This window comes from Antechinus flavipes, chromosome 6, assembly GCF_016432865.1.
Source record: "Antechinus flavipes isolate AdamAnt ecotype Samford, QLD, Australia chromosome 6, AdamAnt_v2, whole genome shotgun sequence".
NCBI classification, from domain to species: Eukaryota; Metazoa; Chordata; class Mammalia; order Dasyuromorphia; family Dasyuridae; genus Antechinus; species Antechinus flavipes.
The window spans coordinates 228018883-228090971 of NC_067403.1; the positions used below are offsets into that span (position 1 = coordinate 228018883).

Below are 72089 nucleotides of genomic sequence, written 5' to 3' on the forward strand. Positions count from 1 at the left end.
ATTATAGATTCTACCTACCTACTCCACATAGATAGAAATCAAGAGAGAGAAGGGTCCTCAGAATCCATGGAGTCCAAACCTCTCATTTTATAGACAAGGAAACTGAGGTCCAGAAATCAAGTGATTTTTTCTAAGATCCCACAGATAAATAGCAGATATGGGATTTGAATGCAGTATTCAGAGAGACCAGAGCTAGTGTTCCTTCCATGCACCAGCCTGCCCCTAGCAGCATGAGAAAAATAATCATCCCATCTGACATTTTGCTGGAGTGTTTTCCCCTGCAATCTTACTCCTGCTTTACAACAACTCTGAGGTATTATAGATATCATTAAAGTGATTTTGCAGATGAAGAAACTTAGGCACAAAAAAGTAACACTGACTTAGCCAGCATCACATACCTAGTAAGTATTTTGGATCAAACCTCACTCAGATCTAACTTCAGTAATTCAGCTCAGGGCTGCAGTGTAATTAGGGATTTTTGCACCATAACATGCCTTACAAACCAACTTTACTTGTGACAATATTAAAAGGGATACATTTTTTATTAGACCCAAATCAAATATTACTCCCTTTTTTCTTCTGAGTTCACTGTAACAAATGGAAGCAGTCAACTAGCAAGCTGTCCCAGCAGGAAAACAGGAATTGCACTAAAACCTCCAGTAGGCTGGCCCTTTCATGCCTGGAACTAGGAAGTCAACTCAGTAATTCAGGTCCTAGTCTCCTGAGCCAACCAAGCACAAAGACAGCTCCCAGTCAGTCCCCTTAAAGGGAAACCAGCTCAGTCTAATAAATCGGCGCCGTTCCTACAGCTGAAAATGTCAGGCAAAGGAAGTGAAAGCCAGGCCCTTTGATGGTACACACTTCATTCTTTCTCTCCCATCAGTTTTCCTTTGACTTGGAAATAAGAAACCAGATTGGAAGAGACAGAACAAATCCACGAGGAGACTTAAGGCTTCATTTAGTTCAAACTTCCTATCTTACAGAAAAGGAAGCTAAACTTCTGGCTAAATGATTGTGCCAAAGTAACAGCTAATTAGCAGTAGGATCAGAAAAAGAAACCAAGTCTAACTTAGTGGACAAAGACTACTTAACCAGGTCTAGGTGTCTGCTTCCAGAAGCCTGAGGAATAAAAGGATGAATGAATTCATTAATTAATCGTAGGGGTAGGGTTGAAATCACCCCACCTCCACTTGGCTCAGTGAGAACACAAGTTGATTGTTCATTATGTGAGAACACAGTCTAGATGCTTCCCTAGGTTCCATCTGGATTGGCTGAGGACCTCGTTTATGCCCTCTGGGGCTCCATGAAACTAGCCAGTTTGTTGGAACAGGGGAATTCCCATAAAGGAACGCCATTGCAGTGAAACTCCTGGATAGAAAGCACTCCTAAGGGAGAATAGTCCTTCTCCTTAGACATCAGCCGCCTCCTCTCCTGATTTTGTCAGAGAAAGGTCTTAGGGGATTTCTTTCTTTCTAGATGCTTAAAGTTTGAACTTCCCATCTGTCCACAGATACCCTAGTAAAATCTCTGAATAGCATGGAGACAAGGACAAAATTGCACAGACTCAAGGCTTTGCAAAGAGTTCCACATCTGATGGCATTAAGACACAAGCAGAAGGACTTCTAAGAACCAAGGTTTTTGCTGTTTGCTAGCTAAGCTTAAACCTATTTTTCCTAGACTCAGTATATACTCATAAGAAACCTGGTCACAGACTTTAAGGCAAGGGAAGTTTTGTACCACTTATCCTATTACTATTCCTGCCCTTACTTAGTAATATTTTTTCTGAAAAGATAATTAAGTCTGGCCAACTAACTGACATAATCAATAGTCACGGCAGCAAGCACCCAGGCAGGGAGCATGAACCTTAGCGCAAGAAAAATTCTTCCCAGTTCCTCAGGGCTATTCCCCTCGGCTCTGATGGGACCAGAAACTAGGCTAAGGATCTGCCAGTGTGCTAAAAATAAGTTTTACTAACTTAAGTGTGTATTCTGCACCAAGAAATGAAAATACAAATGCAAAAGACCAGCTGCTTAAAGAGTTTCCACAAAGGGAAGGTTGCGGGGTGGCCATGGAAGACTATTGGGGTCTGGTGAATCCTGGAAAGAGTGAGTGACACAGTAGGGTGGGGACAAATCTGCTCTCCTCTGTTCCCCTCAGATCACAGTGGGAATATTGCGCTCAGCTTTGGGAACACCAACCAGGATTTAATAAGGCATCTTGAGAAGGCAGGATGTTGAAAGGGGCTGGGTGGTTGAAGGAGAGGGGGACGCTGACCTTGACCAAGAAAAGGCTCAGGGATGGCTTACTAGCCATCTTCAGGTATTTGCAGAACTGCTGAAGGGCAGCGCCAGTCTGGGAACAATAAGGGAACAACAAGGGAACAAGGTAGTCCACTGGGATCTTTTTCAGGTAAAGTGCTATCTGAGGAGGTATACCTCTCCATCTTGTGTTTTAATGACTTCTAATTTCTGGGAAACTATGACTTCTCTCAACAACTAATTTCCACATTGAATCTGTTTCCCTGTCAGGAAGTATTCCCTAGCAGAGGCAGAGCCATAGAATGGGTGGCCCTTGGTCTGACTCAGAATGGCATTTCCCTTGTTCTGATCGGGAACTCGGTATCTAATCTTTCTGTTCATTTGAAGTTCAGCCCTTCATTGTTCTATAGTCTGACTGGGTCCACAGACTGATTCTTTGGAAATAAGTTGGCAGGAGCAAAGTTAAGTTAACCAAAGCCCAGAACAGCCCTTAAATTAGCAACGCTTGGACAAAGAAAGTTAGATAGTGATCTGATCTGCCCTTCCTCCTCTGTTCTGGTTTCCCTAATAAGAAAAATAAAGATTTCCTAAAGGGGAGAAACATAATAAATCTGAGTCATTGTCACTGGCCAGGGAAAATCTAGGAAACACCTTTAAATCAAGAAAAAATCTAAATTGCCCATATTCTCATCTTTTTTTTATTGTTAAGCCTGTCAATGACCTAATAAATGTGGCAAGAATCAGCCACCTTCTCTATCTAGCTTTCTGAAAACTCTTCAGTTTCCAGCCCTCTTTCCTCCCCTCTTAATCAGATCCTTCCAGGTTTGGGTCCCCAAGAATGGCTGTAAATAAATAAAGGAAAGACATTAGAGCTAAATTCTTGGCTAGAATCTTGCCTTTTCACTCTTTATGTTGGGATGGGACATGCTGAATAAATTTCTTTTCCTCTCATGTTCTTGTTAAGGATCCTTGAAAGGAGGAAAAAAAAAAATCACTGAGTTTTAAAGCTTCCAGGGAGTTCAGTAGTCATCTTACCCAACCCATGCCCTACAAAAATCCTTCCTAAAAAAAAAAATCTAAAAAATTTGCCTTCAACTCTAGCCCACAGTAATAGCTGCTGGTTACATCTGGGGAAAAAAAAAAAAGGTTACCCAACCTTGGTGTGAGGATCTCAGTAAAAAGAGATCCATCACTCCCAGAGGCACTAAGGCACTACTTGGGGACTGCCTGAATTGTTAAGAAAACTTTTCCAGACAGGGAGACTAAATTGATTTATTTGTAACTCTTCCTAATTGTTCCCAGATCTGCCCTCTGGGACCCAACAGCAATCAATCAAACACTGAAGATGGCTAGCAAGTCTCTTCTCCAAGCTCAGCATCCTCTCTACTTCAACCCAACCCGATGCCTTTTAACCTTCTACTTATCTTTCTCGGGATGCCTTATAAAATCCTTGTTGGTGTTCCCAGAACTGAATATAATATTCCAAATGTGATCTGACCGGAACAGAGGGCAGCAGGATTATCGCCTCTCTATTCTTGGAAACTGCCTCTCAATGCAGCCAAACCTTCATTAGCAAAAAAGCATCCAGATCCCACTGCTGATTCATGTAGACTTGGCAGTCCATTAACACCCTGGGATCTTTCTCAGGCAAAGTATTATCTGAGGAGGTATACCTCTCCATTTTGTGTTTTAATGACTTCTAGAAAAGGCTACTGGAAGGACTTTTGTCTAACCCTTTTTTTCCTGGCTACCCCAAGATACTGAGATGTAGAGGAAACAGGGATTTGCTGAGATCATGGAGGGGTCCCTCTGCCACCCCATTCCCTAGCTCTGTCTTGAGTGGCAAAAAACAAAACAAAACAAAACAGAAAAACAACTCAACAACTTAAAATCTTGAAGGGACCTGACAAATCAGTGGCCATCTTACCCAACCCATGCCCTACAAAAATCCTTCCATCTCCTCCATCTTCTGCACCATCTAGCTCAGGGATCTCTTAATTATTAAGGATGTTTTTGTGCTTGGTTTTCTTTCTCCTGAGATCAAGACTAAATATTTCTCTGGAGCTTCTCTGCCCTTGCTTCTAAGTCTGTCCTGAAGGGTCAAATAGAGTCATTCTTTATACATGGTGGGGTTTGGGGGTGTGGTACCTCCACATAAGCCCCTTGCTTCTCAGTCTGTCCCTAGGGATCAAATGGTTATCCCTTACACATTTTGGGAGTTTAGAAGTATGGTACCTCCACATAAAACTTTTAGCTTCCATCTGTACCTGATCAGAAATCTGAATTTTTTCTTATTCTTTTATGAGATATTGATGGTAGCCTGTTTAGATTAAGTATTTAGTCATGGGTTCTGTATTGTCTGCTGGCCTTCATTTGTCTACAGCTTCCCTAGAACTCCACTCAAATTCCCAACTAATCTCAACAGATCAAAGCTCCGATGAAAAAGCCACAATGTGAAAGGAACAATTAATCCTCAGTCCAGGTGACAATCAACCAGAGCACTGACTAAGAAATGTCTACTTTCAGGCTTGAAAGAGCCACGTGTTGCTGGCTGTGGCCAATGTGCCCGGTTTGTTTTGCTGTACCATATTCTTTTGTTACATTAGGGAGGCCTCTGTGGAATCATTGGAGTATAACAGCAATATATATTTCTTAAAAAAACATCAGAACACAATAGCAATATTGTTAAAAGAGCATCAAAAAGACAGCTATCACATCTTTCCTAAAACTCTCCATCTACTTCATCTCCCAATGGCCTCCAGGCCTTTCTTGGTAGGCACAGGTTAATCAAGGCAAAACACAGAGGGGTTGTTTCTTTATTGCTGCAAATTTCATTCCTCTTTCTCCAGCCCAAGACTTAATTAGCCTACAAGGGTCTGCTTCTTAACACAGAAGAATTAGGTTACTTGGAGACCAAGTAGCTGAGATGGAGGCTCTAGGCAGAATGGCCTTCTCTAAAAATAAAAGCTTTTCTCTGGCACAATTTAGTGGCAGGGCAATGGCAAAAGACTAGAACCGGGAGACTAGCCTAGTTTAACTGCATCATTTTATAGGTTACTCGGAGGAAAAGGAAGCCAAAACAGAATTCAAATTCAGATTTTTCACATCTCAACTCCCCCCTTACACCACACTGCCAAGCCCTTTCACTCATTTGCCATGTGACAGTGGGCATAAATCCCTGCTCCATTTCTAAGTTCCCTCACTAGTAAAGTGGGGATAAAACACAAATATTGTGTATCTGATTAAATTACTGATCACCTAGTACTTTTTAAAGCACTTTGATAGGTTATAAAAGTGAACTGTCATTATTAAATCAGCTTAAAGTTTGAGGAACAGACAGGGATCATGTGAAAAATCTCACCTCATCTTGCAAATAAGCTAAGTGAAATTCAGAACAGGGAAAGAATTCAGGTAGGAAGGAATAATAGCAAGCGAAATGGGAGAAATAAATGCAAGTGAAACACAGGAATAATTTGAGTGATTCCCCTGCTCTCTATCATCTATCACATCCAGGACAGAATGTAAAGTCCTCTGTTTAACATAGTCCTTCCTAAAAGAATCCCAGACTACCTTTGCAGGCTAATTGCAGGCTTTCTCATTCTGATCAAACTGACCTCTACTAGTCTAATTCTCTAAAGATAAAATTCTATTTGTGGAAGAAGGCATTAAATCTAGAGTCAAAAGACCCAGGTTCAAATTTCCTCCAGCGTACTCCTGCAATGACCTGGGTGATTTGAGGTATGTTCCAGAAACTCCCTAGGTCTCAGGGATGGGGATTGCGTTATATGGTGTCCAAGGTCAACCAACCACCATTATATGGTATGAGCTCAACATATTCCATTTTTAACTGGGATTATTATCTAGAATTTTTATCTTCCTTCAAGGTTAAACTCACTTAATTGCATTTATACACACACACACACACACACACACACACTTACTTTCTCTTTATTTTTCATATTTTGTCTTTACTTCTCTGGGTTTTTTTGCTATGTAGCCCTAAAGAAAGTAAGCTTCTTTTTGCAATACCTAACCCATTAATACATGCTGTGGAAGTGAATGAAATCAAGCTGTCTTGGAGTTTCCAGGGCAGTGGGATCTTAAGCAGAGGGCTAACCACAGCCCCAAACATATAGTCTAAATAAAAGTAGCCCTCAGCCAACTTGGGGTAAAAACCGAGGAAAGAATACAGAGATCTGGCCATGGCTTTGGCTGACCCTCGGCACATCGGAGCTGCCTTCCTGGTCTACCTGTGTTCAGAGAACATGATGGAGGCAGAACTAGGGGAATCTACTCTAGTCCAGGACCACTCAGCTGGAGAAGGCTGCCATCCAAGAAGGACTAAATTGGGATCCCACGGCCACAATTCCTTGTTCTGCTACTTTCTTCTGATGTTATCCCAGACCAGTTCCTAGACCTTCAAAATGAAAGATTGGTCTGAATTCTGTCTCAGATTCCTTCTATCTCTAAAAATCTGTGACTGGTAACAGCAATATTGTGCAACAATCAATTATGATCCTCTCAGCGCTTCTCAGAAAGACAATGATCCAAGGAATCTCCAAAAGACTAGAGATGGAAAATTCCATCCACACCCAAAGAAAGAATTATGGAATCCAAGTGCAGATGGATGCCATTTTCACTTGTTTTTTTTTTTGTTTTTTGGTTTTTTTTGGCATGGTTTCCCCCTTCTAATCTGTTTCTTCTTTCACAACATGACTAAAATGGAAATATATTTAACAAGATAGTATATGTATATATAGATAAAACACCTATATCAGATAATTTGCTGCCTTAAGGAGGTGGGAGAAGGGAGAATTATTTTGGAACTCAAAATCACACAAAAATCAATGTAGAAAACTATCCTTATAAGTAATTGGAAAAAATATTAAATGCAATAAATGAATGAATTAAAATCTGCGACCACGTGACCTACCTCTTGAGCAACAATTTTGCCAGGTCCTCGGATTCAATCCTTCTAGCTTCCTAAGGCAGTACTGTTTCCCTGCTCTCATTAACTCCCTCACCCACTCCTCTCTGCAGCAATTCCCAAACATTCTCTTCTTTGGAGTCTTCCATACCTCCTTCCCTCAACTCTTATTTGACTAAGAAAACTGAGATCATTCCATGGGAGTGCCATCTCTTCCTCTTCTCTTAATCTTAAAACCCTTTGACATCTAAAGCAGATCAGGTGGCCCAGTGGATAGAGTGTTAGACTTAAGAGTTAGAAGATGTGTTCACAACATTCTATCATGTGTTTTTAATTGCTTTTATTTGTCACACAGAAGAATTTAATCTGGATGACTAAATGGAGCCAGATTTACCTCATCTCAAGAAATAACTGTGATATAATAATAAAAGTATCAATAAAAATCTCTTTTTAAAAGCATATTATTAAATTGATCCTTCTTCCAAGAAACTGAGGGAAGAGAACAAGAGATCTGGAGTACCCTATGGGGTACTTCATGAACACCTTCAGTCTGAAATGAGAAGATTATCTACTGTTGTGTTATTCAGAAAGAGGGGAAGATACAGACCTTAATTTAGACCAAGGCCACACGGGAAGTTTTCTGTTGTTATACAAACAATCCATAATAATCTTCAATACCAAAAGACAAAAATTCTACCTACATTCAAGTTTAGAAATCAAAAAGCTTAAGGCCACCAAAACACCCACCCAAATATCATAGAAATCATTCTGCTAAAGTTACAAAGGCAGCTAGCTCCATTTGATAACTGTCACACTCTTTCCTCCTTACTGAAGTTCACTTATTCAGCCCATCAAAGGTTAAAGGACTCATGAGTTTGCAGCCTGGAGATGGAAAGAGGAAGGAGGGATAAAAAACTCTCAGAGGGAGGTACAATAGAGTATCTGCTCCTGTAGGAAGCCCTAGATTTGAATCCAGATCTTTAATAATTGTATGACCCTGTATGACTCAACTTACCATCTAAAAGAGTTGCAGGCAGGTCCCTTCGAGGTATAAAATTTTATTCTACCTACAAATTCATCCTCAGATCTTCCAATAAAATTGAAAGGATCCTTCTACCAATGCACACCTGGCTTCAAGACTAGAAAACTTGAGTTTAAAGAGAAACTTTACTCCTTTTTGGTTTATTCCATTCCTTGGCTGGAATTGGAAAACTGGGAATAATTTCATATCTATCTCTAATAGCAGAAGTGAAGAACAAACAACTGTAATGCTCTTAGCACAGTAGCTGGCATACAGCAGGTGCTACATAAACGCTTATTCCTCCTCCCTTCTATCCACTGGGTATCCCAAGACATCCTTGACTTGGCATTTCCTCCCCCCAAAGTCTACATTCAAGTTGTTTCTTCTGGTTGGAGTTCAACTCTTTGCTGATTCACTGAAGTTGGGCATCTGTTTTCATCTCACAAAGAAAAGTTGTAGTGAAGCTACATTAATTTTTCTAGAACAAATATGGGCGTTGCCTGTTCCAAGACCAGCATACCCACTCCTCCCCCTTCCTTCCCTAATAAATACCACTATCTCTATACAGCAGATGGTGTAGGGGACCTTTTTTTGCCTAAGAAATTTTTACATGGCCCCGGGTATATAAAATAGATATACAAAACCAGGCATTTTGAGGTAATAAGTCATAATTTCACGGTCCCCACATTCAGTTACAAGACTTCATACAGGGTTATGAATCAGTTTAAGAAGCTGGTTGGTAGAGTAGAAAATGATTTCTCATACTTGGGAGAAACAGGAGGGGAAGAGCTCTCCTCAAAGGTTCCTTCTCATTTCCAACACGGAACCAGCATGGTCCCTTGGGAAGTGGGTGGATTTGGAATGAGAGCAAAGGGTTCAAATCCTAACTGCCCAACTATCCTGGAGCAAGTTCCTATCACTCTGTCTCTAAGTTTCCTTTCCTGTAAAATTAAAAAAAATGGACTGGTAGTCTATGACCCTATGGGTGATCCAGATTGGGAAAACTGCAGCCTCCCTGTCCCAGGATGGGGAAACAAGTCTGAAAATTAGGAAAGGCAGCATTCGTCCCTTAAGCCTGCAATAATTTCATTCCTTACAAAATTTCAAACCTGGATGCTCTGTGGGATTGCTCATTTCCCAATTTAGTAAAAAGCTGATTGATTTTTCCTGAAATCCTCTACCGGATCTTCTGTCACTAGCCGAGTAGATCTCTCCTTTCAGGGAGAACTTATCATTAGAGAAGGGTAATCATATAATTCAGAGTTGAAAAGGATTTAGGAATCTCCTAGTCCCAAGCCCCTCTTTTTCTCAATAGAAAAAAAAAAAAATGAGACCCAGAGGTCATTTTTTAAAAATCCCAGCTGGTGATTCCATTGAATGGGGGAAGGAGAATGGCTGAAGCGTGGAATATGGCTGCCCGGGTACAGAAGGCCTGTGAGTTATAACTTGCCATCTTAAAGAGATGCGCACAGAAAGTCACAGAGCTAACAGGGCGGAGGCAAGACTAGAATCCAAGGCCGCCCCTCTAAGCCGACCTGCTTTTCATGCACGTGCTCGGGCCCCCTGGTTCTCATTCCTACACGGCACGCTGAGAAAGGCTAAGAGCTCGGCAGACCCGCCGCGATGACGCGCGGGGTGGGATTTTTGTGCCCGGGGTTCGGGGGGCCGTTCACCTGCTGTGCTGGGCCTCAGGGGCTGTCCTGTGGCTGCGAGCCTTGGGGTGGCTGCCTCCATGGGCTCCTCCCCAAAGCCCCGCAGACCCTTCCTGAAATCCCTCCCAATTACCCTGGGCTGGAAATTGGATCCACTCCGCCTTTTGTCGGTTCTGTGGCTCCAGAATTCTTTTAGCGGGAGAGTTCAGGAACTTCTAAGCTTCTCTCTGCCATCATGGCTCTACCTGCCTGGCTTTGGTTGGGAGGGGAGTGAGAGGTCACCCCCTCTTCATCCTAGTTTTGCGACAAAGTTAAGACAATTTTGTCTCATAGGGAAGCCTAGGGAGTGACGGGCCTGAAAAGCCAGGGACTCGCGGTCTGCCCGGACAAGAGCAAGAGCCAAGACGGACTCTGGGGCTTCAGGGACTGTATTCCAATGGTCAGGCCCGCCCCGAGGCGGCTGTCATTAAAGGGCCCTAAGCGAGGCGGAGTGGGGGCCCCCCCCAGGGCGCTCTTGCCTGACCACACGGGGGTCAGGGCCGAGTCCTTCCTGGGGCTGAACCTGGGTGAGGTCCCGGAGCCCCCAGTTTTATTTCGGGGCGTCACCCAAGGAGCGCGCGCTCGCGCCTCTGCCAGAAGCCGGGAGGGCACAGGGCTGTCACCTGCGAGGGTCCTTCCGCGCCCGTGCCGCCGCCCCCCGGACCTGCGCGGAATAAAGGAGCCAGGCGCCCAGCCTTCTTCCCCGCCTTCTGCCGCTCCTCGCGCCGCGCGAGTGGGCAGACCCCGCAAATTCCCGCCGGGCTCCCCGATCTAGACCACCCATTCCGGGGGCACAGAGCTGCCGGCTCCCGGTCTTACGTGAGAGGCAAGAGAGACGACCGCTCGGTCCCGGAGCGCAGACGATTCGAGAAACGGCTGTGGGCAGTGAGCGCCGGAGGACCAAGCTAGCGTTCTTTTCCAGGCGGTGTCCTCCTTGGCCATCCCCCCAACACTCGGGCCCGCCCCTGCCCGCCCCCAGCCTGCTCCCCTCCCCCGACCTCGCCAGTCCCCGCTTCGCTCCCCGGTTAAGGAAATAAAATCCCTCCCCCACCCCGACATGGGCGCCCGGGACTCTTGGAAATCCGAGTTCGGTGCTGGAATTCCCAGGCGCGGCCTAGGGGACGCTCAAGGTCCGGCGAGACCCGAGGCCTCTGTGGAGGCGGGGCCGGCACCAGGGCCTGATTCTTCCCCCATCCCCACCCTCGGCCAGCCCACGTCCGGAAGCCCGCCCACCCTCTGCAGTGCAATACCTAGAGCTGCGGCTGCCGGACCATCGGGACCTGGCAGGCCTGTAATCCGGTCACCAAAAACTCGGCCGCACGATGGCGGCTGTGCCCCGCCCTCTACAGGTTAAGTGGTTCGGCAGAACCAGCCAGAGCTTTGCTGAGAACTGGTCACTTCCGCAAGCCTGAGTTATCAAAGGGGAGCGTCAGTGCAAGCCGGTCTGGTCAGTTCCTCCTACTCGAGGGAACCCCTCCCTCCCCGTCATGTACATGGAGCACGGGCTGGGCAACTTCATTTTCATAGAACTGCCTGGAAACGCTGGAAGACGGAGGGATTAGAGACCGGAATTCCGAACCCAGGTCTCCCTAAGCCTCGTTCTCGATCCCCGGCATCGGGGCAGCCTCTATAATTGTGCTACTCCATCGATCAGTATCTGTCTCCCTGGCCAGTGCACCCATCCACCTACCCACCTGATCTATTTTCCTCTTCCACTGGTCTGGCCATTCCTTCCCCAGAGGCACAGATCATTGTGCCTTAACTTTCTTGAAAAGCCCTATGACCAAAGCATCGAAGGTGGAGCAGACGGCCCTTCTTGGGTAGTTTGTGGTGAATGAGCCCGATTTTACAGGTGAGGAACCGGTCCCAGAATGACTTTGGCAGGATCACAGGTGCTAAGTGTCAGGGGTTGGGTGCTAATTCCCACAAATGTCAGCGATTCCCTAACAGGCCATTGATAGGCCTTAATTTAAAAAGCTTGAGAGAGTTCCCAGGCCAGGAGGATAGTGAAGGCCCTTGAACAGAAGGAAGACCTCGATGTGAGTGTTCAGGTAGCTGAGACCGAGATTCAGAAGCATTAACTTGTTCCATTTGGCCTTCTAGGGCAAAACCAGGACAAACAATGTTGAAGAATTATTAGCCTGCACTGAATGGAAACTTAAGAGCCCAGTCTGTTTATTATAATAATAGTAAGTTCTTTAAGGACAGAAACCAGGTCTTCTAGGTGGGCTGAATGCCCTTTTGGGAAATAAAACTACACACAGTACATAGTCTGAGGTTAACAGGCTCACAGGATTGAGAAGAGCACATGCAGCCAAAAGCCTCCTTTACAGAGGAAACCGAAGCACCAGAGAGAAGAGACTGGCCCGAGATCACACAGCTTGGTGGCCAGGCTGAGAAGAGGCTGGGTGATTGGGAGCAGAGGCCTGCTGGCCAGATGCAGACCAGGCGGGGCAGAGGCCAAGAGCCAAGCGTTTTGCTATCATGCCCTTTGATGCAGCCTACGTGTGTGTGTCTGAGTTTGAGAACAGACACCTCACACAATGGTCCCAACCCAAAAGAACCCAGAAATGGGGCCTGCTGTGCTCCAGCTGCAATCTGACCAACCTCTGCTTCAGACAAGCAAAGACAAAGCGAAGCAGCATCAATTTACAGAAAAAGGAAAATTTGTAAATGTGATATTAAACAGATGAGATCAAAAACCCGAGTTACTTTTAAATATGTGATTTTAAACACCTGCAAGATTTCATTCCAAATTCAGAATCTGATAATTACAAAAACCCATGTTTCAGGAAAACAAATTTAGCTTAACATAAAATTCATGTCACTTATCACAAAGTTAAGACAGTGTATAAAGCAGAAAAAATCAGAAATCGTATTTACAAATGTATATACCACGTGAGTCATTGCCAAGATTGTTCTTGTTAGTAGTAAACGACACAGCATATGCTTTATATACCACATTCTAAAATTACTGCAATGGTAAGGGTTTTTTTTTTTTTTTAATCTAAAATTAAATTCAAGGATGGATTGTCTTCAAGGGGAGAAAGTTGACCACTTTTAGTTCCCGGTAGGTAATCCAAGTCTACCACGACAGGTGCCTAGTATCTCCAGTGGGAATACCAGGAGAGGGCACCCTACAATGGATTCCGGGCTAAAAAGGCCAGATTACAAGTGCATTTCCTCATATACAACTTATAATGGCAGGAAATGCTTATCCAGGACTGAAGATGGCAGCGGGTTGAGATCTGCGTTTCTACCCTTTCTACAGCTGCTACATTTGCAATGCTTGTATAAAAACCGACCCTCCCCTCCTCCCCCCCACACACCCAGCTTCTGTAAATATTACAAATATGAAATACTTTAAACAAGGCAGTAACACCAGCCCCGCAGCTTGAGACCAAATTTCCCATTTGACAAAAGGAAAAAAAAGCCTTCTTTTGCCCTCCTGTCTTACAGCAAACACAAAAAACCCAAACCAACTCCTAAGATAAACGTCTGGTAGAAAGCACAGCTCGGCCCACTGCTGGCTTGCTGCCCGGGAGATAGATGTATTATTTATTTACACCGTTCAGAACCACCTGGAGCTCAGGTGTGCCGAGGACAGTGGCTCGGAGCTGGAGAGTAGTTGACGAGTCTGGGCCCTTCATAGTCATCAGAATCTGTGGAATCTTCTTCTTCATCTTCCTCAATCACAGAGCAGTCATCGTGGCTGGTTTCCTGGAAATCGAATTGATCCTTTTGATCAATTGATGAGATGATCCTTTATTTCTCAGCCCTTCCATTTTAGTACAGCAGACTTAGTTTACCCAACCAGAAAGCACCAACATAACCATATTTTTCAGTATCTAATAAGCAAAGAGCCTAACCCTCTGGACACTGCTTTCTGAATCATAGGTGGAATTATAGTCACAGATTCAGTGAGGAAATTCAATCTAAAAACTGAATGAACTGTATGTAAGTGTGTTGAAAGTGAAGTGAAGTCCCCAATCATTTTGGACAAACACTAATTTTTAAATAATAGCACAATTTGGGGCTGGGGGGGGGGGGGGGGAGGAGGAGAGAGAGGGGAAGGAAAGGGGAAGGGGAGGGGAAGAGATAAGGAAGAGGAGGAGAGAGGAAGGGATACCAGACTTCCTAGCTGGAATTTCTAACTCCTGAGAGAAAGAGGACCATTCCTCTATGAGCTTTAGTTTTTTCATCTTTAAAAAGATGTTGCATCAGATTAACTTTTAGTGCCTCTCCTAGTTCTAAAATGATATTACCCAATGATTTAAAGGGCGTGGAAAACAAAAAACAAAACAAAGAACTAGGCAGGGTGACCTCTATTGGTGGCTTGTATAAATGACACAGGCCTAGCTCTGACAGTTCCAAACCCTGGGGGACCCTTCCCTCCCACCCACTCTTGGTTTGCCAGGGCACATTTCTCAAGCCTGAGGCCTGAGAAGGACCAACTCGCCACCGTGCCTGCTTTGCTTACCCGTGGGGTCGTGGAAACCTTGAAGGTAGGGCACACCATATGGAATCTGGGAATGGCCACGTTGAATATTCTGTCCTTGTAGTAAAGGAGATGAAAAGTATAATGTCCTTCCATGTACCCCGATGTGGTAGAGAAGGTGGTACAGCTAGTGTACTCGTACACCCGGCCAGGGCTGAGGATGGGAAACTCACCTGTGGGAGAAACAAGGGGCACATTAACACAAACAGAAATGCTCTTTTCCTTGGGCCCAAGAGGCAAGGGACCAACCAATGGGTCCAGGAATTTTGAGTATGGAAGCGCCTCTGGTACCTGGCAGTCTCGAGGCCTGAGAGCCAAGTGTCAGAGGCCAGGATCTAGAACCCAGCTCTTGGGTTGACTGGCTCCTAGGCCAGCTCCCTGCCTACCATACTGAGCTGTTGCTATAAAAAGACAAAAAAGAAACTTTCTGAAGTCACTAGCAATGACTTCACAGGAAGAGAGTATCATACAGAAAAACGGAAAACTGTAAATATAGGAAAGACTTTTGGGCACCAAGTAGGAAAATTTATAAGTCGAAGTCTGATGCCATTAGCTTTGACAAACAGAGGCGGCAATGAGCTTGGGATACAAAGGTGAAACATTACATTAAGAATGAGAAGTTCTCTTCAAGTATTCTACAGGTATGAATTGTCCTCCAGATCTAGAGGAAAATCAGCACAGAGAGCATAACTAATGCTAAATATTAGGACACCCTTACTTTTTTAAAATGTTTTTTTAATTTAATTTTTTTAATTTTTAATTTTTAAAAAATCTTAATTTTTTCCAACAAACTGATTATATAAGCATATACTTTAAACAGTTAATTAAAGAAACTGGCCATAAAAAAGTTCCCATGCAAAATCCTGGTTAAGTGGCAACCAAATCCATCTAGCAAGAGCAACCAGTGGTTAAGATGGGCTGGCAACACTGACTTCAGTGAATAAAACCTATTTATAGTGATTAGTTTTTCTACTTCCCAACCATCAAACTCATTAAAGCAGACCAATATGGCACTGGTTCCATCCTCAATCACTCCCAAGGTCATGACCCAAAAGGAGTGAACAGAATGAAACTGAAATAAAGGGATTTTCTGCATTGTACCTAAGAGATAGAATAAGAAAACCCATCCATTATGTTTCTGAACATAAAATGCCAGAAAACACACAGACAACTAATGATTGCCTCTATTTTCAGAAAATCTCACGACTGGCACTTGAATGTCCGGTTCGAATACGCACCCACCACTCCAGGTCCCTGAACCTCTTCGATTTCACCTTTGGCGTTGGTGATTCTCCAATATCTGCTGTCTAACTGACAAGTCTTCTCAGGGAGGGCATCTTTAGACATCTCAATCCTAGAAAAAGTGGGCAAGATAAGCATTTAAATTTAAAAGGAATTGTACCCAATGAATAAATAAATAAATAACCTCAAAGTTAAAACTATTTCATTTGCTCATGTCACTTCTGCTAAAATGAATAGGATCTCCTGAAACCCTATATGGAGGATGTTTCAGATCAACTATATGTATATCTATATAAAATAATGGAATAATAAAACATGAAAGATGGGCAGAAAGGACACTAGAGACACATCTTTTTATAAGGAAACATTTCAACTACCCAAGAGTCAGGAAGATTTGTGTTGGCCATCATGGGGCCCTACAATATTTATAGTGAGTTCATTAGCAAAAGTAGGTAAGTGAGTGCCCCAGACTCAAAGAGTTAGGAAACTTCTGGTTGGGATTGACTTGCCTGTTATTTCTCACAATAATGAAATTGTTGGGCACTGAGAAGCAATATGCCTAAGCCAGCATGTCAGAGGGAGGCCTTCCTCATCCCAATATCCCACCCACATTGCCCCATAGCCACTCATTTAAGTAGAACAACAATAATAATGCCGAGAAACAGAGCAGCATACAGGGGAGAGAAGGCAGAGAAACCTGGGCTCACATGAGGCTTACTTACCTCCATTCATGCTGGCTGTGTGACTCTTGGATAGTCACTCAGCCTCCCAGGGCCCCAGAGAGGTCTAAGAATTTCAGTTGGAACAAAGATGAATTGGAAGAGCAAAGTCCTCACCCAGCCCTGGTACCCCCACCACTCCCTTTCCACAAACCCTGAAAACTAGTCAATAAAAGCTGTCACCATAAGTTATCTTCTAAAGCAAGATTCAAATCTGAAGTGTAAGCTTTCACTGGAATTAAGACATCAGCAATCAGAGGGAAAACCTTTTCATTCAATACATACTATGTAAATGCAGTATTAGTCAGAGGGAAAGAGGCAGAGGGAAGCCCAGCCTTGTCCTTAAGGAGCATCCTCAATTGTATATACTAAGAGTGTGTATGCACTAAAGATGTGTACAAACAAAGATCAATTTTGTACAATGTACTCAAACCTTCTACCAATACCAATTATACCCAGAAGAGTACATCCCAAGAATATTCATTTAACAAATTTGAGAAAATTCATGGATTAATCATGTCATTTTAAAAGACTTCTTAAAAATTAAAAACCCATAAGTTCAAAAGATTAAAAAATTTAATAGATAAAAAGAAAAATAGATAATACAGATTAGGAGATATATTCCTAAAGTGACAAGATACTATGGATACTACCTCCAGAAAATGCCCTTTCATTACACAATACTTAAAAAGACAAAATAAGAAACCATAAAATTAACTAGTCCTAATTCTCACCTGATTCGATAAGTGAAGAAATAGTGAGGCGGATGCACAGAACTAAGCTCTGGGAGGAATGACGTTGACACTGACACCGTGATGTCTCCAGTTGTTGCCACACATCCCTTGTCATGAACATACCTATGAAACCAAGAAAGAATTTTTTCTTTTGAACAACTGAGACAAGATAAAGTAGCATGTGGGAGGAAGCATACAGGGTTAAGTCTCAACTGCATTATAAAAACCAATTAATTAATCATGATTAAGTGGGTAACTTATTAAAAATTAATATCCTAACAGGGTGGTTTTTTTCCTTGTGTTATCAAATGGAACTCAGCAGTCAAAATTCATATTTTCAAACAGATGCTTGTCCATTTCATCTGTCTGGCAGAGCTGGGATTCACAGAATTTATATTTTACTGACAATTATAAAAGACATTAGTGTTAATGTGATTCTAGAACTCAGAAATCATATTAAGGACACATACTTTAGAAAATAGTCCATGAAAATCTTGTCTGAGTTTTGTTGTTGTTTGTTTTTCTTAAACACTGATATATAAACTGGGATTCTTTTTTCTGAAGAGAAAAAGTTACTAGTTCATCTCTCCAGCCCCACCCATATAAAGAATTTTGAAATGAGAAATAAGTATGAATGAAGAAAAAAACAATCTTTCTATCTCCCTCACTGAAATCCAATTCACTTGCATATCATGATCTTCGAGATCATGAAGCCAGGATGTCACAGGGAAACCTTCCTCATCCCAATATCCCACCCACATTGCTCCTTAGTCACTCATTTAAGTACAACAACAATAATAATAATGATAATGATGAGAAACAGAGCAACATACAGGGGAGAGAAGGCAGGGAGATTTGGGCTCACACGAGGATGTGTCAGGATGAACAAGAACAACTTAGAAATAATGTGGTGTGAACAGAAAAACTACTAAAATCATATGAACTATTTTACATATCTAGACACATATGTTCCTTCCTACTCTAATACTTTAATTTTCACAATATTCAAGTGAGATCAGTTACAGATTTTCCCTTCATTTTAGTAATTCTGTAAAAAGTCTATAAAGATAGCAGTTGCTATTTATGATCAATAAACAGACAAATGTCCCTTTGTTAAATAAAAATCAATTATATAAGATATATCCTATGGTCCCAACTAATTGAAGGGCTAGCTACTGGTGTCTGTGTCATTTTGGTGAAATTCCTATCAAATGAGGGACAATCTTCAGGAAACCAGGTGGTCTTTGAAGATGTAACCTAAGAATATGAAGATACCTGAAAATCTGATCTCGGATGATAGGGTAGCCTCCTGTTACAACATTATGCACGTAAGAGGTAAACCATTCCGAATAAGAAGCACCTATATGAAAAAAAAAAAAAAAAAAAAGAAACATTAAGGTTTTACCAACATAATTTATGTCTGTGCATAGATCAGTTCAACTGACTTCCTCAATCCCATGCATCAGTCCCTATTTAGAAGATCCAGGAGCAAAGAGAAAATAGGATAATGCTGGCTCAGGGTAAATGGGTATCTTTGAGCCAGCCTTTGCCCTTTATGCGGCCTTAGTTTCTTCAAGAGAGGCTGCTAGACCACAAGTTTCCTAATTCTCCTACTAGAACCAAGTTCTACCGACTTACTCCTTCCTCCCTTCTTGGATACTTTGCTTTCAGATTCAATCATTACTCCTTTGAGAGGTTCCTCACTAAAATATCTTGGTAGGGGAACCATGGGAAGGGGAGGAGGCAGAGAGGAACCGGTCTTAAGTGTGTAATAATTCAAATCTAGCACAAAATGAAAAGCACTTTATCGCGAGATTAAGGCATAAAAAGAGGGATGGAGGAGGGGGGCTGGAAGCAGAAACAATGGCCCTCTCTGGATCGCTCCATCACAGCTTTGTGCATGGGGTCCTCATTTATTCTGTACGTACTTGTATATAATGATGTGCTGGGCTCATTCTCTGGACTTATATCCCCAGCAACTGGCACAGAACCTGGCTAGAGCATCAGTGCTGACAAGGACAGAAGTACCAAGCCCTGCCATGCATGGTTTTCTCATGCCCAGAAAGTCTGGAGGAGTTCAAGGAAGTCCAGCTCTGTATATCAGGACTGTGGCAAATAGACTTGAATTTGCTTGGGAGCTCCAATACTGTTCCACTTAAACCTATATGGAGTTTCTCCAAAACTGGGGGCACACAAGCAGTATTTTTTTTTTTTTTGAAAGTGAGGGGTTTTACACATTTTAATACAATATCATTATTTTCCTCTCTAATGCTATGTTATGCAGGATAAGCCTAACTCATCTTACCTCATGGGACTGAGAGCTTCCTCTTAAGCAGCCCCTGTTTAGACTTCCTTTGCTCCCTTCTCTGGCTTCTCCCACTGACCCCTTTCTAGCTTTGCCAAGGACAGCTGCAGCTACGTTTCTAAGGCAACAGCAGCAGCCTAATCTGAAAGGCTGCTTGCGGCACAGTGTGCTTACGCCGAGTCAGCCTTTCATTTCTAAAATGAGTCAGCACAAGAGAGGTAAATTCTATACCTACTTGGAAAGGGAGTCCTTCTCAGAGCAGCAAAGGTTCTATTTCCCACTCCCTAGAGGATGTGTAATTTAGAACCCAAAGTCCCTCTTGAGAGGCAAGCTGGGGGCCTAGACTCATCCTGAACCCCAATTTCCTTGTCCTCCATCAAACATTTACTATGCACCTACTGGGTGTGTCTGGCACTGTGCTCAGACAGCCTTTGCCCTCAAGTTACCTCTCCAACCTCGAGATGAGTAGAGAAAACATTCCATTTAACTCAAGATGCAATATCCTTTTACTTTTAATTCATAAAAATGGGTACTGGCAGTACATCTTAAAAGGCAGCCCAGAAAATTAAGAGATTTCCCTTCTGCTGACATCAGCTATAAAGAAGAAAACAGACAACCAGAGAAGTGAGCTCACTTATTCCACCTCCTCCTCTCAGGGCCCAGCGAGGCTGGGCACATAATGGTATTTGCCACTCTGGTGATGGACACAGACAGTTCTCTGCCTGCAGCAGCTGCTGTCATACAGGTCCAAAAAGAAGGGAGGCAAGAAAAACAACATAATATGGCAAACAGAAAAAACACAGTAGGGCATAATTCTATCCTTACTGTTACTGAGACACGTTTCGTGGCAGATTCCCATCAGCAGACTGCAGCTCCACAAACTAAGCAAGGTAGTTCCCGAAAACAGCCAAAATGGAGCTTTGTACTATTAAGTAACATTTCAAAAGGAACTAAGCACGAATAGTTCTTTACTGATTCTTTTTTGGGTGTGGAGTAGAGCTACTTCCACCTATCCATCCATCCATATAAATACCCCCCAGACACACACACACACACACACACACACACACACATACCCATTTTTCCCCCCTACCTGTGATAAACATATCAATTGCTGATGGATTCCGAGCCATTTGGTCCTAGATTAGAAAAGGTACATTGTTTTTGATGAAATCACATTTTACTGCATTTCAAAAAGAGTCACCTAGATATATTCTTCCCTGGAGCCATGTGCTACCCAGTCCTTCCTGAACCTCCCACTCCTCTCCCATCCCCAAAAGACCAAAAAAAACCCATGCCCACCTCATTCAAAAACTAGCAAGCCAGAGACATAGCTTTCAGTGAATGACCTGTTTTCATGAGCTGTATGTTAGGTCTAGGTTCCTATGCTGTGGATGTACTTTTTTTTTTTTAACTAAAATTAATTAGGAACTTAAAAAGAGAAAGTTCCCTGAGTTGAAGAGGAAGAGACTGAAGAGTCAAGTCCCAGCTATGACACTAATTCCTTAGGACTTTGAGCAAATCACTTCTTTTAGGGTCTCAAAAGAGACATCTAGTTCTCTTATTTCAAAGAGATGCTGTGAGAGTGAAAAAGAGGCAAGATGAAAACGCTGAGGAAAAAATGGAAAGCCATTTAAACAAGAGCTTCTGTCAGAGTATCTTAAGGTTTTACAAAAACATACTCTGAATGTGGGTGTTACCATAAAAAAAACCATGCTTCTTTTAAATATCCTAAAGTTTTATGGGTACACATGTTCCAGAAGGCCGGGGTATATTTTCTCTTTTCTGATGGGCTCTGGTGAGAAATTCCTCAGGAAACCCTTTCTTCACATATAGGAATACCCGCACTGCAAAATCTAGTCTTTGAGTTGCCTGGAGTAGGTGAAGGACTGTGGCTTGTTCAATCATGCAAGCCAGTATGGGGCAGGGACTAAGCCATACTGCCTCTCATTTTTTTCATATGAGTTTTTTAAAATAATAAATATGGTTTTAGAGTTAAAATCACATGTGTAATTATTAATGAAGGATTCTACTAAGACCTAATGGAGACATTTGAAGGGAAAAAAAATCTTTGGGTAATTTAAATTAGAAATGTGAAACACTAAGAGCAGTAATCAAAGTATGGGAAAATGTTTTTGTTAACAAAGGATTTGAATTGTTACGCCTAGGATGCTGTCTAGGTATTTTAAAAAAAGATAAAACAAAATCTCCTGAAACATTCAATTTTAAAACAACTCAGTTACCTATTCAAAAGAAAAAGTCAACAGTTGTATCTCTAAGACAATCAATGAGACAATTATTTCAACAAAAAATTTCTACTGATTCTTCAAAATATAAGGGATCTTACTAAAAATTTTCATTTTCTCCTGCTCTGGTCTTAAAAGCTTTTCTCAATCCTCCCTTTGACCCAGCCTTGGAACCTCCAGATTGCACCCAACTCCAAGCCTTGCACTTAAGACACACCAAGTACTACTTACTGGACACTGATAGAAGATCTCATACTTATTGCGGCCTTCTACGCTTTCCAATGCCATGTATTGACTCAGCCCAGTGTGTATGCAAAAAGTGAGAGGAAGACACTGCTTCAGGCCCTGTCTCTGCTGGAATCCTCCGGCAGCCGTGTCAATGTCCAGCAAGTCTTCAGAGCGGTAATGATTGGAGAGCGCCATGCTTCCCATCAACCTTCAGGATCGAAAAAGAAAACAGAGGTTTCCAAGTTATAGACCTTCTGCGGGTATGAAAGTTAATAACATCTCTGAGCAGACTCGGGTTACCCAATGTGCAGCGACGCTGCAAAATGACCAGTGTGGCGATGTCTAATATCCATGAAGCAGTTAGAATACTAAAAATCTGAATTACATGAAGTTTTAATCCCATGAAATACGTACTATATGGGATCTAGTTTGCTGGGCAATGATGCTCCAAGTGCCTTCACAGGATTTTAAAGTCTACCTGAAATCTTTAAGTAGAATTATTTGTTTGGACACAGGCACAAAGAGTGCTCTTATGCTGACCTCCAAGTCCCCTTTCCTGGATGACCTATGGAAATTGTTCTAGCTCGGAATGCTTCTTTTCAGACTTTTTGCCTCTGAAATCTGGGAAGTGGGTCAGTTCAATCTTCCTAAGGCCCAGCCAACTGATCCTGCCTATGGAGGCAGTTCCTGACCCATGCAGTACCATCGCCTTGGTACTCCCCCCAGAAAAGAGAAAGATTGTCTCAGAGATTATAGCAAATTCGAAACTTATTAATACACAAGGGCAGGAACCCAGTCAGGGAGATCCAGGTTCTACTGAACCCCTCTCAGTGTCCCAGGGAATTCATCAAGCCTTTCTCAAAATTTAGCTATATCACATAAACTCATTAACCTGGCTTCACGCTGTGTAAATAAATGATTTCAAAGTTAAAAAAATAAAAGATTAAGCAAACTGTAGAGTATGCTTTTGGGAATTGAAATTACAGGGTAGAGCACTGTTTCTACTTCCATATTAAATCTTCTGCCTTCATTAAAATACATTGATTTAATAAACATTTCTTAAACGTTCACTAACTGAGAAAGCCCTTTAAATTTCACAAGTCTTACCTCTTCCGTATCCATTAAACTCAACCTAATTTCTTTCAAACCTTACATAGGGTCTTCATAATAGAAAATAAAAACACAAGGTCCCAACTCACATAGGCAATCAATCTTTTAGAATTTTGAGCACAAATTTCCTATGGCCACAAACAATTGACAGATACATGAGCTCAAGTCTGTGCTCCACAGCAAAAACTTTCCATCGTTTTGAATTTGAAATGCAGATCCACCTGTTAACCCAAAGTGATGATGCCTTAACCCTTTATCTCTCATGAAATGAATGAGGGAAAGTTGATGGAAGGTAATCCAGGAGGTCCGAGAGTGACCCTACCAACACTTCCTGCACAACTGAAATTCTCCAGGGTTTCTTGGGCTAACTGTGGGAAGGTAGACAAAGCTGGGCTGGAAAGAGAAGGTGGCTGGAGACTCTCCTGTTCAATTCAATGAGCATCGAATTAGTGCTACTATGAGTACCTTGTCAGGCTGGGGATAGGATTAGGGACTGATGCAAGATTCCAAAGATAAAGCTACAGGCTGAAGAATGGAATGGGAACATCTAAGTTTAAATGGCCCAGCGGCTTCTCCAGAAAGAATGGATATAAAAATAGGCTTTCTAAGAGGTTCTAGTTTAATAGGAAAACAGTTCTTTATAGATATATTACATTATCTCCTTCACTGATGTGATAAAGAGGTAGCCAAGGGCATGAATGAATGACCTGACTCCAGCTTCTCTCCCAGCCCTCAGCAGATCCATCCAAACCCTAAACATTGGACTTTAATGGCTGATGTTCCAGAGAGTAACCTCTCCATGGAGCCTCAAGCCCACAAAGGCTTACAGAAGGAGTGGAAAGGGCTAATAAAATAGAGGGAAGTGGGGAATATAAATTAAATCTGCAGGAATAACAGGAAAAGGTCCAGGTACAAAAAGAAGATCTTACCCAGGAACCACCAGCTTCTGCCCATTGTGGATCCTGAAGGAGCATCGATAGTCATTGGGAAGCTTGCACCCAATCTGGGCCTCCACAGCATCGAGCTCACACTCCTCCACACTGTCTGCAAAGATAAGAAAAGAAGGATTTTAGAAGATCAATACAATGCCAGAAAGCCAGAGGAAGAGCACAAATGACTCCCTAGATGATCCTGGCCTGTGACTGCAAAGGAGACAAACCTTATGCAGAACTAATATGGATTTATAACGCAACTTAAGTTCTACCTTAATGAGAAAGAGTCTGTTCAAGTCTGTAAAAGGGAAGCCTTTCCTAGTAAGCTCCACCTGCTTCAGCCCTCCCTCCCAACACCTAGTATTCTTCATTTGTTTTATATGTAATTATGTGTACAGGTAGTCTCTGTTAATGAAATATAAGCTCTGTGAAAGCAAGAATTTCATTTTTGTTTTTGTATTCATGGTGTCTAGCAAGCACAATGCTGGACACACAGTAGGTGCTTAGTAAATGTTTGTGGACTGACCTCACTGAATATTAGATAAAATCATGTAAACATGGACACAATTTATGGGCTGGATCTGTTTTCTCCTAAATATTGTTTTCCCTCTAATTAATAATGTAAGTCAGTCATCTAACTAGTCTTCTATTTATGGTCTGAGAGAGGGGAAGGAAAAGGAGAGAGCATTTATAAAAAACCTACTATGCTCCAGGAACTAAGCTAAGCATTTTATATATACTTTAATATTCTGGGGTACTGAGAAGTTTAGAAATTTGATACCCCAGGATTCCACTTGAACCCAGGTATTCTGGACTTCTAGGTTCAGCTTCTCAAAGTGTTCAATGACATAAATCCAAACCTTTGTCAAGTTCATATGAAAACCTTAAGAAATAATTTATAAATTACAACATAAATTGTGCAAGATAATTTTCCTTCATTTTTCTGAGTAAATTCTTATTAAAAACTTAAACACTGTTCAGAAACTTTTCAAATGGTTTTTATCCAAAAATCTCCATTAAGATTTCTCAATGTGATATAAACCAAGGCAACCTGTGTGGATATCTTACATAGTAAGTCAATGAAGACATTACAGGAAGTAATTCAAAGGATGAACTAGGAAGAAAGTAGTTTATCTAGAATATAAAAATCTCTCCCTTCCCCATTCCCACCTTAATAACACAACTTGGATTAAGCTTTATTCCCCGAGGCTGAATAGCTGGGTGGGATAAGAAACTAGAAAAGAGAAAACATTAAATGGGGGGAAAAAAAAAAAGGCAAAGAAAACCATCCAAAAGCAACCCAGAAATGTTCTCATAGAACAGACAAGGAGAAAGCATAATATTGGCAGCCAGGCCCTGGGGGTGGGGTGGGGGAAGAGAAATGATGACATAATTAATATTTACAAAGTTCTATGTGCCAGGAAATATACAAAATGCTTTACAATTATCATTTGATCTTCCTAATACTAGGAAGTAAGTATTATCCTCATTTTACTGATGAAGAAACTGAGGCAGTGACTTGCCCAACATGACATAGCTGATGAGTGTCCAAGCCTGGATTTGAATTCAGGTCTTCTTGACTGTAAGCTGGGTACTCTACCCACTGTGCCACACGTTAAAAATAAGGTTGAGACTATTGTGTCTCAACTACAGACATAACTTCTATGTTATTCTTTATAGATATATCAGCCCATATGCTTTGACCAACTAGTGATAGATGGCTGGCAGAAAGTCACCAACTCAATTATCTTCTCACCAGTACTCTTCACTGGTTGCCATCTTTTCTTCAGTGGAAGAACTTTGGTGTTAGGTAAAACTTAAGCTAACAGAAGGTAGATTGACCCAATAAATCTCCTTGCACCAGTCTTTACATTTTGATGTCTCAGATAACCCATCCATCATAACTTTCTTCTTTCATCAGCTCCATACCTTCTCACCTGGTCCATGACCATAAATTATCTCCCCATATTGCTTAAAGTACTTGCCCAGCATCATGCAAACATGAATCATGGACAAGACCTAAATCCAAGTCTTCTTAACTCCAGCACTGGTCCTCTAACCATTTATCAATCAACAAACATTTATTAAGGACCAGTGCTCAACTGCTAGAGGAGATTTTCCAAGGTGAAAAAGACAGTGTTGGCAATAGCTTGGATATGGGAAGGTGAGAGATACTGAGGATTTCAGGATGACTCCTAGGCTGTGAGCCAGAAGGGCTAAGAAGATGGAGGTGGCCTCTATAGCAATGGGGAAGGTAAGAATTAGGAAGGATTTAAGAGAAAGAAAATGAATTATGTTTTGGGCATGGTGAGTTCAAGGTGTCTATTAGATATCTAGTTGGCTGAAAAGATGTCTGAAAGGTGGCTGGGGAAGTGGGATTGCAAGTGTACAGGGAGACTGGGTCAGCCTCAGGAGATATGAGTCATCAGCTTAGAGATGGTAATGAAATCCATGGGAGCTGATGAGATATCACCAAGTGAAGCAGTATATAGAGGGAAAAGAGGAACAAACCCTGAGAAACAGCTTCATTTAGAGAATGATCTGGAGAAGGATCCAGCCAAGGAGATCATTCTATCCTTGGAAAAGAGGCCTAAATATTTTTATGTATGACTTTTGTTAAAAGTCTAACATTATCAGTAATCATTTTTTTGTTAGAAATAATCGTTCAACATATTACATCAGCTTTTAAAATTCTTCCTAACATGTCTCTCCCCTTACCAGCATTTTGGAAGAATTCACTCTAAAATGGAATTTTGTTTATAAACTCCTTGTGGCTTGTTTGTCAACACCTTTGTAATTTTGCTGAAAATTTGTCTGGAAGCAAGCAGCATAGGGTAATAAAAATTAAGAATACTAGGACAAAGTGCAGCCCAAAGTCCTTGAATGAAAAAAAGCATTGTATTACTATCCCAAAGGAGGAAGAACCACTGAGTGGGAGTGAATTTGTGTTCCCTTCAGAAAGGGAGGGGTCCCTTTTGTTTACCAAAGTCTAGACAAGATTAGTTTCATTGAGTAAATCAACTAACTCCAAGCATAGTGTTTAGCATTTCTAAAATCCCAACTAAGTACAATTCAGCCCAGCCTAGAATTTCCTTCAGTTTCCCAAACAGGTCCAGGGGAAGGAGCCAGGATCGAGGAGAGGATCTTTATTTTGAGGAAAGAACCCCTCAGAGAGTAAGAGAGGTCAGTATATTTAATAAGAACTACCATGTAACAACATGGGGATCTAGAGGAGCTACTATCCCCATGTCATGCAGCTAAGAAAATAAGTATCTGAGAATGGATTTGAACAAGATTTTCTGCATCAGGATGAGAAGCAGATCCCAGACTAGAGATAGGATGTTGTATTTCTGGTAGGCAAATAATGGGATACTTCAGAGGGATCACTTCCCCATTTTGGGCCCTAGTGTCTCATCTTATTGGCTTAGAAGGCTAAAAATGCATCCATATCCTTCACCCATTGTTTCATGACTATCTCTTGATCAACAATGAAGCTGACTCTTCAATCAGAAGACCAGCAATTCAAGTCTTTCCTTTTTTTGCGAGGAGGGGAGATTGAGTAACAGACAGTCAGGTAACTGTCAGAAAGTCTGTCCAATGATTTGTTCATTGTTCATGTATCTAGTACTAGTGAAACTGGGGAGTCTGGAGTTTGCCTCAAGAACACTTATTGTTTATATGACATTGGCCAAGTCATTTAACATTTAATCAGTTTCCTCATTTGTAAAATGGGGACAATAACAAGTATTTCTTAAGACTATTGTGAGGAATCAAATGAGATAAATGTAAAGTGCTTGTTAGCACAGTGCCTGACATAGTAGGAACTTAGCGGGCTTAGAGACACAAAAATTTTTCTTCCTGTGTTCAAATATGGCCTCAGATACCTACTAGTTGTCATTTAACTCCACTTGTCTCAGTTTGCTCATCTGTAAAATGAGCTGGAAAAGAAATGGCAAACCACTAGTCTCTCTGCCAAGAAAACCCCAAACATTATAATGTTTATCATTATTATATCATCAAGATTATTGTTATTCATATTTAACATGTATTGGTCAACCTGTCTTCTGGGGGAAGGAGGGAAAAAGTTGGAACAAAAGGATTTGCAGCTGTCAATGCTGAAAATTTACCTATGCATACATTTGTAAATAAAAAGCAAAAAAAAACAAAAAAAAACCATCCTCCAAAAAAAAAGATTTTTATTATTAAAGGATCAAAGATCTGGAACCATATTATCACTCTTAAGATGGACGATTCCTACCTAGCTACTACTACTACTATTATTATTATTATTATTATTATTATTGAGTGCTGGGGCTGAGACTCAAATCCAGCTCTTACAAAGCTTGGTGTTCTTTCCACTACAAAACCTTGGAACACTGAGAAATGCTGTCCTGAAAATGGGAGGGGAGACTGTTAGTGCTCTTGGTCAGAGGAATTCTGAGGGATCCTGAATAAGGATTCTTCCATCATTTCTAGGATACCCCAGTTCTCTTCCAACATACCCCACCTTAGGTTGTTTCTAATATTCAAGATGATGCTCATAGGCCTTGAGTAGTAAAGCTTTTCTGAATGATTTTCCCTTTGCTCTATGATCCCAAATTCCATATGATTATTATATCGCTCATTTCTTCTATGGCATTAATAATGCGAAGTCTCCTTAAAAGCCTCCATGCTTCTAAGCAATTAATTTTTATGTCCCTATTCATACCATCATTTATTATGAAATAAACTTTTTTTCTTCCCCCAGCTGCAATCAAATGACCTGCTTATTACCAGAAAGGAACAGTGACACAAAAGAGTCTATGATTCCAATGAGGAGAAGAAGGATCAGGAGCTTAGCTTTAGAAAACCAAAACAAATTTCCAAAGCCTTTTGGTGGAATTGTTTAAGATATTCAGGAGAATAGAAAAATCACCTCACCTAACCACAAACTCTCATTAGGAAGAACTGAAAAATCTAAAAACCCATCGAAATAAATTTATATGTCTAAATTCTTTGGCAGATAAGAAGCAATGGTGTGGTTATTTTGTATTTTTTATCCACCCAAATGTGGTTTGTCAGGTAGTGCCCCTCTTATGAAACAGCAAGGAAAATAATTCGAAAGATTAGTAAAGGAGATGGCTTTTAAGGAAGAAATTCTGTTTAAAGTTCCCCAATTAAAATTCTAGATTCCTAAGTATTTAAGATGCTTTAAAAGGTTAAGTACGGAAAAACTAAAGAAAAGAACTTCTGCATTAAGAAAGGAAATCTACCAGGCCCTTACCCACCAGCTTCTTAATCTCACAGATCTAAGGCAGTGTCATGGCACCCACCTTTTAGGCCAGCACCAGCACCAGATTAGATCTTGCTAGATTCAGTCACTATCTATTGGGGGCAACATAGGTTTATGATAAAATCACTTCTACCAAACTGGGCTGGGGGGGGGGGGGGGGGGAGAGGGGCGGAGGAGGAGGGTTCTGTAAGGGAAACTAGAGGCCAAGTCCATATGCTTGCTTTTACTTTTTTTTTTTTTTTTTTAAATACTTCCAAAACAGGGAAAGGGCTAAAATTGAGCCTCTCTCTCCTGTTTAAATGCCCTAAATTTGTTTTTATAATTTGATGGTTCTGATAACACATCCATGGCATAGATCAGTGGTTCTCAAAGTATGGTCTAGAGAATCCTGCGGATCTCTGAAATCCTTTTAGAGGGTCTACAAATTCAAAAATAGTTTTTATTTCCAATATGGTAAATGTCTATAAATATAATCCAGATAAACAAAAACTCTTTGAGGAGATCCTCAATAATTGTTAATAGGATAAAGATACTGAAAACAAAAGTTTGAGAACCACTGGCATAGTTGGACCAGCCCTTCGTCTTCTCCTCCTTCTCCTCCAGAGGATCTGACAATGCACTGGAAGTCTGTGACAGACAGGAAATTGGTATAGTGCCCACATGTCATCCTTTACTCTTGCTAAATTCTTTGTGATTGTGAGTAATTTCAATCCTGTCTGATTCTGATTCCAATTGGGATTTTCTTTGCAAAGATACTGGGGTGGTCTGTCATTTCCTTTTCAGCTCATCTTACAGATAAAGAAACTGAGACAAACAGGGTAAAGTGAGCCTTGAAGTCACACAGCTAGTGTCTGTGGCTATGTTGGAACTTGTGAAGATGAGTCTTCCTGACTTCTAAGTCAGGATTTATTCCTGCTTTATTCCCTGCACCACCTAATTACCTCAAAAGGTTCTACAGGGGCTATTTAAAAAGTTGAGAGAATATATTTTATATCCACTGTCCTTTCACCCAATTCAAAATCATTTATCAAGAGAACCACCAGGTTTGGCCAATGAGCCTTGTATTCTAAGGAGAATAAAATGTTCTCAAGCCGCTAGATAATGTGTCACCTGCTCTGAAGAATGAGAAGCATTTGAAACAATGTTATGAAGCATGAATGACTTTGGACATCATTTAAAGAGCAGTAGGAGACAAAAGCAAAATGGCTCACTGGGCCTAAGCACAAGGAAAACCTGAATATGAATACTTTCTCAGATACTTATTTACCTGCTCAAGTTCCCTCATCCACAAAAATGGGGGTTATAGTGAGGGCTGGAATAGGGATTATGCTAGGCACTTCTGGAAGCCTAGAAGCCCTATACAAATGTTAGCTCTTATAATAAGAGGATGATAAAAATAACAATAATATACAAATATATAAAACATAATATATAATAATGGCTGACCTCTCAAAATCTTATTTATATAGCCTAAAAAGAAGAGAAGTTTTTACATAAATTCCACTGAATTTGGACTTGGAAGATCTGGCCCTACTATTAGCTAACTGAGTGACTGGTCAGATCACACAAACTTTCCTCATCTGTATAAGGAAATACAATTTTCCACCTTTTAGGAAACTATTATTTTAACCCATATTTCCATTTTCTAGTCTCCTGGTGCAGGACTATCATTGCTTGTTCTACCCCCAAAACCGGCCTTGTCATGCCAAAATGCTAATGTTAGCATTAGAGTGGAGAGTGTGTCCTTTTCACAGAACTATCAGCTTCCCATTTACTGACTCCAAGTCAAAGCTGAAGGTTAAACATAATTCCTCATATATGACTTAATTCCTCAAGTTAACCTCTAGTGGATCTGACCACTGGGCATACCTCCCCAAAAGTCCAAACCCCGAAAGGTTCCATAGCCACCAAAATATTCATAGCAGAATTTTGGGAGGGGAAAGGAAGGGACAGCAAAGAGCTGGAAGCAAATTGAGACCCCCCTGTACAATGTGACACGTGAATATAATGGGATATTGTTGACTGTAAGAATCGATGAAGGGGGAGACTTGTGTGAAATGCAGCACAGTCAAGAAAGCAGAACCAGGACAATAGTGTATAGAACTATAATTGTATAAACAAGAAGAACATTGAAATGAAAGCCTCAGGAAAGGTCACCTCTCTATAGTTTTTGACAAGGTAGTAGACTATGGAGATGGAATGGTACATTCCCTAAAAATGAGGAAAGACTGATATAAAAGGATACAAATAAACATAAAACTGAAAGGGTTAGCGTCTTCAACAATGAAAAATAAATGTATAGAAACATTCCCAATACCTTTCAGAGATCCGATCATCCTTGGGCACCTCTGTCCCAAGTATCTTTCCAGGTCATCCCAGGCTTTCTTTAGAGTAGCATAATGTTGAATATATCTTCCCAGATCAATATAAGTGTCTTTGAAGAGAGTTTTCCAACTTTTGTTCTTCTGCGTTTTTTCTGCCCTAAACAGACCAAGAATAAGCACTTGAGAATCCTGTGAAATATCATGAGTACACATACTACCAGCTACCTGGACATTTTATTTAGGCTCATATGGGGTTTTTTAAAATTGGAATATGTTAACAGATTAAATAATATTAAATTAAATCATAGTAATACATTAGGTTAAAAACACAGGATTCCAAATGCTTTCACATTTTTACCCGCACAATCAGAGGGGAAAGAATGTGGGAGATAAAATTCCAGAAACATGCAAAAACAGTGATATGTTATGTCATCAATGATGGATAATGTAGCTTAAAAAAAAAAAAGTATTTGCATCAGCCTTTGGACCTATGGTAAATAAATTCTTCACTAAGGAAATTACAAGGGAAGTTAGCCTGAGCATCTTAAATCATCTTTTAAAACTACAAACATTTAATATGGTAAGTGTTACTTAGGGATAGGTTTTTCTCTGTCTTATTAAGTAGAACAGACACACCAGTTGTAATCAAATATATCAGCAATCTAATGTATATCATAGCTAGCTGGTAGACAGCTGCCTTCAGAAAGAAGCCTGGTTTCTTTAAGTCCTGACTCAAGATATTTACTAGTCCTGTGACACCATTTAATCTGCCCTTCAGTCTATTTTTCTCCCTGAGATTTGGCCTTTGGTGGCCTCTTAAGACCCTTTTTTCCTACTTCTCAATCTATGATCCTATGACTACAGATAGGCAAAACAGGCAGTGCCAAGAGGATATTATAATGGCCTCTCAACCAGCTGTAAATTGGCTGAGGTTTTTTGCTTGTCTTTTTATCATGTGATTCCTATTTCTCTTCCCCACATACTTACTCAGATAAAAGCCAGTATTTTTTGCAGTGTCTTCTCCAGAGAGGATCATGGTTTGATAGCTGGTTTAATCTTCGGCTGACACAGCTACAGCTGCAACATAAATCAGTATTGTGATTAATTGTGTGAAACTTAAAAAAAAAAACACAGCCATGTTTGCTAGCAGAATTACCTGTACAGTGTTAAATGAACCCCATATATTAACAAACTGAAATCTGAAATGAAATTTAAATCATGACACGTCTACAAAACATACCTTTTTTATACTTGCCTTGATAGCAAGAAATTTTCCTCCATTTGTGATGGAGAGAATCTCAATTTTATGTAAAAGAACACAGTGAAGGCCAAGGTTAAGCAGTTCTCTGCTAGGATTCTGCCAGTCAAGGACCATAGCCCATCTTGGTACAGTGTGTGTGTGTGTGTGTGTGTGTGTGTGTGTGTGTGTTTATATCCATCCTGGTCTAATTTCATCTTAAATTAAAAAAAAAAAGATGTGGGCCAAAAACCCAATTTGACTGTGGCAATTACTCTTAACAGATTCCAGCTACAGAGCCAAGTGCATGAGTCTTCATGGATATCCATCCACAAGTGTCACATCAGTGTTGCTTAAATGCACCAAAGATTATAACATTTCTTACTGTCATTATCACCACCACTGATTTCTAACAGACCTCAAAACTCTGACAAAAAAAAAAAAGCAAACAAACAAAAAAAACAAGGAGCTCTGGATTAAAAACAGGAATCTGGAAAAAGAGGTGCACCAACAATTCTGAAACTGAAGACTGCAGCAAATGAAGCTTGTGGTCCCAGGTAGGAGGGGGGCAATAAAAATAATATGTAGCAAAATTCATTTCCATGCATTTCTTTTGTATATAATTATCTTAAGCATGTTGTCACAGACAATAATAATCGATTTTGGAGCGAGATAAATCTAAGCTCTGCTAATGGATCCCTATATGAACACAATCCAATTAATTCAACCTCTTTGGGCTTATCACAAGACTTGAGGCCCTCTATGGTTATTTCCAGTTCTAAATCCTATCAGGAATCAGAGGAAATAGAGGCCTTGCCTTCAAGAAGCTCATACTCACATATACACAAAAAAGATACAAGGTAACAGGAGAGAGGGACCGGAGGAGGCCATCCCTGGCCCAATGGACAAGAAAGAGATGTAAGGTGCCAGCCTGAAATTTTCCTCTATCGCATCATTAGCAGAGACCAAGTCCGGGAGAAATTTCCCTGACCCCTTTCTAGATTAGGACTACCTCTCCCAGAAAAGGAGCTGACCCTGCTTCACATCTCCTAGAAGCCTTTTGTTCTCCTTCACCCCGTTTTAGTTTTTAGAAACACGAACCAAATTCAGCATGGATCCCGGCTGGCCAGTAAGGCCGTGGCCTTGGTCTAGGGCTGCTAAAGCAATCGACCTGGGCTGTATGCAGACCACTCTGCAGGAAGCTTTCTCCCCTCCCCCCCCCAAGCGCGAAAGGAGCGCTGGGCAGCTGACCCACAGTAAAGTGGGGGAATCGAGGGGGGAGATAAGGGCAACCATTCTGCAGATAAGAAAACTGAGGCCCGAAGGGGAAGGGACTGGAGGCCGGACCCTGGGAGTGGCTGGCAGTCTGGGTGAAAAAGACCCGTTTTTCCAGGAGGCTGGAGGAGCCGGTGAATTTCAGGAGGCCCCGGGGGAGGGGGGGGAGGGTGTCTGGCCGGGCGGGGAGCTCTCCAGGGTGCGCGTCCCCAGCTCAGCCTGCGGCAGCCCCGCAGGACCAAGGTCATAGGCTAACTGCGTTCAACGAGACCTCACAGAGTTCGGGGAAGTGCTGAGCAGAGAGGCGGGCCCGAAGGCCCAGACAGGGACGCAGTATTGCCAGCCGGATCCAGTGGGGGTGGGGGAGAGATGGAGGGGCGCGTGGATGGAGCCTCTGCGTGGATGGAGCCTCTGCAGGGCTGGCCCCGGGGGGGCTGGCTAATGGGGGGGCTGCTGGGGCTTCTGGGGGCGGTAAGGAGGGGATGGGCTGCCCCGGGAGACGCGACAGAAAACGACCAACGATCGTTGCCTCGGGGGGTCCTGCGCACGCTGGCCAGCGGCAGGATCCCGGGGTTGGGGGCTGCGGAGGCCGAGCGCCGTGACCTTGAGAGGCCCCGACTGTCGAGGCCTCAGTGTCCTCATCTGCAGAATGGGGGCGTCGGACTGTCTCGCCTGCAAGATCGCCGCGGGCCGCTGTCTGCTGGGCCGCGACTGACGCAGACCGGGCCCCGGGGGGCTGCCGGACCCAGTCTCCTCCTCGCCTGGCCCCCCACCCGGGCCCCACGATCACGGGGGGACGGCGCTCCGCGGAGGCCTGGGCCGCGGCAGCTCCCGCGGGGGGAGGGGCGGGCTGCGCCCCGGGCCCTCCCTCCTCCCCGCTTCAACATACCCTCCAGGGGTTTCTCTTACCTGACCAGGTCCTGGTAGTCCAGAAAGGAGAAGATGAGCAGCAGGGGGTCGGTGGGCAGCAACTCCAGGCACAGCTCGGGCTCCTCCGCCCCCAGCGCAGCTGCCGCCGCCGCCATCTTGCCAGGCCCCGGCTGCGGACACACGCCCCGCCCAGGACACGCCCAGGACACGCCCTCACGCCCAAGGGGCGGTGGCGAACTAGCGCACCGCCCCGAGCGGGGGCGCGCCCCATAGTACTGCCCTCCGGGGAAGCCTGACATGCTCGCCTGAAGCTGCGGGAAGGCGGGAGGAGGGGGGTGAGGCGGGAGAATGAGGAGGAAGGATGGAAAGGAGGAATCGGATGGAGCGTCCCCGGGCTGATCCACAGCAAAGAGGAGGAAGGACTAAGAGAAGAATGAGACGGGGCGGCCCCGGGATGACCCCGAAAGGAGGAGGAAGGAGAAAAGAGAGACGGGACGGCCCTGAGATGACCCCTCGAGAGGAGGAGGAAGGAGAAAAGAGAGACGGGACGGGCCCGTCTCAGGAAGGAGAGAGATCAGACAGCGCGGTCTCCGCACTGGGGCTGGAAAAAGAAGACCGCAACCCAGAAGAGCATGAAAGGGAGGCTAGTCGGGCTGGGACGCACTGGAAGGGCTAGAGACGAGGCTCACCACCTTCTCTCCGCTCAACTGCTATCCCCGACGTCTCACCCGAGGCTTAAAAAGGCTGAGACGCCGCTGGCTCCGCCCTGTACACGTCATTTGTCTGCAGCTCACTCCCTGCCCATTTTAGAGAGGTTTCCATTTCTCTCCCCTCCCCCCCCCCTCCCGCGTCCCCCCCCACCCCCCAAGTGCAGGTGTTCAATCCTCCCGCTGGCTGGACGGCGTTCCCCAGTTTAGCTGCTTGGTCCCTACCTCCTGTTAACCTGCTCCCCAAAATCTAAATCCGGGTTCTCAATTCTCTGCCCCACCCCCACCCCCAACCTCCTCTCAGCTTCACACCTCGTCGAATCTCCGCCCCCTCTCTTATCTCGCTCCTGGTCCGCTCCAGTTTTTTCAGAGCCCTGTCTCTCAGCTGAAGTTTACTGCGTTTAGACCAGGCCCAAAGGAAAGAGCTACCTTCAGGTTGCTTACGATCTACTGGGAGAAATCCGGTTTTTTCCGCCCTGGACTTGTTCAGCTACTCTTATTGTATTCTATATCGTTGTGCCTTATGACTTGTGATTTCTTAGATCCCCGATTCATCTTCTCTAGCTTTTTCTGTATATTTTTCCTTCGAAAGAAGGGCCTGGGTTTTATTTCTGAATTTTCTAGCGCAGTGCCGGGCCCGTAGAGGTTGTGTAATTAATGCTCCTGGATCTGATTCTCCAGCCACAACTCTTTTCAGGCGCCGTGCTCAGATTTCTTCAGACTAATCTAGTCCCGTCCCCAAATTTCTCTGTTATCTGCGAGTGGATCACCTTTCAATCTAGTCTTCGTGCTGTTCTTAGATATTTTTCCTCACTGCTTCAGTTCTTTCTCCAGATAGGCTCGACCCTTGTCTGCAGATTTGCTGCCCCATGGCCGGTTTCTGCACCAAAAATATTTTCATTTTTCTCAATTTATGTCACACTTAAAAAACAAAACAACAATACTAATGTGAGTCACTTTAAATATCTGAGCCCAGAACTACAACGCCATTTCGTGAGACCCCAGATCTCTAAGAATGAGGAAGAAGCAAACGATGAAGTGATTTTTCCAACTATGTACACTCCCAGCATCTCCAGCTTGGTAGAGATTTGTCCTTTTGGGTAGAAGAATAAAAAAGAAGTGTTTAGGACTTTGAGAGCTCCAAGGATTCTGGGGACCCACTACCTTGTAGAAAGAAATCTTTTAACTCTTAACTTTGTTGTTAGTGACTTTTGGCTGTTTTGATCTTCCTAAACTGCTTTTATAGACGTCTGGTTAGATAAAGGACTTTTTATTTGAACACTTAGGCACATAAAGGGACTGAATGGTTTCTTTCCTAAGTCGCCACAAAGCTTCACATAATGCAGATATTGATAATTGAAGGATGTCAAGTAAATCCAGGTTCTCCATCCTCTCCCCCACCTCCAACTTCCTCTTAACCTCATACTCCTCTCTTCCGCTCCCCCATTCCCCCCCAATGCTGTGGCGAGCTAACCAAAAAGGAATTCAGCAAAGATGGCATGGTTCATAGACAGATTTATAGGGGAAATTTAAGCTTAGGGGTTTGACATCATAATTTGACTTTCTGATTGGATACAGTAAGGTGAGTAAGTTACACAGCTAATAAATATTTGAGGTCACATTTGAACTCAGGTCTTCCCATTGATTCTAAGTCCAATGTTCTATGAACTATGGTGCCACTTAACTGTCCTTATTTACAGATGAGGAAACTAAAGCCCAGAGGAGGTAGGGGACTTGCCCAAGGAGTTAGTGAGTGTCTGAGAGGGTATTTTAACTGAGGTTTTCCTTGTTCCAAATCTAGCTTTCTATCCACTACTTGGGTTACTTAAATTTTATTTCTGAAAGCAATCAGGAATTTCTGAGCATTCTCTCAAGCAATCCTAAGGCATGGTCCCATTGTAACTAAAGCAGATGGTCACAAAAGATGGGCTAACTATACTGTTTCAAAATACTATAATTCATTTTCTATTGGGGGTCTGTTTGGCAGAGAAAACCATGTATATATCAGATAGTACTGCAGCAGATTAGTCTTATCGCATCCAAATGGGGCAAATGTAAGGCCTGGATAAGGTCGTCATTAATCCAAAAGGGATGGAAAAACAACCACATACTACTACATTACAGCTTAGTGGGTAAAGCTTCAGACAGTTGTGAAAAAAAAAAAATAGGACATTTCAATAATAACCCAGTGCTGGTCAGAAAGATTGGATTTATGCTTCGCCCATTGTCAAGCAGACTCTACTTCAATCACCTTATGAAGGGGAAAAGAAATGCAAATCAGATAATTCAATGAATCATTTAAAGTCATTCTTCTTAATCCAGTTAAAGATTCAGGCAGGAGAATTTACTTTTAGCCTAAGAAATTATTTAACATTGCTGGACTCTCAATAGCCTCCTTGGTAAGGAATTTGGTCTATACTTATTTCAGAAAGTGACCAATGAATTCTTTCTGTGATTCCCCCTCTCCCCCTTTTTTTCCCTCTGGTTTAAATAGACCTGGATAATTTTCTTTGATGACTTTTTGAAATATGGCATCTGTATTCTTGTTTGGCCATAGTTTTTAGGAAATCCAATGATTTTTTTTTTTTTGTTGTTGTTATTTTCTTTTTTTCTCAATAGTGTTTTATTTTTTCCAATACATGTAGAAATAGTTTTCAAAATTCATTTTTGTGAGATTTTGTGTTCCAATTTTTTTCTCCCTCCTTCCCTTGTCCAAGACAACAAGCAATCTGATATAAATTAAACATGTACAATCCTTCTAAATGTATTTCCATATTTGTCATGTTGTGCAAGAAAATAAGACCAAAAGAATTCAATGATTTTTTTAAAATCATTTCTTTAAAACTTAAAAAAAGTTTGACTTCTAAACAATGATTCTTAAAAATTTTGTTTCTTCTTCCTTTTTTCCAGGTCTGTTGTTTTTGATAATAGAAATTCATTCATTCAAGATCTTGGGGTTATGATAGCTGGGAGTATTGGTGAATTCTCAAATGGGACAAAAAAGAGCAGTAATAATCAAGGAATTGTGAAGGGTAATGAACTGAAAGGCCAAAGTATTTGAAGAGATATCAATGGGGATATTATACTCCAAAATTATGAGGACAGAGTAATGTTAGAATTTTTACAAGGTGCAAAGTCAATGGAATTGATAGAGACAATAATTATCTAATTTAGCATGGTATTAACAGTTCTCTAGTTCACTAATGAACTTAGTGCTTAGTTCACACCTTTAACACCTTTAAGAGTTTACACCTTTAAGAGAGCATATACAAGCTAGGAGCCTCAGCCAGGATGTACTTGGGGAGATTCACACGTCAGAGAGGGGTCCAGGAGATTGACACGTCAGAGAGGGGTCTAGGAGATTGACACATCAGAGAGGGGTCCAGGAGATTGACACGTCAGAGAGGGATCCAGGAGATTGACACGTCAGAGAGGGATCCAGGAGATTGACACGTCAGAGAGGGGTCTAGGAGATTGACACGTCAGAGAGGGGTCCAGGAGATTGACACGTCAGAGAGGGATCCAGGAGATTGACACGTCAGAGAGGGGTCAGGAGATTGACACGTCAGAGAGGGGTCCAGGAGATTGACACGTCAGAGAGGGGTCCAGGAGATTGACAAGTCAGAAAGGACAAGCCCACTAACCTACTAGCCCACTCTCGGAAGCGGAGTCAGATTCATTCCTTTCTTCCACCTGGGGCTGGAGAGATTTGGAGGGAGCTAGAGGCTAAAGCTGGCAGAGACAAAGGACTAGAGGCAAGAACTCTTGAAACCAAGGAGAGAGATAGGCCTCTAAAAAAGTTAACTGGGCCCAAGGAAAGAGACAAAATTTAAAAGGAAACAATAAAGGACTGGACTTTAACTCCTGGCTGAATTTGAGGTGATTATTACTTTGAGCTGAAATGAAGGCTGCCTCCAGAATCCCCCAAGAAACCTGCTTCCAGAGAACATTATATTTCAGGGAAGAATATTACAGAGTAACAGTGAAACTGTATGTCAAAGAAGATAAGTCAAGAAGATCTGAGTAGAATCAAACACTGTGTCATGTTGGGCAAGTCACTTAATTTCTGTGTACCTGAATCCATGGAAGAAGGAAATAGCAAACCATTCCAGGATCTTTGCCAAGAAAACTCCATGGACAGCATAGTCCAGGGGGTCACAAAGTCTTTGTTATAAGGCATAACTCCCTGAGGGAGATGTATTGGGAAATTAATGTGATAAAACACACACACACACACACACACACACACACACAATATCAATAAAAATTAAATTTAAAAAAAGAAATAGGAAGGCAGAGAGCCTAGAAAAATCAGGACTGATCTAATAGGATGGATGCTAGGAGGAAAGTAGCAGAAGAAAGAGGATTCTGAATCAAAGAATTAGAATTGGAGGTTAAGAATCTGCTAGTTTCAGAGCAGGGAGAATATCAAGGATGATATCTAACCCAAATGAAAACACATATTGACCTAGACAAAGACAAATTAATGTTATTATCTATGCTGTATTTTTGTTTATTGTTAGAACACTACCAATTACATTTTAATCTCCTTCTATCCTCAGAATTTTGCTCATGAGTTTACACCTCAGTTTAGAGATCAAATCGTCCACAGCATTCTAGTATCCAGAAGTAAATCAGGTTTCCCATTGTCCTTAGGTAAAGTGTGTCAATCTACTTCCCTAACCAGCTCAAAGTGCCTCTCCTAGTTTACATTCCCAAAATGAGTTGTATCCCATGTTAGCTCAGAAAGCAGGGTGAGGGAAAGAAAGTTCTTAATAAATGCCTTTTCATTCATTCATTCAAATAACCCTTAAGAATATTCACAAGATCACTCTTAATTTCATTTAAATTAGATTCTTCTGTTAATAAAATTCTTGTAAAAATTAGCAAATGAGTTATTAATTCAGTACTAATTTAAATCAAAACAACAAGCCTCAGTTTAGCTTTTAGTAAGCTAAGTAAGCTTTAGTAATATGTTGTATTTTTATTTAGTTAGGTCAGCATGTGCTCATTACATTTTTATCTGGTCAGGGAGTTTTTTGGACAGTCCTAGGCAGAGGACTTGATGCCCCTGCTTCTAGACAATCCCTTTTATTTTGTCCTCTCACTTAATTTTTAGCCATCATTGAGGCAACAATGTGACCCGGAGCTTCATGTGTACTCTACATAGGAAAAAAGTTTTTCACCTGGGTCTCAGGCATTTGGAGAAAGGTGCTAACTAACCCTGCAATTTGCAGTATAAGGACTTGATTTCTGACATCAGGGTGACCTTAAATGAGGACCTTAGATGAAACTGGACCTCAGTTTTTTCATCTGTAAAATGAGGAAGCTAAACTAAGTGGCCTCTAAAACCCCTTCCAAGTGTAAATTTATGACCCCAAGGTAGAAATTGATAGCGACTCTGGGACAGAGAAGTAGTGTTTTAGGACTGCAAAAAGTAGATTGTGACTCGGGGTTAAGCAGGGAAATTAGAGAAAAGGGAAAGGATAAACCAAAATGGAAAGGAGTAATGAAGGCTTGGAAGTAAATCCAGCTGTTTAATGGATGCATAAATCTTCAGGGGTCCTCAAACTATGGCCCACGGGGCCAGATGCAGCAGCTGAGGACATTTATCCCCCTCTCCCAGGGCTATGAAGTTTATTTAAAGGCTCACAAAACAAAGTTTTTGTTTTTACTAGAGTCGGGCCTTCCAACAGTCTGAGGGACAGTGAACTGGCCCCCTATTTAAAAAGTTTGAGGACCCCTGCTTCAAGGTATTCTTAGAGAGTGGTCAGGAGTATGGGAGAAAATGATGGTTCAGGGTCAAGGACAGAAAAAGAGAGGAACTAATGGTGGCTCTCATCGGAGGCCAGATAGGAAAAAAAAAATTGTAGGGAGAGAAAAAATCATCAGTTTCCTTCCTTTCATTTACCTCCCTTCTTGAACCCTGATCAGAATAATATGATCAGGGATAACCTTTGTCCATAATAGATTAATCCAGAGTATCTTCAAGACTTGAGAGTGTGTAGGGAGTATACCTATTTATGTGAAGGTCTGAGTTTGTCTCTACTGCCTGTTAGTTTCTCCCTCATTATTTTCATTATGTTTTTGTCCTGATTAAATGCTTTGTTTCTTGGCTCTTGTATATAATATTTTTTGCTTTGGCAGAAACATAATGCTATAATTTGCATACTAAAACAACTACACTGAACCTGAGTTAGAGTCCTTTGGAGCATTTCAGGTGACTCTTGTTACATTAAAATCTGGGCTATGAAAGACTTGTGTTAGAAAATGCCATTCACATTCAGAGAGTCTGAATGAAGATCGAAGGATACTATTTTTATTTTTTTAATTTATCATTTTTCTTTCTTGAGATTTTTCCCTTTTGTTCTGATTCTTCTTTTACAAGACTAATATGGAAATATGTCTAACATAACTGTTCAACTATAGCTTTTATTAGATTGTTTACCGTCTTGGAGAGAGGTGAGGGAAGGAAAAGAAGAAAATTTTGAATCTCAAAATCATACAAAAATGGATGTGGAAAACTATATTGGGAAAAATAAACTACTATTAAGGGAGAGAGATAATGGATAAAAAATTTAGACTACAAACATCATTGAAAAATTATAGCCCAATAGATGTTTGACTAATAGCAACAACAACAACAACAACAAAAAAAAAAATAAGTAGCATCTCTAACATTCTGTGCCAGCCATTGTTGCTAAGATCTTTGCAAATAGTGTCTCATTCCATCATTACAATAACCCTGTGATGTAGGTGCTTTCTTATCCCTATTTTACATGTAAAGAAATTTCTCTCTCTGTCTGTCTGTCTGTCTGTCTCTCTCTGTCTCTCTGTCTCTGCCTCTCTTTCTCTCTGTCTGTCTGTCTGTCTGTCTCTCTCTCTCTCTCTCTCTCTGTCTCTCTCTCTCTCTCTCTCTTCTCTCTCTCTCTCTCTCTCTCTCTCTCTGTCTCTCTCTCTCTCTCTCTCTCTCTCTCTCTCTCTCTCTCTTTCTCTCTCTCTTTCTCTCTCTCTCTGTCTCTCTCTCCCTCTTTTTGCTGAGGCAATTGGGATTAAGTGACAAGTCACACAGCTAGAAAGTGGCAAGTGTCTGAGACCAGTCCTCTTGACTTCAGGGCTGGTGCTTTATACACTGAGCCCAACCTAACTGCCCCATGAATTACCATTTTCAAGAAAAGAAATTTAAGATTCACCTACCATTCACCAAAATAGACATTTTGGCTTTTTTCTAGTTTTAAATCAAAATCAAGAAACAAACGATGCAAAACAAACAATCAGAAAAGAATCTGGGCTATGGATTTCTCCTATTCTTTCCCTGGAATCCACTTAGCTTCTTGGAATTTAAATTCCAATTAAAATTAAATTAAAAATGCTAAAATATCTTAAGAGCTTCTGATAAAGTTGCTCCAAAATGGATTAAGGTAATTTTGGCCATATTGTCTCTGAAATTAAAAAAAAAAAAAAAAACCCACATCATTCCTGCAGATCTTGTACAATATTTTAGGAATTCAAGATTTGTTGTTGTCTGGGCAGCTAGGTGACAGTGGATAGAGTACCAGCCCTGAAGTCAGGATGACCTGAATTCAAATTTGGTCTCAGATACTTAACTCAGATCCTAGATAAGTCACTTAACCTCAATTACCTCAGAAAAGGGGGAAAAAAGATTTGTTAATGTTTAGTCTTTTTTTTTTTAGTCATATCTGATTCTTTGTGATCCCATTTGGAATTTTCTTGGCAAAGACACCGCAGTGGTTTGCCATTTCTTTCTTCAGTTCATTTAGTAGATGAGGGAAATGGAGGCAAATAGGGTGAAGTGACTTGCCCCAAATCATACAGCTAGTAAGTGTCTAAGGCTGAATTTGAATTCAAGTTTTCCTGACTCCAGGCCTGCTGCTCTATCCACTGTAGTGTGTGGAGGGGGTGGGGGTGGGAGGGAGGAAAGGAGGGGGAGGTAACAGATATATTTGAACCCAAATCTGCCAAACAAATTATTAATATACAAGTATTTATGCTTGGAGAGATTCTGAGGGACTGCATTCCCCTTATAAACAGATAACTTTCTCTGAGGGACAGCATTCCCTTTATAAACAGATCTCTCTACAGCAACTTCCAAATTACGTTTTGTGATAATCATGAAACAAAAGACAAAGACTTTCCCGCTGAAACTCAGGTTAGGCAGGCTTTGAATTAATCACCAAAATATGGAAATATCACACCCACTTGAGGAAGATCTGTCTCCTTGAAAAATCAAGTTAAACAAGAGGGATTCTTGTAGAAGATTAAATCTCTTGATTAAATCCTGGGTAAACTAAAGAATTTGAACTCTCCTGACAAAAAAGGACCATGCTAATCATTGAAAAGGTTGATTATTCCAACAATGGGCCACTAGGTGGCACAATGGATTGAGATTGAGGCCTGGAGTCAGGAAAATGAGCACAAATCCGGCTTTGGATGCTGTGACCCTAACTTCTGTTTGGTGAAATTTCTTTCCCTATAAAATAGGTAAGAAAGCACCTACTTCACAGAGTTGTTGTAATGACAGAATGAGACAGTATTTGCAAAGATCTTAGCAACAATGGCTGGCACAGAATGTTAGAGAAATGCTACCTGTTATCATTATTATTTTGATGTTTCTGTTCCAAAATTTCCTCTTGGAAACAGATTAAAGGTTCAATTATAAGGACGACTGATTAAATCTTCAATTCATAGGAGACTTTTATGTATTTTGTCTGTAGCTACTATATCCAGATTTATTGTTCTGCTGTCCTCCCCCATTAGATTAAAAGCTCTTTGAAGGCAGGGCCTGTTTTGGGATTTTTTTGGGGTTTTTTTGCTTTTTCTTTGTATCTCCTGTACTTAATACTGTACCTAGCACCTAGTAAGTACTTAATACATGCTTGACTGCTGTTCCTTTTCTTTTCTTTTTTTGCTGAGGCAATTGGGGTTAAATGATTTGCCCAGAATCACATAGCTAGTAAGTGTTAAGTGTCTGAGATCACATTTGAACTCAGGTCCTCCTGTCTTCAGGGCTGGAGCTTTATCCACTGCACCACCTAGCTGGCCCTTGACTGCTATTCCTAATAGTTCTCAATTAACCTTAATTAAATGATTAATTCCTAGATCTTATAAAGTAAGATCCTATTTTTATCAATTAACTAAAATTAATCAATAATCCCCCATCTCAAATAAACATCAATGGTTTCCTGTTTTCTCCACCATCAAATACAAAATGTTCTATTTGTCATTCAAAGCCCTTCATAACCCAGCCCCCTCCCATTCTTCTAATCTTCTTAGTCCCTCCATGTATTCTTTGATCCAGTGATACAAATATTCTGTATATAGTTCTGTTGTGCTAAGCATCTGGAGAAGAGTTGATTGCTGTTGGGCTGGGGTGCAGTCAAAGACACTTACTGGCCTAAATAAGTCATGATACTCATTTTTGTCTGAATGTGTTCAGGTCAGGAAGCAAAGACCAAGTCTCCAGTGAGAAAAGAGACAGCAAGATTTTTATCTTACCACCAGGGTCATGTAGTCTGGGAGTACATGTTCCTACAATTGCTTCTGCTTCTGTTGGATCAATTCTTTCCCACTTGTAAGTGAAGGAAAGAGGAGAAAGCTATGACCTGGTGAGCTCGGAATAGTCAGGAAAGCAAGCACCTGGAATCTGGAAGCTGGAGTTCATGCCAGGATTTCCCAGATCCCAGTTGATGAGAAGCTTGCCCTAGGCCAGGCTAGTAGAGATGTGAATTCATTCATCCATCTGCCAAGCCACAGTTGGAAATAAATTTAGTGAATCCACTGAGTGGATGAGCTCCCTTTCTGGTTCTTGGTTGGGAGAGGGTAAGATATATACCTAGGTTCTGGGGAGAAATTTTTATAACTCCTGTTTTCATTATATTTTCTGGGTTAATAGCATTTTGTATACATTAATTGATGTTTATTTGTTCATTTAAAACTGAAGTACTACTCAGTGGTGGTTAACAATGAAGAGAATACACCAGAATGGAGGCTCTGGACAATGACAATAGAGAACTGCTCCTAACCCTGCTTGGGTAACCCAAAATACCAAAAGGAGTTACAGCTGAGGTGACTCTGGAAGAGTGAATCCATTGTCTTGTTAGAGTACGCAGAATCTGCCCTTACATCAAGTTTTAAAACAAATTAAGTTGGGGTGGGAAGAGGTGACAAAATCAGCAAGACTACTGTTAAGATCATCACAGAATCACAAGATCACAAATTTAGAGCTTGGAAAGTATTTTATAAATCCAATCCTCTGATTCCCTTGAGTCTAACCCCCTTTATTTCTTGTCTTTTAAAAAAGAAATTGGTTAGCTAATGGCATCTATTTAATTGCTTTTTAAAAGCCAGCTAATTTTACTTATTAATTTAATAACTTGGGGAAGGTTTGCCTTTAATTTTAAATTTTTTTCTTTGATTTTCAAGATTTCTTTATTGACATTTAATTAGAAGTTGTAAATGGGTTGGTTTTCTAATTTTTAAAAAATTATATGACCAGTTCATTGATTTATTCATTCTTTCTTTTACTGATGAAAGCATTTGGAGATATCCATTTTTAGCTATGTATGGCTTTTATTGTATTACAAAAATGTTGTCTCATTATCTCTAACAAAATTATTTATTGCTTCTTCTGTGATTTCTTCTCTTAGGTACCTATTCTTTAGGATTGCTATTTAGCTTCCAATTACTTTTAAATTGTTACTTCAAAGATTTTTTTATTGAATGTAATTTTTATTACATTATGGTCAGTAAAAAATGCACTTCATATTTCTGCTTTTCTCTATTTATTTGTGAGATTTTTATGCCCTAATACGAGGTCAGTTTCCATGATGGTGCCATATACAATTGAGGAATAGGTATATTCCTTTCTATTCCCATTCAATATTATCAAGAGGTCTATAATATCTAACTTTTCTAAAACTCTGTTCAAGTCCTTCATTTCTTTTCTGTTTATTGATTTACTTATTCATTCATTCATTTAGGTTAAATTTATCTGGATCTGAGAGGCAAACCCTATTAATCTATGAAGGAGGAGATTCAGGCCCAGAGAAGTTACATGATTTGTCTAGAGTCACACAGTATTTAGTGTGGGATATGAATGCACATCTTCTGAATTCCATCTCTGTAACCACTATATTAAACTGCTTGGGAAAGGGGGATCAGGAGGAGGAAATCATCATCTGGCAAACTACCAGATTTAATTATTTAATTATTCCTGTTTTCTAAGTCCTAAACTCAATTGTTTCTTTGCTACAAAAGTAATGAAGCTAAACCCTAGTAATCCTTTCCTGATTCCAATTTTTCCTTTAAGTCCATAAAGTGAAGAGAAGGATTATCTATAAGATATATATATATATATATATATATTCCCATGAATTGTCTGGATATACTGACGCATCGCTTGGAACTAAGCATGGAGAGATATGATTTGAAGTCAGAACTAACTCTAGAGAAGTCAGGAAATTAAGCACAATAGCTAGAGAGACAGGTACTGGTTGGACATTTAGTACTTTCTCCAGTCTATGAGAGTACTGGGCTAGAATTATATCTGTCTGCACACTTCCCTCAAAGATTGCTGTTGTAGGGACATAAGTGGTTCAAGACAAAAACAAACAAACAAACAAAAAACCGTTTTCCTAGTCACTGCCACTTTAGTAGAGAGGGCAGCTCAAGCTTACACAGCTGATAAGACCCCTTTCAACCAACCCAAGTTACATAAAAAACCACCACAAACAGTGAAAAATGCGTAAATGTGGGTTATGTAAGCAAACCACAAACAGAAATAGGAAAAGTTATACAGATTCGAATATAACAAAACATACACAAAAAGGAATAAGCCTTTAGCTGAGAGTCAATCGAGATCTTACTCAAGGCAAGAGAGATCTTGTTCTCACTCAAGGGAAAATTCCCTAAATCTCTAGGGAGGCCCATTGGAAATTAGGGACATACTGAGGAGCCAGTTTCACCTACACATCTGCAACAGGGTCTTTGTCTTTCTTGTTCTCCTCCCCGGAGCTGATCTTGAAAGGAATCTTGGGACTATGTATATCCTCAAAGACAGAATGAAAAAGATTCTGGTCTCCAAAGCTCTCACATCCACTCCTCCCCGGCAGCCACCGCACAGGGTCATGCCATCATTGTGTTCACTGTTAGGAGAGTCCCATATGAAATGCTACAGGTTCGCTTGACCCTCGAGATTTAGTTAGTCCTCATCACCACTACTGTTTTGATGTAGACTCTTACCCTTTATAGGTTCAGGGACTCCCTGAAGTCTATCCTTGCATCCCAACTTAAGAACCCTTTCTTTAGGTGGCAAAATCACCTAGATGCTCCTGTTTGCAAATGACATCATGTTAATTGCATCAAATCCCAGGACACCGAACAGTCTTCTAAATGAGCTACACAATTAGCTAAAAGACTTCGGGCTAACTATCCACAGAGGGGAAACCAAGCAGATAAAGAACACCTATTATCCAGAAAATAATATGTAATTGGATGGATAGTCCACAATCCACAGTGTTAGTTTCTCTCTCTTTTTCTCTCTCTTTCTTTTTTTCTCTCTTTCTCCCTCCCTCCTTCTCTCTCTCTTTTTCTCTTTCTCTTTGTCTTTTCTCTCTCCCTCCCTCCTTCTCTCTCTCTCTTTTTCTTTTTCTCTTTTTTTCTCTCTCTCCTTCCCTCCTTCTCTCTCTCTCTCTCTCTGATACAAGTTAAATATGTGCAATTCTTTTAAACATGTTTTCATATTTGTCATGTTATACAAAAAAAAATCAGACAAAAAAGAAAACAAATGAACAAAAAAGTACAATTTCACATGCTTCCTCTCCAGTTGAATTCCTTGCCCTTTTATTCTTGGCAAAGATACTGGAATGGCTTCCCCATTCCTTCTTGAGCTCATTTTACAGGTGAGGAAACTGAGGCAAACAGAGTGAAATGATTGACCTAGGGCCACAAAGTTAGTAACTATCTGAGACCAGATTTAAATTCGGGAAGATGAGTTTTTCTGACTTCAGGCTCAGCACTCTGTGCACTAAAATACCATCTAGCTGCCCATGTATGTTTACATATATACATATAAATACATCTATGTCTATTCAAATATCTATAGCTATTCATCTATATCTATCTAAGCTCGCTATCATCTAGATAGCTATAATATACATATGTAAAGACATCTCTCTCTCTCTCTAAATATATATATATATGCATACACCTCTATAACTAACTATCTATCTATCTATCTATCTATCTATCTATCTATCTATCATCTATCTGTCAATCTTTCTGTCTCTTCCTCTCTCTAACATATACTATACATGATTGGTGAATTGGGACCAGAATTAAATAGATTTAAGAGAATGTCCTGGATTAAATTTGTGAAATTGTGCAGTACTTTTAGTGACCTCAGATTTCTCCCTGAAAGAAAACCTCATCTTTTTAAGACTAGTGTTCTTCTAGTGATACCATAGGGCTGAAAATAATAGAATACTATATTGTCTTAAGATTCAAAATGCCTTGTCACCAAAAGGGCAATGGAGAAATACATGGTGAATGTGAATGAGTTTCAGCAAATTATGAGCCATCAACTGGGAGCCATAAAGTCTTATAAAGATATCAGAAAATTATATTACTGGAAAAAGATGTTGCTGCTTATATAGCAATAGTGAGAACATAGCCTAAAAATGTCTTTGGCACTTATGTGATCGCAATAACCCTGCCTTTATACACATTTTGGTTGGACCCCAATGGAGGATTTATGAGAAGAAATGGACAGATGGATGAAAAATCCATTTATTAAGTGCTTACTATATACAAGGCACTGTTCTAAGTCCTGGGGATAAAAATAGTAAAAGCAACCCAGTCCTTGCTTTCAAGGAACTTCAATCTTTTTTTTTTTTTCAGCTTTCTCCTTTTTGTTTTTTTTTCTTTGCTACCTTCTCCTGCTTTATTTTTTAAAATTTATTTTTAATTATTTTATTTTTCTAATACATGTAAAGAGTTTTCAACATTCACTTTTGTAAGACTGTGTTCCAAATTTTTCTCCCTCTCTCCTTTACTTTCCCCTTCCCCAAGACAGCAAGCATTCTGATACAAGTTAAATGTGTGCAATTCTTTTAAACATATTTTCATATTTGTCATGTTGTACAAAAAAAAATCAGACAAAAAAGAAAACAAATCAACAAAAAAGATAAAAATATTATGCTTTGATCCACATTCAGTTTCCATAATTCTTTCTCTTCATGCTGATAGTATTTTTCATCCCAAGTCTATTTGAATTGTCTTGAATCACTGTATATACTATATATTATATACTACATACAATGTTCTGCTCATTTCACTCAGCATCAGTTCATGTAAGTCCAGGCTTTTCTGAAAACAGCCTGCTTATCATTTCTTATCAAACATTAATATTCCATTATTGTTTTATAAGAAACGACCAGCAGGATGATTTCAGAGAGGCCTGGAGAGACTTACGTGAACTGATGCTAAGTGAAGTGAGCAGAACCAGGACATCATTGTACTCGACAACAAGATTATAGGATGAGCAATTCTAATGGACATGACTCTCTTCAACAATGAGATGATTCAGACCAGTTCCAATGGTCTTGTGATGAAGAGAGCCATCTACACCCACAGAAAGGACTGTGGGAACTGAGTGAGGACCACAACATAGCATTTTCACTCTTTTTATTGTTTGCTTGCAGTTTTATTTTCTTTCTCATTTTTTTCCTTTTTGATCTGATTTTTCTTATGCAGCAAGATAATTGTATAAATATATGCATATACTGGATTTAACATATATTTTTTACTATGTTTAACATATATTGGATTGCTTTCCATCTAGGGGGAAAATTGGAACACAAAAGTTTTGCAAGGATTAATAATGTTGAAAAATTATCCATGCATATATTTTGAAAATAAAAAGCTTTAATAAAATAAAACATTAATATTCTATAACATTCATATACCATAATTTATATATTCCATAACATTCATATACCATAATTTATTTAGTCATTTTCTAACTGATGGGTATTCACTCAGTTTCCAGTTCCTTGCTACTACAAAAAGGGTTGCTACAAACATTTTTGCACATTTGGATCCTTTTTTCCTTTTTTTATGATCTCTTTGGAATACAGATCCAATAGTGAGATTGCTGGATCAAAGAGTATGCACAGTTTTATAGCCCTTTGGACATAAGAACTTACATTCTAATGGGAAAGATAGCACGCTAGGGGAATAGGAAATCAAAGAAGGATATTTTGGTTAGGAAAGTCCCTGAATAAGAGAGAAATTGATCAATCATCTAGGAATAGTTGTGTTAATTTAATTATTGTGCCCAGAGCTGGAAGTCGAAAGAGGAATGGGATGGAGAGCACTGTACCCCCACAGCATGGCATGAAAATAACCAAGGAATAGCTATCGACAAGTATAAGGTTAGAAAGTATGCATGGACTGAGAATCAAAAATTCAAAACTGGAAGGACCTTAGAATTCACATTTCTTTACAGATGAAGAAACTGAGACCCAAGAAAGTGACTTGCCCCAAGGTCCCACAGGTAGGTGAAGTAATTCAAAACCTAACCCAGGTTCCCTAACCATAAATCCAATAGTTCTTTTTTCTTTTCTTAAAGCTCTGTGAATAATGTTTAAAAGGCCTTGGAGGCTGCCCCACTGGAGAAAGCACTCACATCAGTGAGATCACTGATCCATTGAATTATTTCTATCTCAAAGGTGAAGAAAATGATACTTTCCAGTCTTCAGTTGAAAAGTAGTTTTCTTGACACTGAAAAAAAAGGTGTTCTCCATTCCATCAAATGTGTTATTTATGGACCATGTCACAATCCCAGGTGCTCTGGCAGATAGCAACAGTGCAGTCAGGGCTATCATCTGGGCCCCAAGTTTGGGGGGATGTATGCTGCCATTTGGACTAGTCAGCTAGGAAAGCATAAAGTAGTGTAAAGGAACTATGGAAGGCAGCTGCCATACACCCCCAAAAAGATGAAAATATGCAATGAATAAATGAAAAGCATTTATTAAGTATTTACAATGGGTCACCACTAGGCTAAGTACTGGAGCTACAAATAAAAGAGTAAGCAGTTCCTGTTCTCAAAGAACTCACTTTCTAATTGGGGGACACATATCAAGTCAATAAACATTTATTAAGCACCTACTATGGGCTAGGCACTTTATTAAGTGCATGAGATAAATAGGAGGCTTCACTTGCAAAAAAAAAAAAAAGAGACCTTATTTAAGATGCAGGTGCAAGGCATATGGTTATATATATATTCTCTAGTGGCATTTCCATTAATAAAATAATTTTTGGTGTTGAACCATTTGATAATGCCAAGAACTATGATGGTGAGAACTTTCTTTCTGAAGTCTTTTGTAGCTGTGCCAAATGAAAACATAGTTATTACCTTTTCCAATTGACAACTCTGGAAGAGGGTAATCTATACTGGATGATAGAATTCAAATTCAAAAAGGGAAAGGGAAGAAGGAAAGAAAGAAGAAAGGAAGAAAGGAGGGAGGGAGGGAGGAAGAAAAAAAGTAAGGTAGGAAGGAAGGAAGGAAAGGAGGGAGGAAGGAGGACGGAAGGGAGAAAGGGATGGAGAGAGGGAGGAAGGAATAGAAGAAGGAAGGGGAGAGAGGGATGGAGGGAGAAAGGAATGGAAGGAGGGAAAAAGGAAAGAAGAAAAAAATGAAGGAAGGAAAGAAGGAAGGAAGGAAAGAAAGAAGAAAAGAAAGAAGACAGGAAGGAAGGAAGGAAAGGAACAAGGAAGGGAGGAAGGAAGGAAAGGAAGAAGGGAGGGAGGGAGAGAAGAGTTGGAGAGAGGGAAGGGAAAGAGGAAAGCAAGGAGAGGGACAAAAAAAGGAAGGAAGGAAGGAAGGAAGGAAAGAAAAAAGGAAAGATGGAAGGAAAGAAGGAAATGTAGAGAGGGAGGAAAGGAAGAAGTCACAGAGAGTGAGATATGACTAAATAACAACTTTTAGTTCAGCAAGTAGAATGCTATTTTCCCTGAGTTAGACATTTTGAAGCCTTTGGCTTCTCCACTGCTTATAGCCTCCTTCTTTATCCTGGGCTATACGTCACTTTAATACATTTCTGCCATCTTCCTTTCCATCATTCCTGTGTCCCTTCTATTCTTTCAAATTCTCTTAACATTGAGAGAGTTCCTCACACTGTATGCTTATGCAGGGCCTTTTGTGACATATAATCCCAAGGATTTACTGGAATGGCTGTCTCTGTCCTAAAACATTGAAGGAAAATCTTCTTATAGTAAATTTAAGTAAATATCAGAATCCAGAATTGCATACAATAAATCCAATATATAAATATAGGATGATGGAGCTCTCCAAGTGGAATACCATGTGAGAAATACTTGGGATTTTTAGTTGACCATATGTTCCATATTAACCAACACTTACCCATCTATACAAAAAGCCCATCTAGTCTAAGACTGTACAGAAGCCTAGATTCCAGAGGAAGAGAGAAAACAGTCCCAGCTCTAATCTGTGCTGATCAGACCATAACTGCCTTAGTGCATTTGATTCTGGGCGACACACTTTGACAAGGACATTGACAAACAAGGAAGCATCCAGAGACCAGCACTACACCCAGAAAGAAGAGTTGAGGGAAGTGTGTTATTTAACTTGGAAACATATTTTTTGTTATAGCAACAGGATTGGTGTCTCTAAGTTTTTAAAGAATTGTTCAAGAAGGATTAGGTTTGTGCTGTTTGAACCCACCATCACCCCAGAGGGCAGAACTAGAATTAGTCCGTTATAAAGGAAAGATGTCCTATAGGACTGAGCTGTCCAGCAGTAAAGTGAAGGTGTCCAAGCATAAGGCTGACTCCTATTGGCCGAAGATTTTGTGGAAGAGAATGAGAGAAAAGAAATAAGCTTAAGTCTCTCAGACTCACAGTTCTATTATCAGCCCACATACCCTAGATAATACTTTCCTTCTCCCTTTTCACACACACCCCTTAGACTGTCCCATTCTTTTTTTTTGTTTTGTTTTGTTTTTCCTTTTCTTTTTCAAGATTATCCTCAATCAAGGGTTCTTAATTTGGGGTCTGTGAATTAAAAAAAATATCGTTCAGTCATTTTTCAGTCATGCCCAACTCATTTAGGATTTTCTTGGCAAAGATATCGGCTGGTTTACCATTTTCTTCTTCAGCTCCTTGTACAGATAAGGAAATGGAGACAAACAGGGTTAAGTGACTTGTCCAGGATCGCAGAATTAGTAAATGACTGAGGTCAGAGTTTTCCTGACTGCAAAACCAGGACTCTCTCCACTGCCCCACTTTAAAAAATATATAATGTATTATCTCATCTGTAATATGTAACATGTTATATAATAATACATGATAAATTAAATTAAAATAAATTTTAAGATAATACATAAACATAATACATAACTGTTTTCATATAATAGGTTAAATTTATATTCTTATGAATGTTATTTTACATTAAATTATATTCTTCTGAGGTGTACATAGGTTTCATCCTATTGCCATTGAAATCCAAGACACAAAAAGGTTAAAAATCCCTACTTGGATGCTTATTGAAACCAGATTTCACCTGTATAAAAAATGAGTGAGCGGAAGGAGGGGGGTGAAATGGAGGTAGAGTATATACATGGCATATGTTTTGCCCCAGGCCTCATACTCCCCCAGGGAGAGTTCTGGGTACCTCGCTTCCATCACTATTCCAACTCAGCAGCCAAGAGGTAGCCCGTCCCTATTAGAGGCTTGAAGTAGTTCTGAGGATCCAAAAGGAGTGTGTGTGTGTGTGTGTGTGTGTGTGTGTGTGTGCACTCAAATATACACATATGTCTGGGAGAGTGTTGGTAGAGAAGAGTTACAGGATTAGAAAGCAAAACTGAGCCAGCCCCTGGAGGCGTCCCTATGTGCTGAATTTACAACAGCAGCTTGGGAGTCGTATAAATGACTAATGCCTCATGATGTTCTTTTCCGAGCAAGCTACAAAAAATTGTCAGGGGCCCTTCAGTGTTCCGCAGATGTGTCTGGAATTCAAATAATTTGATTCTTCGATATGATGACAACGGGAGGCAGGGCATTACCTTGACAGAGTGATGGGGAAGACAGCTGCTGAGCCCAATATTCATGAAAGATATTGCGCTAACAACTGTTCTCTATTTGGCATCTTTGCTGAGATCTCCATTATGTCTAGCTCCTACTGCCCTTCTTCAAGGGCACTAAATTAAAAAGTAATGCTACTGGTAATTCTTTCATCTTTTCAATCCCTAGCACTGAATAATGGGGGAAAGTGAAATAAACCACTGATGACAGAAACTGATATGTCTCTTGGAAAAAGAAATGATGCTGACATTAAGCTGGACTCAAGAAAATCCATTTGAATAGCGAGTGATGGGGGTACTGTTCCTGCTCTCCCGACCCATGCAAAACTGTGGTGGCCGTGGCTTGCTCCTCTTTCTGTCTTTAGTGCAAGACCACATTGATATTCTCCCAAGTATAAAAGCTCTAAGGATTCTAACTGTAAGAATATTCTTCAAACTGTTTTTTATTCATTAAATCTCTGAGTATTTTAGTTATTTTCAATTTTTAAAAAGTTTTGTCTTGGAGACAATGGGGGTTGGTGATAGATTGAGATGGTCTTAGAGTCTGGAGGACATTAGTTCAAATGATAAAGTAATATTGGAAAAAGAACAGTGGATTTGAAACTCAGGTAATCTACTCAAGTAACCTAGTCTTTCTGAGCCTCAGTTTATTCATCTGTAAAATGAGAGAGATTGGGTTAGATGATTGCTACAGTGCTTTCCAGTTCTCTGGATCCCAAGACCCTCGCTGTGTGCCTTTGAGTAAATTCCTTAATTTTTCTGAACTCAACCCTACTCCAGACATTCCTCCATGACTAGAAATCAGCTTTGTCCAAGCATTTTTTTTTGAGCTGAGGCAATTGGGGTTAAGTGACTTGCCCAGGGTCACATACCTAGGATGTGGTAAGTGTCTGAAGTCATATTTGAACTCAGATCCTCCTGACTTCAGGACTGGTGCTCTACCCACTGTACCACATAGCTACCCCACTCTTTAAGCAATGTTGATCAGGTATCTAAAAGTAAAATATTTTGGGCATGTACTTCCTGCATTTATATATTTGTCTAATATATGAACTACTATAGCAGTATATTATATACCTCATAAAACATACACAAAATAGAAATGTAAAAGTATAAGATAAAGAAGAAATAAACAGTATTTTTAATTTTCAGATTTTTTTCCAGTGGTACAACATCCTTTTGTTCAATAAATTAATACTACAAGTTACTAATGAAAATTGCTAATGAATATTGATGATAATAATTATCAAATAACAATTATTAATTAGTAATGATAATGATTCATAATATCTAGCATTTATATGATATCCTAAGTGTTTTGCAAAATACTTTACGATTATCTCATTTTTATCCTAGAAACTACCCTGGGAGGTAGATGTTATTATTTTCATTTTACAAATGAGGAAACTGAGGCAGGTAGAAATTAAGTAATTTTTCCAAGGTCATACTACTAGTAAATGTCTGAGGAGGTAGACATTAGGTGATTTTTTTAAAAGTCATACTAGTAGTAAGTGTTTAAGGAGGGATTTGAATTCAAACCTTCCTGACTCCAGAGCCACAGCTCCCAGCTATTGTAAGTGAGAGCCATGGAGTTAATTTTTAAATGATTTAAAAAAAAATTTGGGGTTTAAAACTTTATGATACAGGGATCCAATGATCCAGTTCCAAGGCCTGTTTATTTCCCTATTTGGTTTTCATAGCTACCATAGATAAAAAGATACTTCACAAAGATATATAGATCCAAATGTTATAAGTGCATTGTTGGTCATGCTCACTGATGGGAGCATTTTTTCAATCCCATGTACCAATTATAACTAGTAAGCCAGGGCATGGCATGGGGCTTCTAGGTCCTTTTGGCTGCAGCATCCTTTTAGTGGTTGATGGCTACTGTTACCTCTGAGAAAGGTATAATTACAAAAAGCGTCTCCTCCTGTTCAGCAGGCTCCCGATTACTCCAGTTCACGTGGTAGCCTCCAAGGCTGTCATCATCTATATAAATTCCCCAAATATATCCATGTAAAAATCCCTCTGGATAGCTGTTCAGTGACCTGGACTCTAGGAAAGAAACAAAAAAGAGAAGTAGCCAGGGACTTGAAATCCAATGCTAGACTCACCCAGGTAGGCTATATTCTTGGTGTAATGTATACACAGTTACTATTGCTGCAAGGGGGAAGGGAAGTGTCATTGGAAATCCAAAGGAGAATTGGACTTGACTGTGTCCCCACAAAGAGACTGCCTTAAAAGAAGCTGTTTCTCCCAGCTCCTGGGTTCAGTCACAATTCTCTTTGTCTTTCAAGAGACTGACTAAGTGATAAAACTTTGGGTCTAGAGTTAGGAGGATCTGAGTTCAAATCAAGATTAAGACACTTATTTAACAAGTCATTTAGGCTCAATTTTCTCAACTCTGAATTGAGGATAATAATAGCACCTATCTCCTGGGCATATTGACAGCATCAACTGTAATGTCATTTGTAAAGCACTTACTATGATGCTAGCACATAGTAGTTGCTTAATAAATGCTTATTTCCTTCCTTTCTTTGGCAAAGCTTCTAATCAAAGAGAAACATGAGGTCCAACTGGAAGCTATATTTGTGTAACCAATCAGAAACCCAAGCATTTATTATATGCTAGATACTGTGCTAGGTCTGGAGAGTAGAGGGTAGGGTTGAGAAGAAGAAAGAATTTTTTTCCCTCGAGGGACCAGATCCCATGTCCCTCTCCAGGAAACCAAAGCTTGTGCACTCCCAGATCCATGGGAGGTACTCCAGTTCAACACTATCCCCTATCTACAATGCCATGAGATTTTTTAAAAAAATGGCAATAAAATCTTAGTCTTAAAATGTCTTGCTAATCACAAGTCTCCATATTATTATTAGCTCATAATTCAATACAAAATATATGGTTAGTGTGAACTTCATTGTTAATGATAGTGGCTAGAAACACATATTCAAATAATCATTATGATATTGAATATTTTTGGCTTCCTTTTGGTCAAACTGATTAGATTGTTTTTTGCTTTATAATGTGGCTGATGAAAAGCTGGTAAGAGTAGGGAAATGTGATTTTCTTATCATTTAAGTTCACATTATTAGTGTTATTTTTATCAATAGTTTCTTTGTATGCATATTTTTTAATGAGTGAAAGAAAAGACATTTCTTACACACTATGTGCCAGTATTAAGTGCTGGAATAAAACACAGATTTCTCCTTTTGTCAACTTGAGAATGTTATATGTTTTTAATAAATATTTATTTATCTTATAGTTTCAGTTTCACTAATATATTTGATGGATTGCAATCTGCATCAATGGAAGATATATTTTAATACTGATAACTAACATTTGTATAATGATTAAGATTTTCAAATATTTAAGATTTAAAGATTTTTTTAATTTATTATCTTATTTATTAAATTTAAAATTTATTAAATTTGAGATTTAAAACTATCCTTAAATTTTTATCCTTGCAATACTGGGAGTTAATACCCATTTTACTAGTGAGGAAACTGAGACAGACACAAATTAATTAATGTGCCCATGTTCACACTGCTAGCAAGTTTCTGAGTTAGGATTTTAAGTCAGGTCTTCCTGTACAAGTGTAGTATACCACCAAGCTGCCTCATCAGTGAAATCAGAAATTTTCTGAAACATTGAAGTATTGAATATAGGTTCTCAAAGATGTAAATTTGCCACTCGGTATCACTCATACCCAGATTTTAACATGTTATATTTGTCTTGTCATTCCATTACTCGCAAATATCAATGATCTGTGATCCCATTTTGGGGGGTGTGATTTGTTGTCAGGTCATTTTTCAATCATGTCCAACTCTCTGTGACTCCATTTGGGGTTTTCCTGACAAAGATAATGGAGTGGTTTGCAATTTCCTTCTTTAGCTCATTTTACAGATGAAAAAACTGAGGCAAACAGAATTAAATAATTTGCAAAGGGTCAAATAGTAAGTGTCCGAGCTTAGATCTGAACTCAGAAAGATGAGTCTTCCTGATACCAGGCTCAGAACCCCATCCATTGTACCACTCAGTGGCCCATATTGGGTAGGCTTCCAACAAACCAAATTGAAATCCTTGCATTTCTACCCGTCCTGTGTGAATGTTATCCATGTTATACAATGAGAATGAGGAGGAGGAGGAGGAGGAAGAGGAGGAGGAAAAGAAGGAGGAGGAGGAGGAGGAGGAGGAGGAGGAGAAAAGCAAGAATTTATATGGTACTTTAAGATTTGTTAAGTGCTTTATATAAATTATCACATTCCATCTTTACATAAGGAAGTAGACCTTATTATTATTCTTTTTACAGATGAAAAAACTGAGGCAACCAGAGGTTAAGTGACTTGACCAGAATCACACAAGTAGGTAGTGACTGAGGTAAGATTTTAGTTCAGACCTTCCTAACTCCAGATCCAGTACTCTATTCACTGAACATCAAGCTGTTCCCTATCTTTTTGTAAGATTCCCATAGGAAGTCCATTTATCATTTTTGGATGGGTCCTTTCTTGTATTATCTTGACATTACAAGGGTACCAATGGAACACTTGATCATCATCAATCAGTTATATCCAATTTTACCTTTGATAGGGGATATCTTCTTTTTCCCTCATATTTTTCCTTGATACTACTCTTTATACAACTTCTCCTTCATTACTGATGATTCATTGCAGTTTGGTTTTGCCCACCATGTCATTTTTCATTGCCCTTTGGGTGATCCTCAATTTCAGTTCTTTTTTTTTTTTAATAGTTTTTTCCTTTCAAAACATATGCAAAGATAGTTTTCAACATTCATCCCTACAATACTCCTTGCTCTAAACTTCTCTCCCTCTCTTCCCTCCACCCCCTCCCCCAGACACCAAACAATCCAATATATGCTAAATCTGTGAAATTTTTGTATATGTATTTCCATATTCATCATGCTGCACAAGAAAAATCAGATCAAAGAGAAAAAAATGAGAAAGAAAACAAAAAGCAAACAAACACTAACAAAAAAAGATGAAAATGCTATGTTGTGATCTACATTCAGTCCTCTCAGTCCCCTTTCTGGATGCAGATGGCTCTCTCTGTCATACATCTATTGGGACTGGCCTGAATCACCTCATTGTTGAAAAGAGCTACGTCCATCAGAATTGATCATCATATACTCTTGCTGTTGCTATGTACAATGATCTCCTGATTCTACTCATTTCTTATAGTATCAATCATGTAAGTCTCTCCAGATCTTTCTGAAATCATCCTGCTGGTCATTTCTTACAGAACAATAATATTCCATTACATTCATATACCACAATTTATTCAGCCATTCCCCAACTGATGGGCATCCACTCAGTTTCCAGTTTCTTGCCACTACGAAAAGGGCCGCCACAAACATTTTTGCACATGTGGTCCCTTTCCCTCCTTTGTTATCTCTTTAGGATTCAGGCCTAGTAGAGACACTGCTGGATCAAATACTTTTGATAACTTTTTCTAGATAATAGGCATTCTCAATCCACTTAATTTTTCTAGTAGAGATGGTAACATCAAACTTCTTTGAATGAATGATTGTGGTTTTTAGTAGGCTCTACAGTATTCTTGATCTTGATGCAAATAATATCAGCAACATCTGGAGATTCTAAATATATATTAAAAACTCCTTTTATTTAGATTCTATACTGGATATACTTTATTACCATAGCAAATACCTTAAATGAGCATACATCTTCCCATTTTGTTCCTGCCTTGATATTAATAATCAGAATATTTGAAAAAGTTAGCTCTGATATATCTTTCAAGGATTCCTATGTAGTTTGGGCATACTTTATTGAAAAATAGTCTTTAAGTTGCTGTTTTGCTCTACTTAATCAAATATTCTAATTATAATTTTTACAATAATTATTAGCCTTTTGATAATTTATTTTTAACCCAAGGAATATTTAATGCATCATTATTTAATTTCCATGTAGACTGACAGTTGACTGCATGTCCTTTATTTATTATATTTGTATTGGATTTCAATCTGCAAGCTTAATATTTCCAATTTATACTTTTCTAAATTTATTTTTAGCTTCTGTCCTCATTTTTGGGGTAAACTTTCTGCATATATTTTTAAAAATGTGTATTCTCTATTCTTCCTATTTGGTCTTCTCCATACATTTATCATATCTAGTTTCTTTAGCACTCTATTCAAATCGCTAACTTAATCATTCAGATTTATTATTGTGCCATTATGTGCATGTATATTTAATACTAATGTTCTCTCATATAAATGTATCTTTACATAATTTATTTTTCTTAATACTTTCTAATTTATGTTCATATTTTCCAGTAACATTCTTGATTTTCTTGAATTAACTGGTACATAATAAATTTAATTTTGTTGATAATTCATTCACTTGTTTTCAATTTATCTATCTAGCTGTCTTCTATAGTAGAAGTGTTTCTAGTAGACATTGTTGTATTATATTTTTGAATCCATTTAATGATCTTTTGTATTTTACAGGTATATTCAATCCATTGATGTTCAAAGTTATATTGTTAAATTTAAATATTTATCATACTTTATTATATTATTCATCTTGTCAATAAGCAAGGTAATCATCATAAATTCACTAATGGCAATGCTATTCAAATCAACACAAATACTCATGCAAACTCATACTTTACTCAACATTATTGTTATATATTCCTATAATCAGTTCTATTAATTTATGGCAAATTCACCAATTATTTCTCCTTCTGTTTACAATAGAGTATCACGATTTGTTTTCTTTTTTCCATTTTCATTCTACTTTTTGCCTCCTTTTTTTCCCTCTCTTCTATAGTAGTTATAGTCATTTTATACATTCTTGTCTTTTAATCCTTTGATTTTACCTACCACAATAATTGTATCATATATTTCTTTATCAGAGGCTGCTAGGTGATACACTGGATAGAACACCAGGCCTGGAGTAAGGAAGACTTGTAGTCAAATTCGACCTCGGATATATACTAGATGTGTGACCCTGTGCATGTCACTTTCCTCTTTGCCTCAGTTGCCTCATCTGTAAAATGACCCAGGGAAGGAAATGGCAAACCAATTAAGTATTTTTGCCAAGGAAACCCCCAAATGAGGTTACAGAGAATCAGATTTGACCAAAAATAACTGAACAATAACAAAAAGTTGTTTATCAAAATATTACTTATTGTTATATTATTCAAGTTATCATATTATGTTATTATACAATATATTATTGTTACTATTACCCAGTGATATTTATAAATAATTTTTAATCAAAAGGATATTGTTGTTGTGCTCTTAACATGTTTGCTTTTCAACAACTATTTTATTACTTGTTCATCCCTTCACAAATTCCTGAATCTTCCCTGTACTCTTAAATAATCATCTTTAGAATAAAAAAAATTTTAATTTAGGAAAACTTACTCTGATGAAGGTCTTTCTCTCTCCTTTCTCACACACTCGCACACACTCACACACTCATTAAATTCTAATTTCTTCCACTATTTATTTTTGTGAGTTAAACTTATTTAATTCATTTTTATAACAATTTTCTCCTTAGCTCCATGTAGGATCACTTCCTTGTCTTTATGTAATATTAGTTAAATTTTAAATTTATTCCTGATAACATTTATAAATTTCATCAATTTTGTGATACATTCCTCTTTTAATATTCAAAAGATTTCTGGTTTCCTCTGCTCAGATGTTCATCTCAAAATGAAAATCAGTATCCATGTCCCTTCCCATCTTTTGGGACTCTTATCCACTTCCATAAATTCACTCTTCCATCCAATATGCTGATAGCCTTCATTACTTTCTCCTGACATCATAAGGATACCAGTAGACTACACAAGTTGCCTACTGGTTGGTTATTCCTTGGAATTGCTATGTGGCTAATCCTGCTTCTTTTTTTGAACATACTTTCCCTTGATGACAGCATTCAGTCTAGTTCATCAAAGATTTTTATTTATTGTGTGCTATAGCCTACCTTTACCCACCATATGCCTCATCTTTCAGCATATTTTTCATTATTTCTGAGAAAAAAATGTCTGCATGATTTCCTAAAATATGGGGGTCACATATTTTTCTTCTTTATGATGTTCAGGAAACTTGGTAATTCTTATTGTGTTATTTTTTTCTGTATTCTTCAGATCTTTCATCCATATGAATTCCAAATTACTTTCTAGCTGTATGATTTGAAGTAGTTTTTTTTCCTACTTCCTCCATTGCTTCTGCCACGTAGTCTTTCTTTGAAATAATTGCTTTTCATTGAATTCATTATTTTATTTACATTTTCACAGATTCCCTGCACCAACTTAATTTTCTCTTTAAATTTCTTTAGTCAGTTATCTATTTTATTGCATCCTGAAAAAAATTCAAATTTAGTTTCTGATATTTCTGTTAATATTACTTAAATATATATTTTTCTCCCGCTCTCAAAACTCTCAATTTATATTATGTTACATTAGTACATTTTTGTTTTTTGTTCATTCCTTTTTATGTTTTTTTTAAATTCAGAAACAAGTTTCTTTGAGGGTTTCTGATAATTTCAAATTCTTTGGTAATTGTTTTAAAATGTTTCAGGGATTTCAGTTAGATTCTCCTGAGATCATTCTTTCTTCCATCTTCTCAGAAGTCCCTGACTTTGAAATCCTTTGATGTCTGTCTAGTACTGTCTGTGACATGAAAAGCATAATCTGGGGTCTAGTGAGAAGAAAGCTTAGCAAAGAAATTACCCATTGCTTGGCTAGTGTTTCACAGTGGGGAGGAAGCACATCTTCCCCAGATGTTGGTGTCTGAGGAAGAGCCCCAGCCGCCTCTTGTTAGTTCAATTGGAAGAGTTGTCACATTGAAGAGGAATTGTTTCGTCCCAGAAGAACCAGGAACAGTTGGAATTTGGAGAGAGGTTGTTTTAATTTCAATGCGAAGATAAATCTTCCATAACAATTTAAGTTACACAGATGTGGTAGTGTGTTTTACCACAAAAATGCCTCAAGTAAAGACTGCATCATGACTTGTTAGACACATTATCTAGGGAAAAATCCAATTTCTAAGATTCCTTCCAGTTTTATGAGAGTTGGGGCCTTTTTTTTTTCATCTAAAATTCACTACTTGATGGTATATATGTTATTAAAAGGTAATATGCAGGCCCTGAAGTCAGGAGGAATTAAGTTCAAATCCAACCTCAGACATTTAATACTTCCTAACTGTGTGATCCTGAGCAATTCTCCAATTGCCCCAGAAAAAAAAAATATACCAACAGATTCAACCTCTCTGTGAGATCCATGAGATATTAAGTCCTAATGTCTACATAGCAAAGGTAAACTCAGCAGTTTTATCAATTATTTAATGATTACCAGTCTTAATGAATCCCAACCCAGGGAATGTGATCATGGCTCCACATTAGAGTTAACTGATTTATTTTTGGACAGCAATGGGTATCCTGCCATGGTTTGGGGGTTTTCAAGTACCAGCAATTATTATCCCATTAGATTTTCTTGATTTAGTGGTAGTCTCATTTGTCATGTGCCTTGAGGACTCTTCTCTGAAATGAAATTTCAGCAAAAACCCCAATATTAAAGTTAGAAAATACTAACTCTAATATTTTCTCTTTTAGCATCTCATTCATGGAAAAGTTGATTTAAATTGTAGTTCACATCACTAGAAAGAACTTTCCTCTGAGCCCACAGATCTATGAAAAGAAGAAAAATAAGGGTTGGACTGGATGGGTTCTACCTCCAAATCATCTGTAAAAGTTTTCCTTGTCACTAAGCTAAGATGGAAGAGTAACAGGAAGAAGTAAGAGGAAGTTCCCCCTCTTCTCCCCAGCATTCCCAGGTGTCTCATAGCAAAAACAACTAATCTGGGTAATGGAAGACAAAGAGGATTATGGGAGGCAAAATAGATAATTTTGATTATGTGAAATTTAGAACTTTTGCACAAAGAAAACCAAGCCAACCAAAGTTGGAAGGAAAACAGGAAACTTAAAAGGAAATTTACAGCAAGTTTCTCTGGTAACATTCTCAATTGCAAATAGAGGAGTGAATCAAATTTATAAAAATAGAAGCTATTCCCTATTTGATAAATGGTCAAAGGACATGAACAGGCAGTTTACAGATGAAGAATCAAAGTTATCTTTAGTGATATGAAAAAAGTGCTTTAAATCACTATTGGTTAGAGGAATGCAAATTAAAACAACTTCAGTCACCTTGACGGCCATAGAACAGATATTTGTTATCTACCCATTCCAGTGGGGGAGTGTTCTCACATCACTGCCATATCTGACTCTCCTTTTCTCAGTTCTCATTTTTCTTGACCTCTTGACTTTAGATATTGAGGAACACTTTCATCTTTTGGATATTCTCTCTCCCTCTGGGTTATCCAGGATACTGTTGATTCCCGATCTTCTTCCAATCTCCCTGATTACACTTTCTCAGTCTCCTTTGCTGGATTCAGGTCACTTCCATAACTATGGGTTATATCAATCAACAAACCATTTCTTAAACATTTAAATCCAAATCACTTGCATGTCATAGTGTCACCTCCCGATGTCATGGTCCTCTTTGAGAATGAAGGACAAACAACATGAACAGTTATGTGCCACATACTGCGCTAAACACAGGAGATACAGAAAGAAGCAAAAAGCAGTTCCTGACCTCAGAAAGTTCATATTCTAACTGGACAAATAAAATGGGAGGTAATCCTAGAAAGAAGTAACTGAATCTTAAGGGCACCCAGGGATGCCAGAAAGTAGCGACGAGGAGGAAGCATTCCAGGAATGGGATATTGGGAGATGGGGAATCAAAATGTAAGAGAGCACGAATGTTAATATTGTTGTATATGTAAGAGAGTAAAGCAGAAGACTGGGAAGGCTAAGTAAGGGCCAAGTTATAAAAGGTTTTTTCCTTTTCTTTTAAGACAATCCTGGTTAAATGACTTGCCAGTAAGCATCTGAGTCAGATTTGAACTGATGATTTCAAGGCTAGGGCACTATCCATTGCACCACCCAATTGCCCCTCATGAAGTTTAAAAAAAAAAAAACAAACAAATAGAAGATTTTATTTTTGATTCTGGGAAGGAACTTTTCATGTTCATTATAGAGGGACCAAACATAATCAGACTTGTGTTTAGGAAGATCACTTTGAAGGATATAATGGAGTAAGGAGAAACCGAGGACAGAGGACCAACCAGAAAGCTATTGCAGTAACTCAGGTGTGAAATGATAAAGCCCAGGCTTGGTAAAGATGGCAGCTGTGTGAGTGGAGGAATCAGCAGTTTGGCAATAGACTGGCTGTGGGGAATGAACGGATCTGAGAATCTTACTGAGATTTCATGCTTGGGTAACAGAGAATGGGAGTGCTTTTGAGAGTAACGGGGAAGTTGGGAAGTTGGAGGAAAAAGAGAGAATGAATTCTGCTCCAGACACGTTGAGTTTGAGATATCTATGGGACATCCAGTTCAAGATGTCCAATTGGCATTTAGCGATGGAAAATGGAAGATCAAGGGTCTATCCTTGTTGGAATCGTTACAAATTGCTAACTCATTAGAGTTGATAGATTATTGATCTGATCTTACAAGAAGATGTTTTGGGCCAGAACCTGAAACAAGCTCTTAGGAACAGAGAGCATTATGGGAGAAAACCCATAATCCCATTCTCTCAGAAGAGTCCTATATAAGCCCAGTGAAGAGAGATTCTGCAGAATATTTTCCACTTGGCTGGCTTCTTGTAAGATCAGATCAATAATCTATCAACTCTAATGAGTTAGCAGTTTGTAACAATTCCAACATATCCTGGGCTATCTTTTCTTTTCTTCTCCCCTCTTTTTCCTTCTCCTCTCCTCTTCTCCCTCTAATTATCTTATTTGATGATCTCCTCAGCTCCCATGGGTTCAATTATCATCTCTATGAAGATGATTCCCAAACCTATATATCTAATCTCTCTCCAGCTCCAATCCTACATCACCGACTACCTTTTGACCTCTTAAAATGCATAACACAATGAATGAAATGTTTGTTTTGGAATCAGGGGCCCTGGGTTCAATGCCAGCTCTGTCATTTGTATCTGTGTGATCCATTTTCCTCATGAGACTGGGCTTGGTGACCACTCATATCCCTTCTAGTTCTAAATCTATGAACAACCCTGTGAAGCAGTTACTCTAATCATCATTCTCATTTGTAAGATGAGAAAACTCAGAGAGATTAATTAACTCAACCAGTCACTGAATCCAGGAAATATCAGAGGCAGGATTAGAATCCAGGTCTTCTTCAACTCCATCACTCTATCCCTTTTACCAGTGATTTTAGGCATTGTATGGAGCATACACTTGAAAGTAAACTCACTTTTCCTAGTCTCCAGTCTGTCTGATGGCAAAGAATAATACTGTCTTTGAGAAAAAAAAACTGAGAACCAAGCACTGTACTATATCAAACAATCTGTCATATCAGGAAGGGAAGGGGGGAAATTATTTATTAAGCTCCTACTATGTGCTAGGCACTGTGCTGAGCCCTTTACAAACACTATCTCATTTCATCCTCACAAAATAGGGAGGTATTATTATTCTCATTTTAAAGTTGAGGAAACTGACATATATATATATATATATATATATGTTTATATACATTACATAGGGGAGAAACAGCGACAAAGATGGAGAGACTAATTTTATTGAGTTTGAGTTAGCACAGGGGAAGTTTCAGATCACCTAATCTAGTCCCTCTCATTTAACAGAAAACTGATGGCCAAGGAGATAAAGTACACTGCTTGAGGACATGAATGATAGTCATAATAATAGCTGATATTTATACAGTACTTGAAAGTTTTCCAAGTTCTTTACAGATACCATGTCATGTGAGGTCACCACAATGTTAGGTGTTGGGTTCTGTTATCTTTATTTCACAGATGAGGAAACTGAGGTAGAAAGAGATAAAAATCATTTTTTGCAATAGCAAAGAATTGGAAAATGACTACATGTTGGGGGATGGCTGAATAAATTATGGCATATAAAGATAATGGAATATTATTGTTCTATAAAAAATGATGAACAAGATGATTTTTAGAAAGGTCTGGAGAGATTTACATGAACTGATGCTGAGCAGAACAAGCAGAACTGGAAATACAATGTATACAGTAACAGCAAAATTGTGCGATGATCAATGATGAAAGACTTGGTTCTTGTCATTGAATCAGTGATCCAAAGCAATGCCAATAAATTTTGGTTAGAAAAACATCATCTGCATCCAGAAAGAGAACTTAGGAGATTGAATATAAATCAACACATGCTATATTCACTTCTTTTTTCTGTTTTTTTTTTTTTCTGTCTCCTGTGGTTTTTTTCTTTTGTTCTGATTTTTTTCTCTCAACATGATTCGTAAAGAAATGTCTTGAAAAAGTTAATATATATGTGTAACCAGGAAAAAAAAGATTAAAAAAATCACTTGCCCAAGGTCACGTGGATGATGGGAGACTCCAGTGTAGATTTTTAACCATTATATAATCTGTATCTTTACATGCTGACATTTTGCTGCAATTAATTTGTATTATGCCTCTATAAATAAAATAATTCAATAATAAGCAGGTGATAGGATCTAATCAGCACACAATTGTTTCAGTGGATAGTTTACAAACCAATTTGTTAAGAGGGTCCCAGCACAACAGAGAAACTGCTAAGACACTTGCCCACACTTAGCCAGCTCTGCTTTTGCCATATATAATTATTTAAGGATCAATCTTCATCTTCAACAGATATCCTCTCTCTGAGACCGCTAATAATGGATTGCCCTCTTAACTACAGAAAAGGATGGTTTAATGCCTTCCCTCTCTCCCATCCTCCCCACATATACCCACCCCTCCAGGGAACCAGGATACATGAAAATTAGTTTTGTTTTAAATAGGCCACGTTGTGCCATCAAACTTCCTGGCCATTTTCGGCATTTTGCAGACTAAGAGAGTCCTGGCCGTCTAATTATTCTGCCTGTGGAGAAAAAGATTAATCAGTAGCTTGGTTGAGGTTGGGAGTTGGGAAGACGGCGTCTCATAGTTCATTTATCACACTGGTACCTTTACAAGTTGCTTATTTAATTTTTTTTTTTTTTTTTTTTTTTTGGTGATTAAGCATGCTAATGCTTCTTTACTTCCCAACAATAACCTTATGAAAGAAATCAGCCTTGCTGGGAGGGCACTAAGGACCTTCCGACAGAGGCCAGAATGAGTGGTCAGCAGGGGGCACCCTGGATCAGTCCACTGGCACTGCCCAGGCCCCGAGGTGAAAGGCTACACAGCCAGCATCTCTAAAGGTGTCTTGCTTTATGAATCCTCCAACGAAAGTCCTTTTAAGCACTTGCAATAAAATACTCTGAGATCCCCGTCTCTGAAAATCGAAGTGTCAAACTCAGCATCTTTGCCACATTTCAAACTGGGTAATTACCTTCACTCCCAAAGGAAACCTTATTTTATGTAGTTGTGTCCTTTCGAGGTTACTGGCTCCCGAGGGCAGTGATCTTGGCTTTTTTATATGTTTTCTACAATACAAGGGCAATAATAAACACCTAACAATAACAATTTAATTAAACTACATCCCTTTGAGCTAAATGTTGACCTGTTATGTGATCGCTAACAATATGGGTATCCGTCTGCTTGGCCTAAACTCTGATGGAAAGAGAAAGTGCCGAGGGAATAGGCAAAATAAGATGTATGTTTATTTTCTTATTTTTTGTTTCGTTTTGTTAATTTTTTCTTGAGGGTCCAGACCTGTGGTTTCATAACTGTGAACATCTCCCTATATTCATCTGGAACTTCACAGGATTATAGATTTTAAAATGGAAGGAAACAGTCTTTTTAATTAACCCCATTTTATAGTGGAAGAAACTGAAATTCAGAGATTAAGTGACTGTCTAATCACACTAAATAAAGACAAAGATGGAATTTAAATCCAAAACCCACCTTTTTTTCTATTTTATCCTGTCATTCCTCTGCTTTAAAGTTGACTTGTCTGTTAAAATGACAGCTCCTCGCAGGCAAAAATTGTTTTTATCTTTTTTTGTTTGTTTGTTTTCCCCTGTACTTAACACTGTGCCTGGCAAATAAATGCTTAATAAAGGTTTATTTTTATTGTCCACATCCATGTCACATACATGTCAGAGATAGGCTCTGACCCAAATCTTTGTGCCTTTTCCAGGTCTAAAAAAATTAAATCATCTGCCTGAGGTCACATAGTTCATTAGTGGCAGATCTAGGACTCTAATTGAGGTTTCCTGTAATATCCATTATGCCACATTCCCTTTTTAGCTTTCTCTATTTTGCAAAGTATGTAGGTGCAAATGGCAGAACATCTTTCTTGATCCCCCATTTCCTCTCCCATCCAAGTTGCCAAGTACCAACTTGCCAGAGTTAGGGGTGCAGTGCCCTTGCAATCTGGAAAATGCATGTAAAATTTTTGCCCTTCTCTTTATACCAGAGAAGTCTGAGTTTTTTTTTCTTTTTCTTTTATGGAGTATTTACAAAATGTTATTATCAAATTTGAGTTGATATTATATATGTATATTTGAGTTTCTAAACCTTTTCTGTATCATCCATTTTTCATTGTCATTTCATTTTCATGTCATCTTACAGCTTTTTGCAAAACTCCCCAAAGTTCCTATTTAATTTCTTATTGTCAGCTTCTGATATTTTGAAACTGCATAAGGGAAAGTCGTGATATGAAAGGGCTAAGAGCAGTATTTATGGCAAAGCAATCTAAAAAAATCTTAGTTCAAATCCTGCCTCTGAACAAGTACCTACTGTGTCTCTGGAAAAGTGGATTAAGTTCTCTGCCCCAGGCAAGAGCAAGTGGGAATCAGAATTAATACTTTTTCAAACCAATTTCTCCAAACCAATGAAATTGTTTCCCTCCCTTGAATGTCAGCTCATAGAAGGCAGGAATTGTGGGAGGTTTTTGTTTGCTTTGGGAGGTAGGCTGGCACTTTTACAATGTCTAACACTCAGTAAGGGGTATTTAATGAATGTTTGATTGATTGAAATCACTGGTCCACATAAAAAAGGGGAAAAAACCCACATGTGCAAAAATGTTTGTAGCAGCCCTTTTTATAAGGGGCAAGGAATTGGATACTGAGTGAGTGCCCTTCAGTTGGGGAATGGCTGAAAAAGTTATGGTATATGAATGTAATGGAATATTATTGTTCTATAAGAAATGATCAGCAGGATGATTTTAGAAAAACCTGGAAAGACTTACAAGAACTGATGCTGAATGAAATGAGTAGAACCCAGAGAACATTGTACACAACAAGGTTATGTGAGGATCAACTGTTTTCAACAAAAACAATGAGGTGACTCAAGGTAATTCCAATAGACTTGTGATGGAGAGAGCCATCTGCATCCAGAGAGAGAATGTGAATCACAGAATAGTATTTTTGCCTTTTTTGTTGTTTGTTTGCTTTTTTTTTCTTTCCCTTTTCTCCCCTTTTGATCTGATTTTTCTTGCACAGCTGTGGAAATATGTTTAGAAGAATTGCACATTTAACTATATTGAATTACTTGCTTTCAGAAGATGGGGGGGAGCAGGGAGGGAGAAAAATTCAGAACACAACATTTTGCAAGGGTAAATGTTGAAAAATATCTTTGCATGTATTTTGAAAAATAAAAAGATATTATTATTATAAAAAAGGAGAAATCACTGATCTACCAGATCCAAAATTTTTAAATTTACTTATCTATGTACATATTCCTTCCTGCCCTCCCCTCCCTCCCCAGGAAACAAACTCCTTCGTTTTTTGTCAGCATATTCCTATGCCTAGCACATAATAGGTGCTGCTAATAAATGCAACGCAATTATTACTTCAAATATCATTCAAAGAAATGATACAGCATCTCAGTCTGTCATTTTTATTAAATCTGCAGGGTTTTACTACACACAACAAATACTTTATTGATATAATCTAAGATAATAAAATAGTTGAACAACTCTGCTTAGATTTACATTTGTATAGAAACAATCTGTGAAATCCTTCACCTTGAACAGAGGTGTCTAAAAACAGTGGTTCACCAGCATTTTATCTATTTTTAGGGAAGTGTGGTGATTAAAACTGAAACGTGTCCCCATGCAAACGTGTTTCCCATACGTCCAAAGCCTAAGGCCTTGGGAAAATGGCCAAGAAAAGGGATGGTCACTCTCTCTTTTTCTGTCCTCTCCCTGCGTGGAGCACATTGATCTAGAAACAGGGTTACTGGAAATGCCCCAGGGAAGGAACAAAATCAACCAATTGCACTTTTCTCATTTGCAAATGTCAAAGTCAGGACAACTTTTGAGAAGGATAACTCACTATCTGCAGGTATGAGATCCCATTAGCCCATCATTATTTGCCCCCCACCCAACCACCCCACACCTCAGCTAATAATGTCAGTTA

At 39.5% G+C, this 72089-nt stretch overlaps 3 protein-coding genes across 3 annotated transcripts in view; all 3 read right to left on the reverse strand.

Annotated features, from left to right (window-relative positions):
- CD59 (CD59 molecule (CD59 blood group)) overlaps positions 1-10854 on the reverse strand; it is a 16528-nt gene extending 5674 nt beyond the window's left edge. The window contains exon 1 of the mRNA XM_051967066.1: positions 10717-10854. Within this exon, the coding sequence (XP_051823026.1) occupies positions 10717-10839 (123 nt within the window). The 5' untranslated portion in view covers positions 10840-10854. The remainder of the gene's footprint in view (positions 1-10716) is intronic.
- A 1196-nt stretch (positions 10855-12050) lies between these two features.
- Positions 12051-35576, reverse strand: FBXO3 (F-box protein 3). Its single transcript, XM_051967065.1, has 11 exons — positions 34929-35576; positions 32495-32584; positions 31501-31664; positions 23909-24023; positions 21873-22077; positions 20489-20534; positions 18366-18450; positions 17091-17213; positions 15634-15749; positions 14378-14568; positions 12051-13617 (listed from the first exon to the last, which is right to left on the reverse strand). Exons 1-11 carry the CDS (start codon positions 35186-35188, stop codon positions 13486-13488), a joined length of 1527 nt encoding a protein of 508 aa, XP_051823025.1. The 5' UTR covers positions 35189-35576; the 3' UTR covers positions 12051-13485.
- A 35978-nt stretch (positions 35577-71554) lies between these two features.
- LMO2 (LIM domain only 2) overlaps positions 71555-72089 on the reverse strand; it is a 15536-nt gene continuing 15001 nt past the window's right edge. The window contains exon 3 of the mRNA XM_051964555.1: positions 71555-72089. This exon is cut by the window's right edge and continues 494 nt beyond it. The gene's annotated coding sequence lies outside the window, so the exon portion shown is untranslated.

Coding starts and splice junctions, on each gene's coding strand:
- FBXO3 (XM_051967065.1), bottom strand. CDS start 35,188: ATGTCAGGCTTCCCCGGAGGGCAGTACTATGGGGCGCGCCCCCGCTCG. Junction 31,665..32,494: donor AAATACTGGCTTTTATCTGA/GTAAGTATGTGG, acceptor TGGTCTGTTTAG/GGCAGAAAAAACGCAGAAGA. Junction 14,569..15,633: donor TCAGGGACCTGGAGTGGTGG/GTGCGTATTCGA, acceptor TTTCTCCCACAG/GTGAGTTTCCCATCCTCAGC.